Genomic DNA, 61962 nt, shown 5'->3' on the forward strand with positions numbered 1-61962 from the left:
GAGGAGGCTGTGTTGGAGCACAAGGGTGATGAAACATACAGGTAGAGGTAATTAACCAGAGGGAGAGGAGGCTGTGTTGGAGCACAAGGGTAATTAAACACACAGCTAGAGGTAGTAAACTAGGGAGATGAGGCTGTGTTGGAGCACAAGGGTGATGAAACATACAGGTAGAGGTCGTAAACCAGCGGGAGAGGAGGCTGTATTGGAGCACAAGGGTGATGAAACACACAGGTAGAGGTAGTAAACTAGGGAGAGGAGGCTGTGTTGGAGCACAAGGGTGATGAAACACACAGCTAGAGGTAGTAAACTAGGGAGAGGAGGCTGTGTTGGAGCACAAGGGTAATTAAACACACAGCTAGAGGTAGTTAACCAGAGGGAGAGGAGGCTGTGTTGGAGAACAAGGGTGATTAAACACACAGCTAGAGGTAGTAAACTAGGGAGAGGAGGCTGTGTTGGAGCACAAGGGTGATGAAACACACAGGTAGAGGTAGTAAACTAGGGAGAGGAGGCTGTGTTGGAGAACAAGGGTGATGAAACACACAGGTAGAGGTCGTAAACCAGCGGGAGAGGAGGCTGTATTGGAGCACAAGGGTGATGAAACACACAGGTAGAGGTAGTAAACTAGGGAGAGGAGGCTGTATTGGAGCACAAAGGTGATTAAACACACAGGTAGAGGTCGTAAACCAGCGGGAGAGGAGGCTGTATTGGAGCACAAGGGTGGTGAAACACACAGCTAGAGGTAGTAAACTAGGGAGAGGAGGCTGTGTTGGAGAACAAGGGTGATGAAACACACAGGTAGAGGTCGTAAACCAGCGGGAGAGGAGGCTGTATTGGAGCACAGGGGTGATGAAACACACAGGTAGAGGTAGTAAACTAGGGAGAGGAGGCTGTGTTGGAGCACAAAGGTGATTAAACATACAGCTAGAGGTAGTTAACCAGAGGGAGAGGAGGCTGTGTTGGAGCACAAGGGTGATGAAACATACAGGTAGAGGTAGTTAACCAGACGGAGAGGAGGCTGTGTTGGAGCACAAGGGTAATTAAACACACAGGTAGAGGTAGTAAACTAGGGAGAGGAGGCTGTGTTGGAGCACAAGGGTGATGAAACACACAGGTAGAGGTAGTAAACTAGGGAGAGGAGGCTGTATTGGAGCACAAGGGTGATGAAACACACAGGTAGAGGTAGTAAACTAGGGAGAGGAGGCTGTGTTGGAGCACAAGGGTGGTGAAACACACAGCTAGAGGTAGTAAACTAGGGAGAGGAGGCTGTGTTGGAGCACAAGGGTAATTAAACACACAGGTAGAGGTAGTAAACTAGGGAGAGGAGGCTGTGTTGGAGCACAGGGGTGATGAAACACACAGCTAGAGGTAGTAAACTAGGGAGAGGAGGCTGTGTACCCAATAGAGTAGGGTTTCCCCCCTGGGTGCACGTTTAGTTTTTTTCCCAGCACTACACGGCTGATTCAAATGAGTAAAGCTTGATGATGAGTTGGTTATTTGAATCAGTTGCGTATTGCTGGGGAAAACCCCCAAAACGAGCACCAAGGAGGGGACCCAAGGACCGAGTTCAGAAACCCTGCGATGGAGGACTAACGCCTTGATCACACTGAGCGCATTTTAGTACGAAGCATCATCTGGATATGTGTGCAACAAAAGTTCAACCTTCAGCTACCATTTCTGTCAAGCCGTCAACGCATACAGTTTCACGCATACGTCACCGTGCACGCAACAAAGAACGCACTGCAAGGCAAACGCGACGTTCCATTGGACACGAAGGTACTTACGGTGTACTAAAAATGCCTAACAAGGCGGAAGCAAATTCAACTACAACCCATGCAGTATTTATTTTTAGGGATTTTAAAATGTAATTGTATTCCTTGACTTTTCACAAGTACCACGATACGCGTTTTATATGGTTGCCAGTGTAAAGAGTGTAAATGCTACTTTCAGAATATTTTTTTCATTCAGAATCAGAAGTGGTAACAGAACCTCTGTACTAAGTGACACCCAAACTTGCTTGGCAGGTCTTTCTGTTATTATGAAAGGAGAAGCGGAGTCCCTAGTTACGAAAGGGTGACGGGAAGCGTCCTTTTTCTGAAGCTGGAGACATTAGGTGTCGCCTTTTGCCCAATCTCATAAGGCTCAAGACTACTAAAGAGAAGTTAACGTCGTTTTTGAATATCTTTTAACCGGTAATCCGATCGCGACATGCACGCACACAGGGAGATAAACAGTGATTACCCCACAGGTAGGCAAAGCCCCGGTGAAAAAGAGACGGAACCACCACCTGCAAACGCTGCAATCGCCATGTATCATCAAAGTCCTGCGGCGTCACGACTGTCAAGTAGTCTACTGACGCTGCCTAAAGAGTTACCTGCTTTCTGTGCGTCCAACCACGGCATGCTCGTGATGAACCAGGGGTTGCTGAATTCACGGGCCGGTTCTCCTTATTATTCGGAGACACACATTGATAATCTTAACAATAAACGGAAGAAACCTGCGATCCAAACAAGACAGGAACGTTTCGCAGGATCCGGAACCGGTGAGTTGGTTTTGTAACAATGTTACAGCACAATCACTCAACGAGTCAGATAAATGGTGTCTCTACTCTTATCGATCCAAGACTTAATGCTAAAGTTTGAAATGTTCTCTTACTGATTTCAAGATGGGCATCTTGTAAAGATGTAACTTAGATATCTTAGCAAATATAGTTAATTGCGCTGTTGAGAGAAGCGAAGCTGGTAACATTTCTTTGGTCTGACACTACTCTAAAAGCATCATTAGAAAATGCAACAAAGTTATGATTCATGTCCAGTGGTATTGTATCAGAGCATGTCCAGTGGTATTGTATCAGAGCATGTCCAGTGGTATTGTATCAGAGCATGTCCAGTGGTATTGTATCAGAGCATGTCCAGTGGTATTGTATCAGAGCATGTCCAGTGGTATTGTATCAGAGCATGTCCAGTGGTATTGTATCAGAGCATGTCCAGTGGTATTGTATCAGAGCATGTCCAGTGGTATTGTATCAGAGCATGTCCAGTGGTATTGTATCAGAGCATGTCCAGTGGTATTGTATCAGAGCATGTCCAGTGGTATTGTATCAGAGCATGTCCAGTGGTATTGTATCAGAGGTAATCTCGTTTAAACTATAAGAATATTATATACATAAATTCCTCCATGTATGCAAGTTGGGAATGTGCATGTTTGTTCCACAAATTCCAAACGTCATTCCAATCATTTAACCCCCAAAGCGCTTGCATTACTTCAAAGGCTCTCCTCCGCCTTTCACACGGCAACTGCAGGCTTTTGCTCCAGCCCTACTCTAACACCAGGAGCTGGGTTCATAAATATGGGTCAGGTATGTTAGAGAAGGAGAAACGGCAGACATCCATCCAGCACAGCCTCTGATTTGAAAAGGTTCTCTATCTCACCTTTGCGTGTGGAGTCTTTTGCTCTGGCCCTGCGCCAACATACCTGAACGTAATTTACAGAGCTGCTGTTTCTCCAGTTCACCACTAGGTGGCAGTAGAACCCATGTTTTCACACTGACTCATTCCAATGACCTTGTAGTGCCGCTGTTGAAAAGCACAGCGCTTACCACGCTTCTCCACACGGTTACACACACATACTGGACACACACAGCACGGTAGGAGTAAGAAACGCACACACAGTGAATCTGCTGAGGATACGATCGCTCCAGTCTGGTAAGTTAACGTTTTCAACAGCACCCTGTCTACCAGGATTCTAACCATGTTTTAAAGAACGTTTTCAACAGTAGCCTGTCGACCAGGATTCTAACCATGTTTTAAAGAACGTTTTCAACAGTAGCCTGTCTACCAGGATTCTAACCATGTTTTAAAGAACGTTTTCAACAGTAGCCTGTCGACCAGGATTCTAACCATGTTTTAAAGAACGTTTTCAACAGTAGCCTGTCGACCAGGATTCTAACCATGTTTTAAAGAACGTTTTCAACAGTAGCCTGTCGACCAGGATTCTAACCATGTTTTAAAGAACGTTTTCAACAGTAGCCTGTCGACCAGGATTCTAACCATGTTTTAAAGAACGTTTTCAACAGTAGCCTGTCGACCAGGATTCTAACCATGTTTTTAAAGTTGAACCTCTTCTACTGTTGGTCCGTTGCTCAACTCTCTTTCATTTTCTCAATCTTTTTCATGGCTCTGGAACAGTTATGTAATAACACTCTACTCTCAAGCAAACTGTTTTATTATCTCTCTCTCTGGGGCTTGTGGGTAAGATTGTTGTATGTTTGATGTACAGTGGTTTGTCAAAGTATTCACCCCCCTTGACATTTTTCCTATTTTGTTGCCTTATAACATGGAATTAAAATAGATTTTGGGGGAGGGTTGTAAAATCACACAACATGCCTACCACTTTGAAGATGCAAAATATTTTTTGTGAAAGAAATAAGACAAAAACTGAACTGGAGCGTGCCTCCCCCAAAGTCAATACTCTGTTTAGCCTCCTTTTCCAGCTGACAGTCTCTTGGGGTTTGTCTCTATAAGCTTGGCACATCGAGCCACTGGGATTTCTGTCCATTCTTCAAGGCAAAACTGCTCCAGCTCCTTCAAGTTGGATGGGTTCCGCTGGTGTACAACAATCTTTTAAGTCATACCACAGATTCTCAATTGGATTAACCTCTCTGAACCATCCATCCCGGATCAGGGATAATTGTCATCAGCAACGCTGAATAGCATAGCGCCACAGTCAAATAATATTACTAGAATATATTCATGAAATCACAAGTGCAATATAGGAAAACACAGCTTAGCCTTTTGTTAATCCACCTGTCGTCTCAGATTTTGAAATGATGCTTTACAGCGAAAGCAATACAAGCATTTGTGTAACTTTATCGATCGCTCAACAAAACAATAAGTACACTTAGCATCAGGTAACTTGGTCACAAATCAGAAAAGCAGAAATTAAATTAATCGTTTTCCTTTGATGCTCTTCGGATGTTTTCACTCACGAGACTCCCAGTTAGACAACGAATGTTCCTTTTGTTCCATAAAGATATTTTTTATATCCAAATACCTCCATTAGTTTAGTGCGTTATGCCCAGGAATCCACGGGAAAGAGCTGTCACGACAACGCAGACAAATTCCAAATTATATCCATAATGTCCACAGAAACATGTCAAACTTTTTTATAATCAATCCTCAGGGTGTTTTTCAAATGATATATTCGATAATATATCAACCGGGACAGTTGGCTTTTTACGAGGACCGGGAATAACAATGGCCGCCTTTCTCTTTTGCGCACAACTCACTCTGAGAGCCCCCACCTATCCACTAACGCAATGTGGTCGTTCACGCTCATTCTTCAAAATAAAAGTATGAAACTATGTCTAAAGGCTGTTGACACCTTAGGGAAGCCATAGAAGAATGAATCTGGCAATAGGGATGCATAACAACAGAGAGGTTTCAAAAACAGGGGCACTTCCTGATTGGATTTTCCTCAGGTTTTAGCCTGCAATATCAGTTCTGTTTAACTCACAGAATAAAAATTGACAGTTTTGGAAACTTTACAGTGTCTTCTATCCTAATCTGTCAATTATATGCATATTCTAGCATCTGGTCCTGAGAAATAGGCCGTTTACTTTGAGAACGTTATTTTTCCAAACATAAAAATAGTGACTCCAAGCTTCAAACTGCACTGGGGCCTTTGACAAACTGCACTGGGGCCTTTGACAAACTGCACTGGGGCCTTTGACAAACTGCACTGGGGCCTTTGACAAACTGCACTGGGGCCTTTGACAAACTGCACTGGGGCCTTTGACAAACTGCACTGGGGCCTTTGACAAACTGCACTGGGGCCTTTGACAAACTGCACTGGGCCTTTGACAAACTGCATTGGGGCCTTTGACAAACTGCACTGGGGCCTTTGACAAACTGCACTGGGGCCTTTGACAAACTGCACTGGGCCTTTGACAAACTGCACTGGGGCCTTTGACAAACTTGTTGCCCTACACCTTCCTTCACCATGCTCCTACACTTTCCTAAGAAGTGTAGGCCTGTGTTGCTACCAGACTCTTTCAGACCTGTGTCTGTTCACGGCAGAACTCTGACATACCCCTTGGGGGTGGTTTCCTGGATAGCGGTTGGCGTTGGATTAAAAAGCAAGCTCATTAGAGAATCCCAATTGAAAGTGCTTTTTAGTCCAGGACTAGGCTTTATCAGTGTCCGAGAACCGCCACGTTTAATTTAGTTTTAGAGATGGATAGATGGAACCCATTAGTGGCAACACTGTTGTAGGCTCTGCCCCTTTATGGTGTGGCTGACGTAACTAACTTACTTCATCATTTTAGCCTCGAGATTGTAGAATGGTGGTGTGTGTTTGATTTCAGAAGACATTCCCAGCGGTGTTCTATTCTGGAGTTCTACAGCGGGCCGGAATGTTTTGTAGACAATGGATGGAACAGCTTAGTCGTCCTTCTTAAAATGGGCATCCCGTTCTCTGTAGGGATGAGACCTGGTGTGAGATGGACGGACCTGCTACGACCTCTAGGTTGTATGATTGTAGAGTGGCTTTGGGAACTGTTGAGTAACTCTCACGTCACGTGTCATTACAAAAAACATTGAGTTCTGTGTGGGCAGTCAAGCAGTATCAGTGTTAACCATCATTTATATAGCCAGCCAATGTTTGGTCCTAAGGGTCTAGTCTAGCTATATCTAGGGCCTAGTGGTATAGATGGGTCTAGTCTAGCTATATCTAGGGCCTAGTGGTATAGATGGGTCTAGTCTAGTGGTATAGATGGGTCTAGTGGTGTAGTCTAGTTATATCTAGGGCCTAGTGGTATAGATGGGTGTAGTCTAGTTATATCTAGGGTCTAGTGGTATAGATGGGTCTAGTCTAGTGGTATAGATGGGTCTAGTCTAGTGGTATAGATGGGTCTAGTCTAGTGGTATAGATGGGTCTAGTCTAGTGGTATAGATGGGTCTAGTGGTATAGTCTAGCTATATCTAGGTCCTAGTGGTATAGATGGGTCTAGTCTAGCTATATCTAGGTCCTAGTGGTATAGATGGGTGTAGTCTAGCTATATCTAGGTCCTAGTGGTATAGATGGGTCTAGTCTAGCTATATCTAGGTCCTAGTGGTATAGATGGGTCTAGTCTAGCTATATCTAGGTCCTAGTGGTATAGATGGGTCTAGTCTAGCTATATCTAGGTCCTAGTGGTATAGATGGGTCTAGTCTAGCTATATCTAGGTCCTAGTGGTATAGATGGGTCTAGTCTAGCTATATCTAGGTCCTAGTGGTATAGATGGGTCCAGTCTAGCTATATCTAGGTCCTAGTGGTATAGATGGGTCCAGTCTAGCTATATCTAGGTCCTAGTGGTATAGATGGGTCCAGTCTAGCTATATCTAGGTCCTAGTGGTATAGATGGGTGTAGTCTAGTGGTATAGATGGGTGTAGTCTAGCTATATCTAGGTCATAGTGGTATAGATGGGTCTAGTCTAGCTATATCTGGGTCCTAGTGGTATAGATGGGTCTAGTCTAGCTATATCTAGGGTCCTAGTGGTATAGATGGGTCTAGTCTAGCTATATCTAGGGTCCTAGTGGTATAGATGGGTCTAGTCTAGTTATATCTAGGGTCCTAGTGGTATAGATGGGTCTAGTCTAGCTATATCTAGGGTCCTAGTGGTATAGATGGGTCTAGCTATATCTAGGGTCCTAGTGGTATAGATGGGTCTAGTTATATCTAGGGCCTAGTGGTATAGATGGGTCTAGTCTAGCTATATCTAGGTCCTAGTGGTATAGATGGGTCTAGTCTAGCTATATCTAGGTCCTAGTGGTATAGATGGGTCTAGTCTAGCTATATCTAGGTCGTAGTGGTATAGATGGGTCTAGTCTAGCTATATCTAGGTCCTAGTGGTATAGATGGGTCCAGTCTGGCTATATCTAGGTCCTAGTGGTATAGATGGGTCTAGTCTAGCTATATCTAGGTCCTAGTGGTATAGATGGGTCTAGTCTAGCTATATCTAGGTCCTAGTGGTATAGATGGTCTGGTCTGGCTATATCTAGGTCTAGTGGTATAGATGGGTCTAGTCTAGCTATATCTAGGGTCCTAGTGGTATAGATGGGTCTAGTCTAGCTATATCTAGGGTCCTAGTGGTATAGATGGGTCTAGCTATATCTAGGGTCCTAGTGGTATAGATGGGTCTAGTCTAGCTATATCTAGGTCATAGTGGTATAGATGGGTCTAGTCTAGCTATATCTGGGTCCTAGTGGTATAGATGGGTCTAGTCTAGCTATATCTAGGGTCCTAGTGGTATAGATGGGTCTAGTCTAGCTATATCTAGGGTCCTAGTGGTATAGATGGGTCTAGTCTAGCTATATCTAGGGTCCTAGTGGTATAGATGGGTCTAGCTATATCTAGGGTCCTAGTGGTATAGATGGGTCTAGTTATATCTAGGGCCTAGTGGTATAGATGGGTCTAGTCTGGCTATATCTAGGCCTAGTGGTATAGATGGGTCTAGTCTAGCTATATCTAGGTCGTAGTGGTATAGATGGGTCTAGTCTAGCTATATCTAGGTCGTAGTGGTATAGATGGGTCTAGTCTAGCTATATCTAGGTCCTAGTGGTATAGATGGGTCTAGTCTAGCTATATCTAGGTCCTAGTGGTATAGATGGGTCTAGTCTAGCTATATCTGGGTCTAGTGGTATAGATGGGTCTAGTCTGGCTATATCTGGGTCCTAGTGGTATAGATGGGTCTAGTCTAGCTATATCTAGGGTCCTAGTGGTATAGATGGGTCTAGTCTAGCTATATCTAGGGTCCTAGTGGTATAGATGGGTCTAGTCTAGCTATATCTAGGGTCCTAGTGGTATAGATGGGTCTAGTCTAGCTATATCTAGGGTCCTAGTGGTATAGATGGGTCTAGTCTAGCTATATCTAGGGTCCTAGTGGTATAGATGGGTCAGTCTAGTTATATCTAGGTCCTAGTGGTATAGATGGGTCTAGTCTAGCTATATCTAGGGTCCTAGTGGTATAGATGGGTCTAGTCTAGCTATATCTAGGGTCCTAGTGGTATAGATGGGTCTAGTCTAGCTATATCTAGGGTCCTAGTGGTATAGATGGGTCTAGTCTAGCTATATCTAGGGTCCTAGTGGTATAGATGGGTCTAGTCTAGTTATATCTAGGTCCTAGTGGTATAGATGGGTATAGTCTAGTTATATCTAGGTCCTAGTGGTATAGATGGGTCTAGTCTAGTGGTATAGATGGGTGTAGTCTAGTTAGATGGGTCTAGTTATATCTAGGGCCTCGTTGTATAGATGGGTGTAGTCTAGTGGTATAGATGGGTGTAGTCTAGTTATATCTAGGTCCTAGTGGTATAGATGGGTCTAGTCTAGTGGTATAGATGGGTGTAGTCTAGTTATATCTAGGGCCTCGTTGTATAGATGGGTGTAGTCTTGTGGTATAGATGGGTGTAGTCTAGTTATATCTAGGGCCTCATTGTATAGATGGGTGTAGTCTAGTGGTATAGATGGGTGTCGTCTAGTTATATCTAGGTCCTAGTGGTATAGATGGGTCTAGTGGTATAGATGGGTGTAGTCTAGTTAGATGGGTCTAGTTATATCTAGGGCCTAGTTGTATAGATGGGTGTAGTCTAGTTAGATGGGTCTAGTTATATCTAGGGCCTAGTGGTATAGATGGGTGTAGTCTAGTTAGATGGGTCTAGTTATATCTAGGGCCTAGTGGTATAGATGGGTGTAGTCTAGTTAGATCTAGGTCCTAGTGGTATAGATGGGTGTAGTCTAGTGGTATAGATGGGTCTAGTCTAGTGGTATAGATGGGTGTAGTCTAGTTATATCTAGGGCCTCGTTGTATAGATGGGTGTAGTCTTGTGGTATAGATGGGTGTAGTCTAGTTATATCTAGGTCCTAGTTGTATAGATGGGTGTAGTCTAGTTAGATGGGTCTAGTTATATCTAGGTCCTAGTGGTATAGATGGGTGTAGTCTAGTGGTATAGATGGGTGTAGTCTAGTGGTATAGATGGGTGTAGTCTAGTTAGATGGGTCTAGTTATATCTAGGTCCTAGTGGTATAGATGGGTGTAGTCTAGTGGTATAGATGGGTGTAGTCTAGTGGTATAGATGGGTGTAGTCTAGTTAGATGGGTCTAGTTATATCTAGGTCCCTAGTGGTATAGATGGGTGTAGTCTAGTGGTATAGATGGGTGTAGTCTAGTGGTATAGATGGGTGTAGTCTAGTGGTATAGATGGGTGTAGTCTAGTTAGATGGGTCTAGTTATATCTAGGTCCTAGTGGTATAGATGGGTGTAGTCTAGTGGTATAGATGGGTGTTGTCTAGTTATATCTAGGTCCTAGTGGTATAGATGGGTCTAGTGGTATAGATGGGTGTAGTCTAGTTAGATGGGTCTAGTTATATCTAGGGCCTAGTTGTATAGATGGGTGTAGTCTAGTTAGATGGGTCTAGTTATATCTAGGTCCTAGTGGTATAGATGGGTGTAGTCTAGTGGTATAGATGGGTGTAGTCTAGTGGTATAGATGGGTGTAGTCTAGTTAGATGGGTCTAGTTATATCTAGGTCCTAGTGGTATAGATGGGTGTAGTCTAGTGGTATAGATGGGTGTAGTCTAGTGGTATAGATGGGTGTAGTCTAGTTAGATGGGTCTAGTTATATCTAGGGCCTAGTGGTATAGATGGGTGTAGTCTAGTTAGATGGGTCTAGTTATATCTAGGGCCTAGTGGTATAGATGGGTGTAGTCTAGTTAGATCTAGGTCCTAGTGGTATAGATGGGTGTAGTCTAGTGGTATAGATGGGTCTAGTCTAGTGGTATAGATGGGTGTAGTCTAGTTATATCTAGGGCCTCGTTGTATAGATGGGTGTAGTCTTGTGGTATAGATGGGTGTAGTCTAGTTATATCTAGGTCCTAGTTGTATAGATGGGTGTAGTCTAGTTAGATGGGTCTAGTTATATCTAGGTCCTAGTGGTATAGATGGGTGTAGTCTAGTGGTATAGATGGGTGTAGTCTAGTGGTATAGATGGGTGTAGTCTAGTTAGATGGGTCTAGTTATATCTAGGTCCTAGTGGTATAGATGGGTGTAGTCTAGTGGTATAGATGGGTGTAGTCTAGTGGTATAGATGGGTGTAGTCTAGTGGTATAGATGGGTGTAGTCTAGTTAGATGGGTCTAGTTATATCTAGGTCCTAGTGGTATAGATGGGTGTAGTCTAGTGGTATAGATGGGTGTAGTCTAGTGGTATAGATGGGTGTAGTCTAGTGGTATAGATGGGTGTAGTCTAGTTAGATGGGTCTAGTTATATCTAGGTCCTAGTGGTATAGATGGGTGTAGTCTAGTGGTATAGATGGGTGTCGTCTAGTTATATCTAGGTCCTAGTGGTATAGATGGGTCTAGTGGTATAGATGGGTGTAGTCTAGTTAGATGGGTCTAGTTATATCTAGGGCCTAGTTGTATAGATGGGTGTAGTCTAGTTAGATGGGTCTAGTTATATCTAGGTCCTAGTGGTATAGATGGGTGTAGTCTAGTGGTATAGATGGGTGTAGTCTAGTGGTATAGATGGGTGTAGTCTAGTGGTATAGATGGGTGTAGTCTAGTTAGATGGGTCTAGTTATATCTAGGTCCTAGTGGTATAGATGGGTGTAGTCTAGTGGTATAGATGGGTGTCGTCTAGTTATATCTAGGTCCTAGTGGTATAGATGGGTCTAGTGGTATAGATGGGTGTAGTCTAGTTAGATGGGTCTAGTTATATCTAGGGCCTAGTTGTATAGATGGGTGTAGTCTAGTGGTATAGATGGGTCTAGTTATATCTAGGTCCTAGTGGTATAGATGGGTGTAGTCTAGTGGTATAGATGGGTGTAGTCTAGTTAGATGGGTCTAGTTATATCTAGGTCCTAGTGGTATAGATGGGTGTAGTCTAGTGGTATAGATGGGTCTAGTGGTATAGATGGGTGTAGTCTAGTGGTATAGACTAGTTAGATGGGTCTAGTTATATCTAGGTCCTAGTGGTATAGATGGGTGTAGTCTAGTGGTATAGATGGGTGTAGTCTAGTTAGATGGGTCTAGTTATATCTAGGTCCTAGTGGTATAGATGGGTGTAGTCTAGTGGTATAGATGGGTCTAGTGGTATAGATGGGTGTAGTCTAGTGGTATATCTATGGGTGTAGTCTAGTTATATCTAGGTCCTAGTTGTATAGATGGGTCTTGTCTAGTGGTATAGATGGGTCTAGTAGTATAGATGAGTCTAGTCTAGTTATATCTAGGGCCTAGTGGTATAGATGGGTGTAGTCTAGTTATATGTAGGGCCTATTGGTATTGATGGGTGTAGTCTAGTGGTATTGATGGGTGTAGTCAGTGGTATTGATGGGTGTAGTCTAGTGGTATAGATGGGTGTAGTCTAGTGGTATAGATGGGTGTAGTCTAGTGGTATAGATGGGTGTAGTCTAGTGGTATAGATGGGTGTAGTCTAGTTAGATGGGTCTAGTTATATCTAGGTCCTAGTGGTATAGATGGGTGTAGTCTAGTGGTATAGATGGGTGTCGTCTAGTTATATCTAGGTCCTAGTGGTATAGATGGGTCTAGTGGTATAGATGGGTGTAGTCTAGTTAGATGGGTCTAGTTATATCTAGGGCCTAGTTGTATAGATGGGTGTAGTCTAGTTAGATGGGTCTAGTTATATCTAGGTCCTAGTGGTATAGATGGGTGTAGTCTAGTGGTATAGATGGGTGTAGTCTAGTGGTATAGATGGGTGTAGTCTAGTTAGATGGGTCTAGTTATATCTAGGTCCTAGTGGTATAGATGGGTGTAGTCTAGTGGTATAGATGGGTGTAGTCTAGTGGTATAGATGGGTGTAGTCTAGTTAGATGGGTCTAGTTATATCTAGGGCCTAGTGGTATAGATGGGTGTAGTCTAGTTAGATGGGTCTAGTTATATCTAGGGCCTAGTGGTATAGATGGGTGTAGTCTAGTTAGATCTAGGTCCTAGTGGTATAGATGGGTGTAGTCTAGTGGTATAGATGGGTCTAGTGGTATAGATGGGTGTAGTCTAGTTATATCTAGGGCCTTGTTGTATAGATGGGTGTAGTCTTGTGGTATAGATGGGTGTAGTCTAGTTATATCTAGGGCCTCATTGTATAGATGGGTGTAGTCTAGTTAGATGGGTCTAGTAATATCTAGGTCCTAGTGGTATAGATGGGTGTAGTCTAGTGGTATAGATGGGTGTAGTCTAGTGGTATAGATGGGTGTAGTCTAGTGGTATAGATGGGTGTAGTCTAGTTAGATGGGTCTAGTTATATCTAGGTCCTAGTGGTATAGATGGGTGTAGTCTAGTGGTATAGATGGGTGTAGTCTAGTGGTATAGATGGGTGTAGTCTAGTTATATCTAGGTCCTAGTGGTATAGATGGGTGTAGTCTAGTGGTATAGATGGGTGTAGTCTAGTGGTATAGATGGGTGTAGTCTAGTTAGATGGGTCTAGTTATATCTAGGTCCTAGTGGTATAGATGGGTGTAGTCTAGTGGTATAGATGGGTGTCGTCTAGTTATATCTAGGTCCTAGTGGTATAGATGGGTCTAGTGGTATAGATGGGTGTAGTCTAGTTAGATGGGTCTAGTTATATCTAGGGCCTAGTTGTATAGATGGGTGTAGTCTAGTTATATCTAGGTCCAGTGGTATAGATGGGTGTAGTCTAGTGGTATAGATGGGTGTAGTCTAGTGGTATAGATGGGTGTAGTCTAGTTAGATGGGTCTAGTTATATCTAGGTCCTAGTGGTATAGATGGGTGTAGTCTAGTGGTATAGATGGGTGTAGTCTAGTGGTATAGATGGGTGTAGTCTAGTGGTATAGATGGGTGTAGTCTAGTTAGATGGGTCTAGTTATATCTAGGTCCTAGTGGTATAGATGGGTGTAGTCTAGTGGTATAGATGGGTCTAGTGGTATAGATGGGTGTAGTCTAGTGGTATAGATGGGTGTAGTCTAGTTAGATGGGTCTAGTTATATCTAGGTCCCAGTGGTATAGATGGGTGTAGTCTAGTGGTATAGATGGGTCTAGTGGTATAGATGGGTGTAGTCTAGTGGTATATCTATGGGTGTAGACTAGTTATATCTAGGTCCTAGTTGTATAGATGGGTCTTGTCTAGTGGTATAGATGGGTGTAGTCTAGTGGTATAGATGGGTCCAGTCTAGTTATATCTAGGGCCTAGTGGTATAGATGGGTGTAGTCTAGTTATATGTAGGCCCTATTGGTATTGATGGGTGTAGTCCAGTGGTATTGATGGGTGTAGTCCAGTGGCATTGATGGGTGTAGTCCAGTGGTATAGATGGGTGTAGTCCAGTGGTATAGATGGGTGTAGTCCAGTGGTATAGATGGGTGTAGTCCAGTGGTATAGATGGGTGTAGTCCAGTGGCATTGATGGGTGTAGTCCAGTGGTATAGATGGGTGTAGTCCAGTGGCATTGATGGGTGTTGTGGGGGTGGCAGCATCATGTTGTGGGGGTGGCAGCACCATGTTGTGGGGGTGGCAGCACCATGTTGTGGGGGTGGCAGCACCATGTTGTGGGGGTGGCAGCATCATGTTGTGGGGGTGCTGCTGCAGGAGGGACTGGTGCACCTCACAAAATAGTTGGCATCAAGAGGTAGGAAAATGATGTGGATATATTGAAGCAACATCTCAAGACATCAGTCAGGAAGTTAAAGCTTGGTCGCAAATGGGTCTTCCAAATGGACAACGACCCCAAGCATACTTCCAAAGTTGTGGCAAAATGGCTTAAGGACATCAAAGTCGATGTATTGGAGTGGCCATCACAAAGCCCTGACCTCAATCCTATCAAAAATATGTGGGCAGAATGGGAAAAGCGTGTGTGAGGAAGGAGGCCTACAAACCTGACTACACCGGTTACACCAGCCAAAATTCACCTAACTTATTGTGGGAAGCTTGTGGAAGGCTACCTGAAACGTTTGACCCAAGTTAAACAATTTAAAGGCAATGCTACCAAATACTAATTGAGTGTATGTAAACTTCTGACCCACTGGGAATGTGATGAAAGAAATACAAGCTGAAATAAATAATTATCTCTTACTATTATTCTGAAATGTCACATTCTTAAAATAAAGTGGTGATCCTAACTGACCTAAAACAGGAATGTTTACTAGGATTAAATATCAGGAATTGTGAAAACGTATTTGGCTAAGGTGTATGTAAACCTCCGACTTCAACTAGTTGTGTGTGTGTGTAATATATATATATATATATATATGAGTTAATTGGTCTATTAATTTCTAATATTTGGGCCAAGTGGTATAGAAATGACATGAGCAGGTAAGCCAGTGGAAAGTTGTCTGGCATTTAAGTGAAGGACACACTGGTATGTACTCTCTCTCACACACACACACAGTACACATAGTACACACACACACATAGTACACACAGTACACACACACCGTCTCAGAGAGATGTTCACTCAGACAGTGTCACTTTATCCGTGCGTGACACATTGACATTTCCACCCTGGCAGTGTACTGTGTGTTCCATCCCCTCTACTGCTCTGATCTATCCTTCTCTGTCTGTCTGTCTGTCTACTGCTCTGATCTATCCTTCTCTGTCTGTCTGTCTGTCTGTCTGTCTGTCTGTCTGTCTGATGATCTAATCTTCTCTCTCTCTCTGTCTGTCTGCTGCTCTGACATGATAGGAGAGGAGAGGACAGTTAGACATGATAGGAGAGGACAGTTAAACATGATAGGAGAGGACAGTTAAACATGATAGGAGAGGAGAGGACAGTTAGACATGATAGGAGAGGAGAGGACAGGTAGACATGATAGGAGAGGAGAGTTAGACATGATAGGAGAGGAGAGGACAGGTAGACATGATAGGAGAGGAGAGGACAGGTAGACATGATAGGAGAGGACAGGTAGACATGATAGGAGAGGACAGGTAGACATGATAGGAGAGGACAGGTAGACATGATAGGAGAGGAGAGGACAGGTAGACATGATAGGAGAGGAGAGGACAGGTAGACATGATAGGAGAGGAGAGGACAGGTAGACATGATAGGAGAGGAGAGGACAGGTAGACATGATGGAGGAGAGGACAGGTAGACATGATGGGAGAGGAGAGGACAGGTAGACATGATAGGAGAGGAGAGGACAGTTAGACATGATAGGAGAGGAGAGGACAGTTAGACATGATAGGAGAGGAGAGGACAGGTAGACATGATAGGAGAGGACAGTTAGACATGATAGGAGAGGAGAGGACAGGTAGACATGATAGGAGAGGAGAGGACAGGTAGACATGATAGGAGAGGACAGTTAGACATGATAGGAGAGGAGAGGACAGGTTAGACATGATAGGAGAGGAGAGGACAGGTTAGACATGATAGGAGAGGAGAGGACAGGTAGACATGATAGGAGAGAGAGGACAGGTAGACATGATAGGAGAGGAGAGGACAGGTAGACATGATAGGAGGGAGAGGACAGTTAGAGCATGATAGGAGAGGAGAGGACAGGTAGACATGATAGGAGGGAGAGGACAGGTAGACATGATAGGAGAGGAGAGGACAGGTAGACATGATAGGAGAGGGAGGACAGGTAGACATGATAGGAGAGGAGAGGACAGTTAGACATGATAGGAGAGGAGAGGACAGTTAGACATGATAGAGAGGAGAGGATGGTGACATGATATGACAGTTAGACATGATAGGAGAGGGAGAGGACATGATAGGAGGAGACAGAAATTAGACATGATAGGAGAGAGGACAGGTTAGAGGAGGAGAGGACAGGAGCATGATAGGAGAGGAGAGGACAGGTAGACATGATGGAGACAGTTAGACATGATAGGAGGACAGGTAGACATGATAGGAGAGGAGAGACAGTTAGACATGATAGGAGAGGAGAGGACAGTTAGACATGATAGGAGAGGGAGAGGACAATTAGACATGATAGGAGAGGAGAGGACAGTAGACATGATAGGAGGAGGACAGTTAGACATGATAGGAGGAGAGGACAGTTAGACATGATAGGAGAGGACAGTTAGACATGATGGGAGAGGAGAGGACAGTTAGACATGATAGGAGAGGAGAGGACAGTTAGACATGATAGGAGAGGACAGTTAGACATGATAGGAGAGGAGAGGACAGTTAGACATGAGAGGAGAGGACAGTTAGACATGATAGGAGAGGAGAGGACAGTTAGACATGATAGGAGAGGAGAGGACAGGTAGACATGATAGGAGAGGAGAGGACAGTTAGACATGATAGGAGAGGAGAGGACAGTTAGACATGAGAGGAGAGGACAGTTAGACATGATAGGAGAGGAGAGGACAGGTTAGACATGATAGAGAGGAGAGGACAGTTAGACATGATAGGAGAGGGAGAGGACAGTTAGACATGATAGGAGAGGAGAGGACAGGTAGACATGATAGAGAGGAGAGGACAGGTAGACATGATAGGAGAGGAGAGGACAGGTAGACATGAGAGGAGAGGACAGGTAAACATGATAGGAGAGGACAGTTAGACATGATAGAGAGGAGAGGACAGGTAGACATGATAGAGGAGACAGGTAGACATGATAGAGAGGAGAAACAGACATGATAGGAGAGGAGAGGAGAGGACAGTTAGACATGATAGGAGAGAGGACAGGTAGACATGATAGGAGAGGAGAGGACAGGTAGACATGATAGAGAGGAGAGGACAGGTAAACATGATAGGAGAGAGGACAGGTAGACATGATAGGAGAGGAGAGGACAGGTAGACAAGATAGGAGAGGAGAGGACAGGTAGACATGATAGAGAGTTGAAACATAGGAGAGAGGACAGGTAGACATGATAGAGAGAGAGGACAGGTAGACATGATAGGAGAGGAGAGGACAATTAGACATGATAGGAGAGGAGAGGACAATTAGACATGATAGGAGAGGAGAGGACAGGTAGACATGATAGGAGGAGAGAGGACAGGTAGACAAGATAGAGATATAGATGACAGCTAGACATGATAGGAGAGGAGAGGACAGGTAGACATGATAGGAGAGGAGAGGACAGTTAGACATGATAGGAGAGGAGAGGACAGGGTAGACATGATAGAGAGGAGAGGATAGTAGACATGATAGGAGAGGAGAGGACAGGTAGACATGATAGGAGAGGAGAGGACAGGTAGACATGATAGGAGAGGAGAGGACAGGCAGACATGATAGGAGAGGAGAGGACAGGTAGACATGATAGGAGAGGAGAGGACAGGTGTTAGACATGATAGGAGAGGAGACAACAGTTAAAACATGATAGGAGAGGAGAGTTAGACATGATAGGAGAGGAGAGTTAGACATGATAGGAGAGGAGAGGACAGGTAGACATGATAGGAGAGGAGAGGACAGGTAGACAAGATAGGAGAGGAGAGGACAGGTAGACATGATGGAGAGGAGAGGACAGCTAGACATGATAGGAGAGGAGAGGACAGTTAGACATGATAGGAGAGGAACAGTTAGACATGATAGGAGAGGAGAGTTAGACATGATAGGAGAGGAGAGGACAGTTAGACATGATAGGAGAGGAGAGGACAGTTAGACATGATAGGAGAGGAGAGGACAGTTAGACATGATAGAGAGGAGAGGACAGGTAGACATGATAGGAGGAGAGGACAGGTAGACATGATAGGAGAGGAGAGGACAGGTAGACATGATAGAGCGCGGCAGAGGACAGATAGACATGATAGAGCAGGCGAGTTAGACATGATAGATTAGAGGAGAGTTAGACATGATAGGAGAGGAGAGGACAGGTAGACCTGATAGAGAGAGGACAGTTAGACATGATAGGAGAGGAGAGTTAGACATGATAGGAGAGGAGAGGACAGGTAGACATGATAGGAGAGGAGAGGACAGTTAGACATGATAGGAGAGGAGAGGACAGGTAGACATGATAGAGGAGAGGACAGGTAGACATGATAGAGAGGAGAGGACAGGTAGACATGATGAGAGAGAGGACAGTTAGACATGATAGGAGAGGAGAGGACAGGTAGACATGATAGGAGAGGGAGAGTTAGACATGATAGGAGAGGAGACAGCTAGACATGATAGGAGAGGAGAGGACAGGTAGACCTGATAGGAGAGGAGAGAGGACAGGTAGACATGATAGAGAGGAGAGGACAGGTAGACATGATAGGAGAGGAGAGGACATTAGTAGACATGATAGGAGAGGAGAGACAGTTAGACATGATAGGAGAGGAGAGGACAGGTAGACATGATAGGAGAGGAGAGGACAGGTAGACATGATAGGAGAGAGAGGACAGGTAGACATGATAGAGAGGAGAGGACAGGTAGACATGATAGGAGAGGAGAGGACAGGTAGACATGATAGGAGAGGAGAGGACAGGTAGACATGATAGGAGAGGAGAGGACAGTTAGACATGATAGAGGAATGACAAGTAAACATGATAGGAGAGGAGAGGACAATTAGACATGATAGGAGAGGACAGTTAGACATGATAGGAGAGGAGAGGACAGTTAGACATGATAGGAGAGGAGAGGACAGGTAGACATGATAGGAGAGAGAGGACAGGTAGACATGATAGGAGAGGAGAATACAGTTAGACATGATAGGAGAGGAGAGGACAGGTAGACATGATAGGAGGAGAGAGGACAGACATGATAGACATGATAGGAGATGATAGAGAGGACAGGTAGACATGATAGAGAGGAGAGGACAGGTAGACATGAGAGGAGAGGACAGTTAGACATGATAGGAGAGGAGAGGACAGATATAGACATGATAGGAGAGGAGAGACAGCTAGACATGATAGGAGAGGAGAGGACAGTTAGACATGATAGGAGAGGAGAGACAGTTAGACATGATAGGAGAGGAGAGGACAGTTAGACATGATAGGAGAGGAGAGGACAGTTAGACATGATAGGAGAGGAGAGGACAGTTAGACATGATAGGAGAGGAGAGGACAGGTAGACATGATAGGAGAGGAGAGGACAGGTAGACATGATAGGAGAGGACAGTTAGACATGATAGGAGAGGAGAGGACAGGTAGACATGATAGGAGAGGAGATAACAAGTAGACATGATAGGAGAGGAGAGGACAGGTAGACATGATAGAGAGGAGAGGACAGGTAGACATGATAGGAGAGGAGAGGACAGGCAGACATGATAGGAGAGGAGAGAACAGTAGACATGATAGGAGAGTGAGAGTTAGACATGATAGGAGAGGACATAGACATGATAGGAGAGGAGAGGACAGTTAGACATGATAGGAGAGGAGAGGACAGCTAGACATGATAGAGAGGAGAGGACAGATATAGACATGATAGGAGAGGAGAGGACAGTTAGACATGATAGAGAGGAGAGGACAGTTAGACATGATAGGAGAGGAGAGGACAGTTAGACATGATAGGAGAGGACAGTTAGACATGATAGAGAGGAGAGGACAGATAGACATGATAGGAGAGGAGGACAATTAGACATGATAGGAGAGGAGAGGACAGTTAGACATGATAGGAGAGGAGATGACAATTAGACATGATAGGAGAGGAGAGGACAGGTAGACATGATAGGAGAGGACAATGGAAACATGATAGGAGCGAGAGACAGGTATTTAACATGATAGGAGAGGAGAGGACAGGTAGACATGATAGGAGAGGACAGTTAGACATGATAGGAGAGGGCAGTTAGACATGATAGGAGAGGAGAGGACAGGGCAGACATGATAGAGAGAGAGACAGTTAGACAGGTAGACATGATAGGAGAGGAGAGGAGAGTTAGACATGATAGAGGAGAGGACAGTTAGACATGATAGGAGAGGAGAGGGCAGGTAGACATGATAGGAGGACAGGTAGACATGATAGGAGAGGAGGAGGACAGGTAGACATGATAGGAGAGGAGAGGACAGTTAGGACATGATAGGAGAGGAGAGGACAGTTAGGACATGATAGGAGAGGAGAGGACAGCTAGACATGATAGGAGAGAGAGGACAGTTAGACATGATAGGAGAGGAGAGGACAGTTAGACATGATAGGAGAGGAGGAGGACAGTTAGACATGATAGGAGAGGAGAGTTAGACATGATAGGAGAGGAGAGGACAGGCAGACATGATAGGAGAGGAGAGGACAGGTGACATGATAGGAGAGGAGGACAGTTAGACATGATAGGAGAGGACAGGTAGACATGATAGGAGAGGAGAGGACAGGTAGACATGATAGGAGAGGAGAGGACAGGTAGACATGAGAGGAGAGGACAGTTAGACATGATAGGAGAGGAGAGGACAGTTAGACATGATAGGAGAGGAGAGGACAGTTAGACATGATAGGAGAGGACAGTTAGACATGATAGGAGAGGACAGTTAGACATGATAGGAGAGGAGAGGACAGTTAGACATGATAGGAGAGAGGAGAGGTAGACATGATAGAGAGGAGAGGACAATTAGACATGATAGGTAGGAGAGGAGAGGACAGGTAGACATGATAGGAGAGGAGAGGACAGGTAGACATGATAGGAGAGGAGAGGACAGGTAGACATGATAGGAGAGGAGAGGACAGGTAGACATGATAGGAGGAGAGGACATAGACATGATAGGAGAGGAGAGGACAGTTAGACATGATACATGAGAGAGAGGACAGGTTAGATGATAGGGAGGAGAGGACAGGTAGACATGATAGGAGAGGAGAGGACAGGTAGACATGATAGGAGAGGAGAGGACAGTTAGACATGATAGGAGAGAGAGGACAGGTAGACATGATAGGAGAGGAGAGGACAGGTAGACAAGATAGGAGGAGAGGACAGTTAGACATGATAGGAGAGGACAGGTAGACAGTTAGACATGATAGGAGAGGATAGGAGGAGATGACAATCACGATTAGACATGATAGGAGAGGAGAGATGACAGATAGACATGATAGGAGAGGAGAGGAGACACACAGATAGACATGATAGGAGAGGAGAGGACAGTTAGACATGATATGAGAGTGAGGAGGACAAAGCAGATGATAGGAGAGGATAGGACAGTTAGACATGATAGGAGAGGAGAGGACAGGTAGACATGATAGGGAGAGGAGAGTGACAGTTAGACATGATAGAGAGGAGAGGACAGTTAGACATGATAGGAGAGGAGAGTTAGACATGATAGCAGAGGAGAGTTAGACATGATAGGAGAGGAGAGATAGACATGATAGACAGAGAGGAGAGGACAGGCAGACATGATAGAGAGGAGAGGACAGTAGACAAGATAGGAGAGGAGGACAGGTAGACAAGATAGAGAGGACAGGTAGACATGATATTAGAGAGGAGAGGACAGGTAGACATGATAGGATAGGAGAGGACAGGTAGACATGATAGAGAGGAGAGGACAGTTAGACATGATAGGAGAGGAGAGGACAGTTTAGACATGATAGTAGAGGAGAGGACAGTTAGACATGATAGAGAGGAGAGGACAGTTAGACATGATAGAGAGACATGAGAACAATTAGACATGATAGGAGAGGAGAGGACAGTTAGACATGATAGAGAGAGAGAGGACAGTTAGACATGATAGGAGAGACAATAATGACAGGAAGACAAATGATAGGAGAGGAGAGAGACATCACATGATAGGAGAGGAGAGGACAGGTAAGACAAGATAGAGAGGACAGTAGACATTAGGAGAGGACAGGTAGACATGATAGGAGAGGAGACGACAGGTAGACATGATAGCAGAGGAGATGACAATTAGACATGATAGAGAGGAGAGGACAATTAGACATGATAAGAGAAACAAGGACAATTAGACATGATAGAGAGAGAGGACAGTTAGACATGATAGGAGAGGAGAGGACAGTTAGACATGATAGGAGAGGAGAGGACAGTTAGACATGATAGGAGAGGGAGAGGACAGTTAGACATGATAGGAGAGGAGAGGACAGATAGACATGATAGAGGAGAGAACAGTTAGACATGATAGGAGAGGAGAGGACAGTTAGACATGATAGGAGAGGAGAGGACAATTAAACATGATAGGAGAGAGAGGACAGTTAGACATGATAGGAGAGGAGAGGACAGTTAGACATGATAGGAGAGGAGAGGACGGCTAGACATGATAGGAGAGGAGTGTGACAGTTAGACATGATAGGAGAGGAGAGGACAGTTAGACATGATAGGAGAGGAGAGGACAGTTAGACATGATAGGAGAGGAGAGGACAGATAGACATGATAGGAGAGGAGAGGACAGAGACATGATAGGAGAGGAGAGGACAATTGACATGATAGGAGAGGAGAGGACAGTTAGACATGATAGGACCTGATAGATAGAGGATAGGACAGTTAGACATGATAGGAGAGGAGAGGACAGTTAGACATGATAGGAGGATAGGACAATTAGACATGATAGGAGAGGACAGTTAGACATGATAGAGAGGAGAGGACAGTTAGACATGATAGGAGAGGAGAGGACAGTTAAACAGATAGGAGAGGAGAGGACAGTTAGACATGATAGGAAGGAGAGGACAGTTAGACATGATAGGAGAGGAGGACAATTAGACATGATAGGAGGAGAGGAGAGGACAGATAAACATGATAGAGGAGAGGAGACAATTACATGATAGAGAGGAGAGGACAGCTAGACATGATAGGAGAGGAGAGGACAGTTAGACATGATAGGGAGAGGAGAGGACAGTTAGACATGATAGGAGAGGAGAGAACAGGTAGACATGATAGGAGGAGTTGACAGTTAAGACATGATAGGAGAGGAGAGAACAGTTAGACATGATAGGAGAGAGAGGACAATTAGACATGATAGGAGAGGAGAGGACAGTTAGACATGATAGGAGAGAGAGGACAGGTAGACATGATAGGAGAGGAGAGACAGTTAGACATGATAGGAGAGGAGAGGACAGTTAGACATGATAGAGAGGAGAGGACAGTTAGACATGATAGGAGAGGAGAGGACAGTTAGACATGATAGGAGAGGAGATGACAATTAGACATGATAGGAGAGGAGAGGACAGTTAGACATGATAGGAGAGGACAGGTAGACATGATAGGAGAGGACAGTTAGACATGATAGGAGAGGAGAGAACAGGTAGACATGATAGGAGAGGAGAGGACAGGTAGACATGATAGGCTAGGATCAGGACAGCTAGACAAGATAGGAGAGATCAGGTAGACATGATAGAGAGGAGAGGGCAGTTAAGACATGATAGGAGAGGAGAGGACAGGTAGACAAGATAGGAGAGGACAGGTAGACATGAGAGGAGAGGACAGGTATGGACATGATAGAGAGGAGAGGACAGTTAGACATGATAGGAGAGGAGAGGAAAGTTAGACATGATAGGAGAGGAGAGGACAGTAGACATGATAGGAGAGGACAGGAGACATGAGAGGACAGGTAGACATGATAGGAGAGGAGAGGACAGTTAGACATGATAGGAGAGGAGAGGACAGTTAGACACATGATAGGAGAGGAGAGGACAGGTAGACATGATAGGAGAGGAGAGAACAGTTAGACATGATAGGAGAGGAGAGGACATTAGACATGATAGGAGAGGAGAGTTAGACAGTTAGAAATGATAGAGAGGAGAGGACAGTTAGACATGATAGGAGAGGAGAGGACAGGTAGACATGATAGGAGAGGAGAGGACAGGTAGACATGATAGGAGAGGGAGAGGACAGGTAGACATGAAGATAGGAGAGGACAGGAGACATGATAGAGGAGAGGACAGGTAGACATGAGAGGGACAGGTAGACATGATAGGAGAGGACAGTTAGACATGATAGAGAGGAGAGGACAGTTAGACAAAATAAGAAGAGACAAAGCCAGACATGATAGCAAGACAAAGAGAAGAACAAGTTAGACATAATAAGAGATAGGAAACATAGAGGAGAGGAACAGTTAGACATGATAAGGAGAGGAGAGGACAGTTAGACATGATAGGAGAGGAGAGGACAGTTAGACATGATAGGAGAGGAGAGGACAGTTAGACATGATAGGAGAGGAGAGGACAGGTAGACATGATAGGAGAGGAGAGGACAGTTAGACATGATAGGAGAGGAGAGTGACAGGTAGACAAGATAGAGGACAGTTAGACATGATAGGAGAGGAGAGGACAGTTAGACATGATAGGAGAGGAGAGGACAGGTAGACATGATAGGAGAGGAGAGGACAGTTAGACATGATAGGAGAGGAGATGACAGTTAGACATGATAGGAGAGGAGAGGACAGGTAGACATGATAAGAGAGGAGAGGACAGTTAGACATGATAGGAGAGGAGAGGACAGTTAGACATGATAGGAGAGAGGAGAGACAGTTAGACATGATAGGAGAGGAGAGGACAGTTAGACATGATAGGAGAGGAGAGGACAGTTAGACATGATAGGAGAGGAGAGGACAGTTAGACATGATAGGAGAGGAGAGGACAGTTAGACATGATAGGAGAGGAGAGGACAGGTAGACATGAAGGAGAGACAGTTAGACATGATAGAGAGGAGAGGACAGGTAGACATGATAGGAGAGGAGAGGACAGTTAGACATGATAGGAGAGGAGGGCAGGACAGTTAGACATGATAGGAGAGGACAGGTAGACATGAGAAGGATAGACAGGTAGACATGATAGGAGAGGAGAGGACAGAGCAGACATGATAGAGAGGATAGGAGACAGTTAGACATGATAGAGAGGAGAGGACAGATAGACATGATAGGAGAGGAGAGGACAGATAGACATGATAGGAGAGGAGAGGACAGTTAGACATGATAGGAGAGGAGAGGACAGTTAGACATGATAGGAAGGACAGTTAGAGAGGACAGTTAGACATGATAGGAGAGGAGAGGACAGTTAGACATGATAGGAGAGGATAGGACAGTTAGACATGATAGGAGAGGAGAGGACAGTTAGACATGATAGGAGAGGAGAGGACAGTTAGACATGATAGGAGAGGAGAGGACAGTTAGACATGATAGGAGAGGAGAGGACAGTTAGACATGATAGGAGAGGAGGACAGTTAGACATGATAGGAGAGGAGAGAACAGTTAGACATGATAGGAGAGATAGACATGAGAGGACAGTTAGACATGATAGAAGAACAGTTAGACATGATAGGAGAGGACAGTTAGACATGATAGGAGAGGAGAGGACAGTTAGACATGATAGGAGAGGAGAGACAGTTAGACATGATAGGAGAGGAGAGGACAGTTAGACATGATAGGAGAGGAGAGGACAGTTAGACATGATAGGAGAGGAGAGGACAGTTAGACATGATAGGAGAGGAGAGGACAGTTAGACATGATAGGAGAGGACAGTTAGACATGATAGGAGAGGAGAGGACAGTTAGACATGATAGGAGAGGACAGTTAGACATGATAGGAGAGGACAGTTAGACATGATAGGAGAGGAGAGGACAGTTAGACATGATAGGAGAGGAGAGGACAGTTAGACATGATAGAGAGGAGAGGACAGTTAGACATGATAGGAGAGGAGAGGACAGTTAGACATGATAGGAGAGGAGAGGACAGTTAGACATGATAGGAGAGGAGAGGACAGGTAGACATGATAGGAGAGGACAGTTAGACATGATAGGAGAGGAGAGGACAGTTAGACATGATAGGAGAGGAGAGGACAGTTAGACATGATAGGAGAGGAGAGGACAGTTAGACATGATAGGAGAGGAGAGGACAGTTAGACATGATAGGAGAGGAGAGGACAGTTAGACATGATAGGAGAGGAGAGGACAGGTAGACATGATAGGAGAGGAGAGGACAGGTAGACATGATAGGAGAGGAGAGGACAGGTAGACATGATAGGAGAGGAGAGGACAGGTAGACATGATAGGAGAGGAGAGGACAGGTAGACATGATAGGAGAGGAGAGGACAGTTAGACATGATGGGAGAGGAGAGGACAGTTAGACATGATGGGAGAGGAGAGGACAGTTAGACATGATAGAGAGGAGAGGACAGTTAGACATGATAGGAGAGGAGAGGACAGTTAGACATGATGGGAGAGGAGAGGACAGGTAGACATGATAGGAGAGGAGAGGACAGGTAGACATGATAGGAGAGGAGGTAGATACAGTAGACATGATAGGAGAGGAGAGGACAGTTAGACATGATAGGAGAGGAGAGGACAGTTAGACATGATAGGAGAGGAGAGAGGACAGTTAGACATGATAGGAGAGGAGAGGACAGTTAGACATGATAGGAGAGGAGAGGACAGGTAGACATGATAGGAGAGGAGAGTTAGACAGTTAGGAGAGGAGACATGATAGGAGAGGAGAGGACAGGTAAACAGACATGATAGGAGAGAGAGACATTGGAAATGAGATAGAGGAGAGGACAGTTAGACATGATAGAGGAGAGACAGGTAGACATGATAGGAGAGAGAGGACAGGTAGACAGATAGGAGAGGAGAGGACAGTTAGACATGATAGGAGAGGAGAGGACAGGTAGACATGATAGGAGAGGAGAGGACAGTTAGACATGATAGGAGAGGAGAGGACAGGTAGACATGATAGGAGAGGACAGGTAGACATGATAGGAGAGGAGAGAGACAGATAGACATGATAGGAGAAGGAGAGGACAGATAGACAAGGATAGGAGAGAGAGAGGACAATTAGACATGATAGGAGAGGAGAGGACAGTTAGACATGATAGGAGAGAGGAGAGGACAGCTAGACATGATAGGAGGAGAGGACAGTTAAACATGATAGAGAGGAGAGTTAGACATGATAGGAGAGAGACAATTAGACATGATAGGAGATTAATAGTGACAGGTAGACATGATAGGAGAGGAGAACACAGTTAGACAAGATAGGAGAGGAGAGACAGGTAGACATGATAGGAGAGGAGAGGACAGTTAGACATGATAGGAGAGGAGGACAGTTAGACATGATAGGAGAGGAGAGGACAGTTAGACATGATAGGAGAGGAGAGGACAGTTAGACATGATAGGAGAGGAGAGGACAGTTAGACATGATAGGAGAGGATAGACAATTAGACATGATAGAGAGATAGAGCAGGACAGTTAGACATGATAGGAGAGGAGAGGACAGTTAGACATGATAGGAGAGGAGAGGACAATTAGACATGATAGGAGAGTTAGATGATAGACAGTTAGACATGATAGGAGAGAGAGAGGACAGCTGATATAGAGAGGACATAGACATGATAGAGAGGGAGACAGTTAGACATGATAGGAGAGGATAGGACAGGTAGACATGATAGGAGAGGAGAGGACAGTTAGACATGATAGGAGAGGAGAGGACAGTTAGACATGATAGGAGAGGAGAGGACAGTTAGACATGATGGGAGAGGAGAGGACAGATAGACATGATAGGAGAGGAGAGGACAGTTAGACATGCGAGGAGAGGAGAGGACAGTTAGACATGAGAGGAGAGGACAGTTAGACATGATAGGAGAGGAGAGGACAGTTAGACATGATAGGAGAGGAGAGGACAGTTAGACATGATAGGAGAGGAGAGGACAGTTAGACATGATAGGAGAGGAGAGGACAGTTAGACATGATAGGAGAGGAGAGGACAGTTAGACATGATAGGAGAGAGAGGACAGTTAGACATGATAGGAGAGGAGAGGACAGTTAGACATGATAGAGAGGAGAGGACAGTTAGACATGATAGGAGAGGAGAGGACAGTTAGACATGATAGGAGATAGAGAGGACAGTTAGACATGATAGGAGAGGATAGGCAGGACAGTTAGACATGATAGGAGAGATAGAGAGGACAGTTAGACATGATAGGAGAGGAGAGGACAGTTAGACATGATGATAGGATAGAGGCAGGACAGTTAGACATGATAGGAGAGGACAGTTAGACATGATAGGAGAGGATAGGAGGACAGATAGACATGATAGGAGAGGAGAGGACAGATTAGACATGATAGGAGAGGAGAGGACAGATAGATAGACATGATAGGAGAGGAGAGGACAGTTAGACATGATAGGAGAGGAGAGGACAGTTAGACATGATAGGAGAGGAGAGGACAGTTAGACATGATAGGAGAGGAGAGGACAGTTAGACATGATAGGAGAGGAGAGGACAGTTAGACATGATAGGAGAGGAGAGGACATAGACATGATAGGAGAGGAGAGACAGTTAGACATGATAGGAGAGGAGAGGACAGTTAGACATGATAGGAGAGGAGAGGACAGTTAGACATGATAGGAGAGGAGAGGACAGTTAGACATGATAGGAGAGGAGAGGACAGTTAGACATGATAGGAGAGGAGAGGACAGTTAGACATGATAGAGAGGAGAGGACAGTTAGACATGATAGGAGAGGAGAGGACAGTTAGACATGATAGGAGAGGAGAGGACAGTTAGACATGATAGGAGAGGAGAGGACAGTTAGACATGATAGGAGAGGAGAGGACAGTTAGACATGATAGGAGAGGAGAGGACAGTTAGACATGATAGGAGAGGAGAGGACAATTACATGATAGGAGAGGAGAGGACAGGTAGACATGATAGGAGAGGATAGGACAGTTAGACATGATAGAGGAGAGGACAGTTAGACATGATAGGAGAGGAGAGGACAAAGTTAGACATGATAGGAGAGGACATGATAGAGGACAGTTAGACATGATAGGAGAGGAGAGGACAGTTAGACATGATAGGAGAGGAGAGGACAGTTAGACATGATAGACATGAGAGGAGAGGACAGTTAGACATGATAGGAGAGGAAGGACGGTTAGACATGATAGGAGAGGAGAGGACAGTTAGACATGATAGGAGAGGAGAGAGGACAGTTAGACATGATAGGAGAGGAGAGGACAGTTAGACATGATAGGAGAGGAGAGGACAGTTAGACATGATAGGAGAGGAGAGGACAGTTAGACAATATGAAGTGGAACATTTTAATTTCTGAAATGCTTGAATAAATGTGTTTTTCCTACGTCATCTGTGGTCAGGAACGTGAGCCGATACAACGGGTCTGTGGACATCTCATGTCACCGTTCTGTCTCAGGACGTATTGAGGAACTGTGTGTGACGCTGAAGTGGCTGTTGGCTAGTGACTGGCATTGATTCCACTAACTCTATTACCATGAACCAAACCACAAACCCTGTGTGGTGAAATGACCCTCCCTACGTCTACGCCTGTTTATACAAGAACGCACCCTGTGTGTGAATCAGCGGTTGAGATTGTGTAGCTTTATATCCTGTCCCCAAGCACATGATCTGTGGTGACGCCTCATATGGACTGCTGCCCTCACTTCCTCACTCCCTCCTAATCTCTCTCTCTCTCCTTCCCTCTCCTTCCTTCCCGCCCTCCCGCCCGCCCCCCCTCCCTCCCTCCCTCCCCCTCCCCGCCCTCCCTCCTCCCTCCCTCCCGCCCGCCCTCCTCCCTCCCTCCCTCCCGCCCTCCCGCCCTCCCTCCCTCCCCTCCCGCCCGCCCGCCCTCCCGCCCGCCCTCCCTCCCCCTCCCTCCCTCCTCCCTCCCGCCCTCCCCCCCCTCCTCCCGCCCGCCCCCCTCCCTCCCTCCTCCCTCCCCTCCCTCCCCCCTCCCTCCCGCCCGCCCTCCCTCTCCCTCCCTCCCGCCCTCCCTCCCTCCCTCCCTCCCTCCGGGTTATAAGGTGTAGTGAACATTGAGCTCACTCAGAAACACACTGAGTACGTCTCTCACACACTCAACGAGAGACACCAAGTGTTTATCATCCTCTTATCAGAAGTTGAGCAACATTTTACTGACGGTTCTTTCTCAAGACTGTCAGTCAGACGGAAGCAAGAGACGGATGGAAACTATGGGTGAGCATGACTGGGGGGTCTTTATTCAACTCTTGTGTTAGCAGGTTTATATTGGTCGTTGTACTGGGAAAGGTTCTCTTACGTCTGAGGTGACTTGTTGCAGATGGGGCTTATCTGACAGTGAATTAAAAGGGGAGAACCAGTCCACTGCACTTGCAAGAGGACCACTGGTGTTTATTGAACTGATTGGATGTTGTCATGCAATAGATGAATTCTCCTTCATATTGTTGTGGATGTCCTCATGTTTGGGTACAGCAGGTCCTGTGATGTTGTCATGCTATAGATGAATTCTCCTTCATATTGTTGTGGATGTCCTCATGTTTGGGTACAATGGGTCCTGTGATGTTGTCATGCTATAGATGAATTCTCCTTCATATTGTTGTGGATGTCCTCATGTTTGGGTACAACGGGTCCTGTGATGTTTTCTTAAGTTGTAGTCTGATCCTTGTTTGGTTGAGAGCAGAGTTGTTGGGGAGGGGTGTTCTATTTCACCCAATAAGGTCAGACTTTGCGAGGGCCCCTAGTGGGTCAACACAGAGGTTGTTTATGTTGGTTAAGAAGCACACAGTTGTCTTGGTCACTGTTCAGGTGAACCAAGGGACTGGGATGCTAGAGACCTCTCTGTATGTAAACTCTGTTGTCTTTCTGTGATGAGTCTTCAGAGCTGCCATTCATTTAGATGGAGGGACTTCGTTCAGAACGAGGTGCAGTGGTGATTCAGATGTGTTTAGATAGGGGTCGGAGACTAGGGGTCAGAGACTAGGGGTCAGAGACTAGGGGTCAGAGACTAGGGTCGGAGACTAGGGGTCTGAGATAAATATCCGGATGATTATGGGGTCAGAGACTAGGGGTCAGAGACTAGGGGTCAGAGACTAGGGGGAGACTGGGGGTCGGAGACTAGGGGTCCTGTTGATAAATATCCATATGATGCATGTGGTTCATTTGTCGGAGACTGGGGGTCAGAGACTAGGGGTCAGAGACTAGGGTCAGAGACTGGGGGTCGGAGACTAGGGGTCGGAGACAGTCATGTTTATCTCACAGCATACTGTTGTCCATGCGCTCACACACACACAGTCACTACAAACTGAGCTGTAGGGTCACTGGTGCATGTGACTAGTTGAGATGTAAAGAGGAACTGGACACACAAACTGACAGCAGAGAAATAAAGACACACATATACACTGAAACCACACACTATGGAGGAAGGAGACACACACACACACACACACACACACACACACACACACACACATTGACCAGACTGAAAGTAGAGCAAGACGGAACCAAGAATGAGCACACTATGGAGGAAGGAGACACTCATATACACTGAAACCAGAGATGAGACACACTATGGAGGAAGGATACACACATATACACTGAAACCAGAGATGAGACACACTATGGAGGAAGGAGACACTCATATACACTGAAACCAGAGATGAGACACACTATGGAGGAAGGAGACACACATATACACTGAAACCAGAGATGAGACACTATGGAGGAAGGAGACACACATATACACTGAAACCAGAGATGAGACACTATGGAGGAAGGAGACACACATATACACTGAAACCAGAGATGAGACACACTATGGAGGAAGGAGACACTCATATACACTGAAACCAGAGATGAGACACTATGGAGGAAGGAGACACACATATACACTGAAACCAGAGATGAGACACACTATGGAGGAAGGAGACACTCATATACACTGAAACCAGAGATGAGACACACTATGGAGGAAGGAGACACTCATATACACTGAAACCAGAGATGAGACACTATGGAGGAAGGAGACACACATATACACTGAAACCAGAGATGAGACACACTATGGAGGAAGGAGACACTCATATACACTGAAACCAGAGATGAGACACACTATGGAGGAAGGAGACACTCATATACACTGAAACCAGAGATGAGACACACTATGGAGGAAGGAGACACTCATATACACTGAAACCAGAGATGAGACACACTATGGAGGAAGGAGACACACATATACACTGAAACCAGAGATGAGACACTATGGAGGAAGGAGACACTCATATACACTGAAACCAGAGATGAGACACTATGGAGGAAGGAGACACACATATACACTGAAACCAGAGATGAGACACTATGGAGGAAGGAGACACACATATACACTGAAACCAGAGATGAGACACACTATGGAGGAAGGAGACACTCATATACACTGAAACCAGAGATGAGACACTATGGAGGAAGGAGACACTCATATACACTGAAACCAGAGATGAGACACACTATGGAGGAAGGAGACACACATATACACTGAAACCAGAGATGAGACACACTATGGAGGAAGGAGACACTCATATACACTGAAACCAGAGATGAGACACTATGGAGGAAGGAGACACACATATACACTGAAACCAGAGATGAGACACTATGGAGGAAGGAGACACACATATACACTGAAACCAGAGATGAGACACTATGGAGGAAGGAGACACACATATACACTGAAACCAGAGATGAGACACTATGGAGGAAGGAGACACACATATACACTGAAACCAGAGATGAGACACTATGGAGGAAGGAGACACACATATACACTGAAACCAGAGATGAGACACTATGGAGGAAGGAGACACACATATACACTGAAACCAGAGATGAGACACTATGGAGGAAGGAGACACACATATACACTGAAACCAGAGATGAGACACACTATGGAGGAAGGAGACACTCATATACACTGAAACCAGAGATGAGACACACTATGGAGGAAGGAGACACTCATATACACTGAAACCAGAGATGAGACACTATGGAGGAAGGAGACACACATATACACTGAAACCAGAGATGGAGGAAGGAGAGAGACACTATGGAGGAAGGAGACACTCATATACACTGAAACCAGAGATGAGACACTATGGAGGAAGGAGACACTCATATACACTGAAACCAGAGATGAGACACTATGGAGGAAGGAGACACTCATATACACTGAAACCAGAGATGAGACACTATGGAGGAAGGAGACACTCATATACACTGAAACCAGAGATGAGACACTATGGAGGAAGGAGACACTCATATACACTGAAACCAGAGATGAGACACTATGGAGGAAGGAGACACACATATACACTGAAACCAGAGATGAGACACTATGGAGGAAGGAGACACTCATATACACTGAAACCAGAGATGAGACACTATGGAGGAAGGAGACACTCATATACACTGAAACCAGAGATGAGACACTGAAACAGAGATGAGACATATGGAGGAAGGAGACACTCATATACACTGAAACCAGAGATGAGACACTATGGAGGAAGGAGACACTCATATACACTGAAACCAGAGATGAGACACACTATGGAGGAAGGAGACACTCATATACACTGAAACCAGAGATGAGACACACTATGGAGGAAGGAGACACATATACACTGAAACCAGAGATGAGACACTATGGAGGAAGGAGACACTCATATACACTGAAACCAGAGATGAGACACTATGGAGGAAGGAGACACTCATATACACTGAAACCAGAGATGAGACACTATGGAGGAAGGAGACACTCATATACACTGAAACCAGAGATGAGACACTATGGAGGAAGGAGACACTCATATACACTGAAACCAGAGATGAGACACACTATGGAGGAAGGAGACACTCATATACACTGAAACCAGAGATGAGACACTATGGAGGAAGGAGACACTCATATACACTGAAACCAGAGATGAGACACTATGGAGGAAGGAGACACACATATACACTGAAACCAGAGATGAGACACACTATGGAGGAAGGAGACACTCATATACACTGAAACCAGAGATGAGACACACTATGGAGGAAGGAGACACTCATATACACTGAAACCAGAGATGAGACACTATGGAGGAAGGAGACACTCATATACACTGAAACCAGAGATGAGACACACTATGGAGGAAGGAGACACTCATATACACTGAAACCAGAGATGAGACACTATGGAGGAAGGAGACACACATATACACTGAAACCAGAGATGAGACACTATGGAGGAAGGAGACACACATATACACTGAAACCAGAGATGAGACACACTATGGAGGAAGGAGACACTCATATACACTGAAACCAGAGATGAGACACACTATGGAGGAAGGAGACACACATATACACTGAAACCAGAGATGAGACACTATGGAGGAAGGAGACACTCATATACACTGAAACCAGAGATGAGACACTATGGAGGAAGGAGACACTCATATACACTGAAACCAGAGATGAGACACACTATGGAGGAAGGAGACACTCATATACACTGAAACCAGAGATGAGACACTATGGAGGAAGGAGACACACATATACACTGAAACCAGAGATGAGACACTATGGAGGAAGGAGACACTCATATACACTGAAACCAGAGATGAGACACACTATGGAGGAAGGAGACACACTCCTTCATAGCTCACAGAGCTACTGTTGTCCCAGGACAAGGTAAGGCACATCAGCCAGCTGTGTCAGAACCAGCTAACAAGCAGTCTTTCTGTATCACACATGAACTGAACCACACAGTTTGCCTTGCAAACACACACACCGTTCCGGTAGTCCACCCATAGATGTCCTAGTCAGATAGTTTTCTATGAAACACAACACACCCATAGATGTCCTAGTCAGGTTTTCTATGAAAACACTTTCTGGGGCGAAAACAAAAAAGGCCTTTGGTTGTCAATATGTTCTGTGTTCCAAGTCAAATGACGAGTCAATAGGTGACCTTTACCCCTTCACCTGGCAACAACCCCAACCTCACCTTTGAACTTACTCCTGATTGACCAAGGGGATTAGGGTTAGTCGGATCCTCCCTGAATTGAGAGAGAGAGAGGATAAATGTCACCCTTAAGCACAGATCTAGGATCAGCTTCCCAAATCCTTAACCATAAAGGGCTGGAGGAAAACTGACCCAAGATCAGTGTGTAGGGAAAAGCTGGTGTTGCTACAGCAGTAGACATGGATCAGTACAACACTAGGCCCAGTTACAGTGTGAGGAACCAGGCACGTGGGGAGTGAGGCCCAGAACCAGGCACGTGGGGAGGGAGGCCCAGAACCAGGCACGTGGGGAGTGAGGCCCAGAACCAGGCGCGTGGGGAGTGAGGCCCGGAACCAGGCGCGTGGGGAGTGAGGCCCGGAACCAGGCGCGTGGGGAGTGAGGCCCGGAACCAGGCGCGTGGGGAGTGAGGCCCGGAACCAGGCGCGTGGGGAGTGAGGCCCGGAACCAGGCGCGTGGGGAGTGAGGCCCGGAACCAGGCGCGTGGGGAGTGAGGCCCGGAACCAGGCGCGTGGGGAGTGAGGCCCGGGGCCAGGCGCGTGGGGGGTGAGGCCCAGAACCAGGCGCGTGGGGGGTGAGGCCCAGAACCAGGCGCGTGGGGGGGAGGCCCGGGCCAGGCACGTGGGTGAGGCCCAGAACCAGGCACGTGGGGGAGTGAGGCCCAGAACCAGGCACGTGGGGAGGAGGCCCAGAACCAGGCACGTGGGGAGTGAGGCCCAGGGTTCGCAGGACTTCTCCCTAGAGACTGACACCTATTTCTGGGATGGAATCAACCTTGGGCTACCCTTGTTGGCCCTTTGTGTGGTTCTATGTTGTGGGGATCACTGAGAGTTGTGGTTAAAATAGTTTGGGACTTGGTATTGGATTAAAGTGTCCTGTGAAATATCATGTTATTGTTGTAACTCAACTCCTACAATGTTTTCTATCTCCCTACACCCTCTCTCTCTCTCTGTCTCTCTCTGTCTGTCTCTCTGTCTCTCTCTCTGTCTGTCTCTCTGTCTCTCTCTCTGTCTGTCTCTCTGTCTCTCTCTCTGTCTCTCTCTCTGTCTCCAGTCTGTCCAATGGGCAGTGGTGCCCAGTAGACTCTACAGCTCCCTGGCCCAGACCCCAGTCAACAACAACACCACTACCACCCTGCTGGCCCAGCACCCCTCCCCTCACAGGGGTGTCATTCTCCCCGGGGGCCCCCTGGAGCTGCTGAGGGTGTGAGGAGGCTCTACGGGACAGGCCTCCTCGCCTCCTCAGAGCCTTCATCTGCCCGGGGGAGGGGAGAGGTGGACAGGGAGGAAGTGGACAACGATGCCACCCAGAGGACCATTAGAGTTATGCAGTGGAACATACTGGCTCAAGGTAAATATGGTTCTTAATTGTAGCAAAAATAGTCATGAACATTTCATCTCATTCAGGGCTATTAAATGGTATATTATTGCTCATTTGAATTGGCATCGAGGACAGTGAGATGGATGGACTGACAGATGAATTCTCTCTCCCTCCAGCTCTAGGTGAAGGTATGGACAGTTTCGTCAACTGTCCCCTGGAAGCCCTGAACTGGGCGGAGCGTAAATACCTCATCCTAGAAGAGATCCTCACCTACCGACCTCACATCCTGTGTCTACAGGAAGTCGACCCACTACTACGACACCTTCCAGCCAATCCTGGCCAGACTGGGTTACCGCGGCAACTTCTGCCCCAAGCCCTGGTCTCCGTGTTTGAATGTGGAGGGCAACAACGGTCCGGATGGATGTGCTCTGTTCTACGATGAAGCCCGGTTGGACTTGGTGGATAGTGTGAATGTCCGGCTGTGTGCCCTTTTAACACCCACCAACCAGGTCTGCAAAACTAGCCAGTTGAACGGTCCTTCCTTCCTTGAAGTAAATCACTGGTCTGACAACGTCTGGCCTAATAGGATGGAAACTCTGATTTCCAAGCATGTCGATTACCTCAGGGAATGAAGGATTCTGACAGGATCCTATTTTATAACAGGCAAGAGAGGTCAGAGGTCAACCCTCCTCCTGGACAGCCACTGTTTGTGTAGATTGTTAAACATACAGACTGGAACGTAAACCCTTAACTGTTTTATGCATTCGTCTTCCCTACAGGTGGCGGTCGTCCACGACGCTGCGTTGCAGGGTGACAGGCCGGCGGCTGTGTGTTGCCGTGACGCACCTCAAAGCCCGGAGCGGCTGGGAATGCCTCCGTAGTGCCCAGGGTTCCGACCTTCTCCGGAACCTCGCCACCCTCACCCAATCACCGGGGGTCCCATCGCGTCTCCCCAGACACCCCTCTCCTCGTCTGCGGCGACTTCAACGCTGTGCCTTCCGAGGACGTCTACCAGCGTGCCGCATCGTCACCGTTGATCCTTGACTCCGCCTATAAACGGTTAAGCCGGGACGGGCTTTCGAACCGGCCTACACCACGTGGAAGATCCGGCCCGACGGGAGAGTGCTGCACCACATTGGATTATATCTGGTACTCTAGAGAAGCTTTCAGTGTGGACGCCGTGTTGGATATGCCTACAGAGGAACAGATTGGCCCCAACAGGCTTCCGTCGTACAACTACCCCTCCGATCACCTCTCGCTGGTGTGTGACTTCAGCTTTAAAAAGCAGCAGGAGGAGTGAAGAGGATCATATGGACTCTTGATTGACAATTCGAGGGATGGAGGGTGACAGAACGAGGGATGGAGGGTTACAGAACGAGGGATGGAGGGGACAGAACGAGGGATGGAGGGTTACAGAACGAGGGATGGAGGGTTACAGAACGAGGGATGGAGGGGACAGAACGAGGGAGGGGACAGAACGAGGGATGGAGGGAACAGACAGGGGAAGGAACAGAGGGGAAGGAGGGGAGGATGGAGGGGACAGAACAGAAGGGATGGAGACAGGAGGGACGGAGCAGCCAGGGTCCCTCCGAGTCCGAACCCATCTCTCTCTGGGGGTGATGACTGGAGAACTGGAGGAGGGAAATAGGGAGGAGACAACCCGCTTGGTGTGAGGGTTTCAGAAGTCATGTTATCGATTTAAACACTGAATGAAGGGAGACTGAGAGGAATGCGACGGAGGGGACAGACTGCTGAAACTAGGCTCTATGGTTCCTGTCTACAGTAGAGGTGCTGTTGTTGTCTCTGACACTGTGATGATTGGACTGGACAGACTGCTGAAACTAGGCTCTATGGTTCCGGAGGGGTCTACAGTAGAGGTGCTGTTGTTGTCTCTGACACTGTGATGATTGGACTGGACAGACTGCTGGGGAAACTAGGCTCTATGGTTCCGGGTCTACAGTAGAGGTGCTGTTGTTGTCTCTGACACTGTGATGATTGGACTGACAGACTGCTGAAACTAGGCTCTATGGTTCCTGTGGAGGAGGGAAACAGGTAGAGGTGCTGTTGTTGTCTCTGACACTGTGATGATTGGACTGGACAGACTGCTGAAGCTAGGCTCTATGGTTCCTGTCTGGACAGTAGAGTCTACAGTAGAGGTGCTGTTGTTGTCTCTGACACTGTGATGATGGGACTGGACAGACTGCTGAAACTAGGCTCTATGGTTCCTGTCTACAGTAGAGGTGCTGTTGTACCTCTGACACTGTGATGATGGGACTGGACAGACTGCTGAAACTAGGCTCTATGGTTCCTGTCTACAGTAGAGATGCTGTTGTTGTCTCTGACACTGTGATGATTGGACTGGACAGACTGCTGAAACTAGGCTCTATGGTTCCTGTCTGACACAGTAGAGGTGCTGTTGTAGGTGCTGTTGTTGTCTCTGACACTGTGATGATTGGACTGGACAGACTGCTGAAACTAGGCTCTATGGTTCCTGTCTACAGTAGAGGTGCTGTTGTTGTCTCTGACACTGTGATGATGGGACTGGACAGACTGCTGAAACTAGGCTCTATGGTTCCTGTCTACAGTAGAGGTGCAGTTGTTGTCTCTGACACTGTGATGATTGGACTGGACAGACTGCTGAAACTAGGCTCTATGGTTCCTGTCTACAGTAGAGGTGCTGTTGTTGTCTCTGACACTGTGATGATTGGACTGGACAGACTGCTGAAACTAGGCTCTATGGTTCCTGTCTACAGTAGAGTCTCTGTGTTGTTGTCTCTGACACTGTGATGATTGCACCCTACCTGCTACTATTCAACTCTACTTGTCCTGGGCTGCTTCAGTTCAAGGGGGTAATCCTACAGAGCAGGATCAAGGGGTTAGCCGGCTAACTAGGAGTTAACTTGCCTAAATATTCTGAAGTATTACAGTGCATTTTGGGAAGTATTCAGACACCTTGACTTTCTTCAAAATGTGGTTACATTACAGCCTTATTCTAAAATTGATTACATTTTAGAAATACTACTCTAACCATGATAACCAAGATTGAACTCTTTGGCCTGAATGCCAAGCGTCACGTCTGGAGGAAACCTGGCACCATTCCTACGGTGAAGCATGGTGGTGGCAGCATCATGTTGTGGGGATGTTTTCCAGTGGCAGGGAGACTAGTCAGGATGGAGGCAAAGATTAACAAAGTACAGACTGATCCTTGATGAACCTGCTCCAGAGCACACAGGACCTCAGACTGGGGGGGGGCGAAGGTTCACCTTCCAACACAACAACGATCCTAAGCACACAGCCAAGACAACGCAGGAGTGGCTTCGGGACAAGTCTCTGTCCTTGATTGGCCCTGCCAGAGCCCGGACTTGAACCTGATCGGACATCTTTGGAAAGACCTGAAAATATCTGTGCAGCGACGCTCCCCATCCGACCTGACAGAGCTGGAGAGGACCTTCCCAAGTACAGGTGTGACCAGCTTGTAGAGTCATACTCAAGAACACTTGAGGCTGTAATCGCTTCAACAAAGTACTGAGTTTGAATACTTTTAAATTTGTAAAAATGTCTTAACCTGTTTTTGCTTTGTCATTACGGGGTTTTGTGTGTGAAGATTGATTAAAAAAATATTAAATTTTAAAATGAATCTTTAACAAAATGTGTGGAAAGTAAATATATATATATATATTTTTTTTATTGGAAAGTAAAGGTGTCTGAATACGTGTTAAACATGTTCATCAGCATTTCCTCAACTGCAGAGGGTATATATATATATAGTAATGTTCATCAGCATTTCCTCAACTGCAGAGGGTATATATATATAGTAATGTTCATCAGCATTTCCTCAACTGCAGAGGGTATATATATATATAGTAATGTTCATCAGCATTTCCTCAACTGCAGAGGGTATATATATATATATAGTAATGTTCATCAGCATTTCCTCAACTGCAGAGGGTGTGTATATATAGTAATGTTCATCAGCATTTCCTCAACTGCAGAGGGTATATATATATATATAGTAATGTTCATCAGCATTTCCTCAACTGCAGAGGGTGTATATATATATAGTAATGTTCATCAGCATTTCCTCAACTGCAGAGGGTATATATATATATATATAGTAATGTTCATCAGCATTTCCTCAACTGCAGAGGGTATATATATATATATATAGTAATGTTCATCAGCATTTCCTCAACTGCAGAGGGTGTATATATATATATAGTAATGTTCATCAGCATTTCCTCAACTGCAGAGGGTGTATATATATATATAGTAATGTTCATCAGCATTTCCTCAACTGCAGAGGGTGTATATATATATATATAGTAATGTTCATCAGCATTTCCTCAACTGCAGAGGGTGTGTATATATATATATATATAGTAATGTTCATCAGCATTTCCTCAACTGCAGAGGGTATATATATATAGTAATGTTCATCAGCATTTCCTCAACTGCAGAGGGTGTGTATATATATATATATATATATATAGTAATGTTCATCAGCATTTCCTCAACTGCAGAGGGTGTGTATATATATATATAGTAATGTTCATCAGCATTTCCTCAACTGCAGAGGGTGTGTATATATAGTAATGTTCATCAGCATTTCCTCAACTGCAGAGGGTATATATATATATATAGTAATGTTCATCAGCATTTCCTCAACTGCAGAGGGTATATATATATATATATATAGTAATGTTCATCAGCATTTCCTCAACTGCAGAGGGTATATATATATATATATAGTAATGTTCATCAGCATTTCCTCAACTGCAGAGGGTATATATATATATATAGTAATGTTCATCAGCATTTCCTCAACTGCAGAGGGTATATATATAGTAATGTTCATCAGCATTTCCTCAACTGCAGAGGGTATATATATATATAGTAATGTTCATCAGCATTTCCTCAACTGCAGAGGGTATATATATATATATAGTAATGTTCATCAGCATTTCCTCAACTGCAGAGGGTACATGTGTATATATATATAGTAAGGTTCATCAGCATTTCCTCAACTGCAGAGGGTATATATATATATATATATATATGTTTTGTAAGGTTCATCAGCATTTCCTCAACTGCAGAGGGTACATGTGTATATATATATATATGTATGTTTTGTAAGGTTCATCAGCATTTCCTCTTACTGTGTGTGTATATGTACACATGTCCTTTTCTGGTCTAATACTGGTCAGGTGTGTCATTAATGCCTACTGATACTTGTTCGGTACAAAAACGTTATTGAAAGTTGCACATAGAAATACCACTAAATAGAGCCAACGTGGTTCCTTATTGTATACGTCAGAGATGAGCGTTTGTTCTAAATAGCATATTTCTATCTGAACGTACCCCTACGGCACATTTAATTTGTAATATAAACAAACTTCCAGTAGTGTGTTTATACGTTGTATGGGTGGAAACTAAACCATATCCCTGGCATGGTGTACGGTGACCCCAGCAGGAAACTAAACCATATCCCTGGCATGGTGTACGGTGACCCCAGCAGGAAACTAAACCATATCCCTGGCATGGTGTACGGTGACCCCAGCAGGAAACTAAACCATATCCCTGGCATGGTGTACGGTGACCCCAGTAGGAAACTAAACCATATCCCTGGCATGGTGTACGGTGGCCCCAGTAGGAAACTAAACCATATCCCTGGCATGGTGTACGGTGACCCCAGTAGGAAACTAAACCATATCCCTGGCATGGTGTACGGTGGCCCCAGTAGGAAACTAAACCATATCCCTGGCATGGTGTAGGGTGGCCCCAGTAGGAAACTAAACCATATCCCTGGCATGGTGTACGGTGGCCCCAGTAGGAAACTAAACCATATCCCTGGCATGGTGTACGGTGGCCCCAGTAGGAAACTAAACCATATCCCTGGCATGGTGTATGGGTGGCCCCAGTAGGAAACTAAACCATATCCCTGGCATGGTGTACGGTGGCCCCAGTAGGAAACTAAACCATATCCCTGGCACGGTGTACGGTGACCCCAGTAGGAAACTAAACCATATCCCTGGCATGGTGTACGGTGGCCCCAGTAGGAAACTAAACCATATCCCTGGCATGGTGTACAGGTGGCCCCAGTAGGAAACTAAACCATATCCCTGGCATGGTGTACAGGTGGCCCCAGTAGGAAACTAAACCATATCCCTGGCATGGTGTATGGTGGCCCCAGTAGGAAACTAAACCATATCCCTGGCATGGTGTACGGTGGCCCCAGTAGGAAACTAAACCATATCCCTGGCATGGTGTATGGGTGGCCCCAGTAGGAAACTAAACCATATCCCTGGCATGGTGTACGGTGGCCCCAGTAGGAAACTAAACCATATCCCTGGCATGGTGTACGGTGTCCCCAGTAGGAAACTAAACCATATCCCTGGCATGGTGTACGGTGGCCCCAGTAGGAAACTAAACCATATCCCTGGCATGGTGTATGGTGGCCCCAGTAGGAAACTAAACCATATCCCTGGCATGGTGTACGGTGGCCCCAGTAGGAAACTAAACCATATCCCTGGCATGGTGTACGGTGGCCCCAGTAGGAAACTAAACCATATCCCTGGCATGGTGTACGGTGACCCCAGTAGGAAACTAAACCATATCCCTGGCATGGTGTACAGGTGGCCCCAGTAGGAAACTAAACCATATCCCTGGCATGGTGTACGGTGACCCCAGTAGGAAACTAAACCATATCCCTGGCATGGTGTACAGGTGGCCCCAGTAGGAAACTAAACCATATCCCTGGCATGGTGTACGGTGACCCCAGTAGGAAACTAAACCATATCCCTGGCATGGTGTACGGTGGCCCCAGTAGGAAACTAAACCATATCCCTGGCATGGTGTAGGGTGGCCCCAGTAGGAAACTAAACCATATCCCTGGCATGGTGTACGGTGGCCCCAGTAGGAAACTAAACCATATCCCTGGCATGGTGTACGGTGGCCCCAGTAGGAAACTAAACCATATCCCTGGCATGGTGCCACGTACTACCAACTGACCCAGTTATTTACAGAGCATCAGTCCCAGGACAGTAGTTTATATTCAAACTGTCAGCCTGTGTGCAATAAAACAATCTGCCCTTCTTTTCTGTCTCTGTGTGGTGTTCTACACATTATAAATCACTTCCTACCTCACCAGTTGAAATGCCATCCAATGTCCCCTGGTGGTAAGCTGTGGAACTACATTTATCACCAGCATGTGAAATGTGGACATTAATTACGACATAGTACCTTCTGCTGTGTGTTCCTGATGGGGATGGAACCTAGAACTCTGATTAAATGGTTCCGGAGCTACTAAACTTCTGTACTCAGTCTACACACACGTTCCTGATGGGGATGGAACCTAGAACTCTGATTAAATGGTTCCGGAGCTACTAAACTTCTGTACTCAGTCTACACACACGTTCCTGATGGGGATGGAACCTAGAACTCTGATTAAATGGTTCCGGAGCTACTAAACTTCTGTACTCAGTCTACACACACGTTCCTGATGGGGATGGAACCTAGAACTCTGATTAAATGGTTCCGGAGCTACTAAACTTCTGTACTCGGTCTACACACACACGTTCCTGATGGGGATGGAACCTAGAACTCTGATTAAATGGTTCGGAGCTACTAAACTTCTGTACTCGGTCACACACACGTTCCTGATGGGGATGGAACCTAGAACTCTGATTAAATGGTTCCGGAGCTACTAAACTTCTGTACTCAGTCTACACACACGTTCCTGATGGGGATGGAACCTAGAACTCTGATTAAATGGTTCCGGAGCTACTAAACTTCTGTACTCAGTCTACACACACGTTCCTGATGGGGATGGAACCTAGAACTCTGATTAAATGGTTCCGGAGCTACTAAACTTCTGTACTCGGTCTACACACACACGTTCCTGATGGGGATGGAACCTAGAACTCTGATTAAATGGTTCCGGAGCTACTAAACTTCTGTACTCGGTCTACACACATTGCAGGCGGGTGGTGAACGCAGTCACTCTGCACCAACCAGCTGAGCCATTGAAGCCAGTCTGTTGCCTCCCGTTCAACTAGTTCTAGTTAAACCCTGAATGGACCTGTTTAGAAACAGAATCCCTGCAACCAAAGGGTTACTAGTTGTCGGTTGGAACAGGTCCCAGAGAGAAGGGTTCCCGGTGGTGTGTGGATCACCTCTCTCACGGTTTTGACGCGCTCTAACACGTCTGAGCCAACAACAGCATTTACCACAAATGCAGAAACATCACCTTTGGAAAAGCATCATTTAATTTAAACAAAAGACAAAACAGAAAGTCGTTTAATTCAAATGTTTTTTTTTTATATTTCAGTAAAATCTACTTGAATACACTTTGAAACAAGAGTACAACAAAATAGAATATACTTCAAATGTTGAATATACAAACTAGTTCAGTTCCGAACAGCTTTCTCCCTCTTCATACGACTAAGAAAAGCAGAAACTGCTGAAGGAAAGGGAGGGGGCGGAGCCAAGATGGCTGACGAGCAGTTACCCTAGAGACCGTTACCGTGGGGATGTAGATGTAGTAAGCCTATGGTCAAGGCCTACTAGAACCAACCAGGGGTTGGGAGTCAATTCCATTTCTATTACAGTCGATACTAATTTTGAATTTTTTGTTTTATCATTGAAGAGAATTAGAACTTCAGTCTACTTCCTGAATTGTAATGGTTTTGACCCCAAACCCCTGTAACCGACCCACTGACCTGGGCTTCAGACTATAAGAGAACAATGTTGTTGTCGTATTGTTTTATAACACTGTGCTTGGTACAAGGTATTCAAAAAGGTCAAGAAACCGTAACACACAAAAAAAAGCTAAATTATCTCATAAACAATGAATGACAAATAAAAACAGATCATTCTAAGGCTGTTTTGTTGTGAATTCAATTCCCCCTAAACTGTATAATAGTTATATATACACAAGTCCCTTTGGCTTTCTTTATTTACCCCTTGTAAGAGCTGATCCTAGAACAGCCCGCAGTCTTTCGTGTGGTTGGTTTACGCACCGGGAATCTGCACAGTGATTCGGCAAATCAAATGCTGGTCGTACACAGATACATTTCTATACAACCCCCCCCCCTCCCTCCATCTCTCTCCTTTTCCAGTTCACATTTTTTTTGGTTTTTAATAATTAGCCTTTTGTTTAGTGTTCTCGTTTTGTCTTTTTTTAAGTTTGCATTTGTCCGTTGTAGCTTAGTCAGCTAGTGTCTCATCTGCCAGAAACAGAACATGTAGTGATTTAAACTGGACTTGGTCCCTTTTTCTGAAGGAGATTCTTCCCTTCTGAGAAGTCATTGCTGGGTTCCTGTGTTGGCTGGGTAACCGACAGTATCGTACAGCTCAAATGACACCCTATTCCCTACAGAAGTAGTGTACTTTATAGGGAATAGGGGGCCATTTGGGGATGCACATGGTGGGTAGACCCCCCCACCTCCATAGAGATGAGGCTGTGGTAGGAAGGTAGACACCCCCCATAGAGATGAGGCTGTGGTAGGAAGGTAGACCCCCATAGAGATGAGGCCCCCACCCCCCACAGAGATGAGGCTGTGGTAGGAAGGTAGACTATTAGTAGGAAGGTCACCCCCCCCACCCCCCATAGAGATGAGGCTGTGGTAGGAAGGTAGACACACACACCCCCCCCCAGGGTAAATCAGAGCTGGTTGTGGGTCTTTATAGTCTCTCAAACTGTCATGTAGAAAAAAAAGAACAAACTATGTGGGCAAAAAACTGTACAATGTTGAGGTGTGTGTGTGTGTGTGTGTGTGTGTCCGTACTTGTGGCCTCAAAACTCCGGATCTTCTGACTTGATCTCAGGCGGGAGCTCCTCTGATTTAGACGACTACCGTGATGATCTCCGGTGCTTCCGGTAACGTGGTCTGGACGGGGAGGGCCTGTACCGTTTTAACGGTCAGCGTCTTGGCCTGCTGCTGCTGCTGTTCTCTCGTCGCCGTGCCAGATCTCTTGATGATGCCGCTGATGATATGGGATGCCGCCACCGGAGCGCTCTGATTGGCTGTTGTCGTCGTCACGGTGACCACTGCCGTCCCGGTCCCGCCACCTTGCGTCGTCGTGACGATATGATGTGTCTGTTGTTGTTGATGATGATGCAGCGTTGTGGGAACGGCCAGCCTCATCACCTTGGTCACAGGGGATACAATTTGTAATTCCATAAATGAAGACAATGTTTGAATTTGTAACAAAAATAAATACAAATTAATACACAAAAAAGTCTGTGCCCAAATGCAATACTTTTATACTTGCATGTCAGTATCTTGTGATGTCTTAAAGTATGTGTTTTCCGATGTCTAGCTTAAAATGGCCAATAAAAAAAACTATTTTTAAAACAGACACCTGTGTCCCTGCAGCCATGGTAACATGAGGTGCCAGGGCTCGTACCCCCCAGGAGTTTGTCCCGCCCAGGAGAGAGATGCTGCCCGTCGGGGAGCCCCCCAGGCCAGGCTTGGTCTGCTGCTGGTACTGGGCCAGCTGGTGGGCCGGGATGGTGATGATCTTAGCCAGTTGGACCGTGATCTTGTCTCCGTTCTCCGCTGTGGCTGGAACCATAGTGGGGATGGTCTGGATCACAACCTGCAGAGGAGAGAGATGGTTAGGAACAGGTCTACACATTCTAGATCTATACAGATGGATCACAACCTGGAGAGAAGAGATGGTCTGTGTAGCTCAGCCGTCAAACTGTCCAGTCTGTCTACACTACAGAGTAGTTATGAATCGTGGACTTGGTTAGTATGAGGCGTGTCTCACAACCTGCTCAGCCGTCAAACTGTCCAGTCTGTCTGCACTACAGAGTAGTTATGAATCGTGGAAACTTTATGATGTAGAGGGTGTTGGTTTAGCCGTCAAACTGTCCAGTCTGTATGGTTTACAAGATTCAAGTTTTGAATCGTGGACTTGGTTAGTATGAGGCGTGTCTGTGTAGCTCAGCCGTCAAACTGTCCAGTCTGTCTGCACTACAGAGCAGCTAGCTGACACACCAACTAGCGTGGTTACCCACCTTCGGTTGGGAGTTCGCGTTGCCCGTTGCCGTGCCGATGGGAGAGGCGTTGGCCAATTGGTACGTCGTTTGGCCTCCCGACGTCCCTGGCGCCTGTTGCATGGCAACCGTTGAGATCTTCTGGCCCAGTGACGTTGTCATGACTACAGGCACTTGCATGGCAACCCGTACAGTCCTGGAGACGGAAACGATAACAAAATGGAGTCCGTGACAAAGTTTCGTAAATACAAACTTACTAGATATCGATAGATAAACTCTTTTACATTCAGCATAAAACCTCCAAAGTGAATTGTATGTTTCAGGGTCAGTATTAGGGTGTGTCTCTAACCTGGGTCCTGAGGCATGTTTCAGGGTCAGTATTAGGGTGTGTCTCTAACCTGGGTCCTGAGGCAGTGGGGATGATGTATGTTTCAGGGTCAGTATTAGGGTGTGTCTCTAACCTGGGTCCTGAGGCAGTGGGGATGATGTATGTTTCAGGGTCAGTATTAGGGGTGTCTCTAACCTGGGTCCTGAGGCAGTGGGGATGATGTATGTTTCAGGGTCAGTATTAGGGTGTGTCTCTAACCTGGGTCCTGAGGCAGTGGGGATGATGTATGTTTCAGGGTCAGTATTAGGGTGTGTCTCTAACCTGGGTCCTGAGGCAGTGGGGATGATGTATGTTTCAGGGTCAGTATTAGGGTGCGTCTCTAACCTGGGTCCTGAGGCAGTGGGGATGATGTATGTTTCAGGGTCAGTATTAGGGTGCGTCTCTAACCTGGGTCCTGAGGCAGTGGGGATGATGTATGTTTCAGGGTCAGTATTAGGGTGTGTCTCTAACCTGGGTCCTGAGGCAGTGGGGATGATGTATGTTTCAGGGTCAGTATTAGGGTGCGTCTCTAACCTGGGTCCTGAGGCAGTGGGGATGATGTATGTTTCAGGGTCAGTATTAGGGTGCGTCTCTAACCTGGGTCCTGAGGCAGTGGGGATGATGTATGTTTCAGGGTCAGTATTAGGGTGTGTCTCTAACCTGGGTCCTGAGGCAGTGGGGATGATGTATGTTTCAGTTTCAGGGTCAGTATTAGGGTGTGTCTCTAACCTGGGTCCTGAGGCAGTGGGGATGATGTATGTTTCAGGGTCAGTATTAGGGTGCGTCTCTAACCTGGGTCCTGAGGCAGTGGGGATGATGTATGTTTCAGGGTCAGTATTAGGGTGCGTCTCTAACCTGGGTCCTGAGGCAGTGGGGATGATGTATGTTTCAGGGTCAGTATTAGGGTGTGTCTCTAACCTGGGTCCTGAGGCAGTGGGGATGATGGCCGTGTGAGAATGCTGCGTCTGGGTTCCGTCTGGCGCCGTGGAAATGGTCACTATCCTCGGAACCCCCACCGCCGCCCCGCCCCCCGTCACCGCCGCCTTGTTGCCCTTAGCAACCGGAGGATGGACCACGGTTCTAGTCCCACCCCTCAGGATGGTGGGCGTCGTGGCGAGCTCGGCCACATTCAGTATCGTCTCCGACGAGGGCAGGACTCTCTCGTGGTAAGACTTCTCTGAGCCAATAAGATCGCCCGATCTGGAGTCGGCCTTATCGTCCTCGATGACAACGATGTTCTTGGGCATCTCCTTGAACTGGTAGACCAGCCGCTGACCTTCGACCTTGGCCAGTATACCACGTTGGTAGTAGTACCTGGTAGAGAGGGAGGAGAGGGAGGGAGAGAGGAGGGTGAGAGAGGGAGGGAGAGAGGGAGGGGATAGGGAAAGGAGGAGGGGGAAGACGGAGGGAGGGAAATAGAGGAGGGAGGGATAGGGGAGAGAGGAGGGGGAGAGGGGGAAGAGAGGAGGGAGGGGATAGGGAGGGGGGAGGGGGAAGACAGAGGGAGGGAAATAGAGGAGGGGGGTAGGGGGAAGACAGAGGGAGGGAAATAGAGGGGGGGTAGGGGGGAAGACAGAGGGAGGGGATCATGTTCCTCCAAACCAACAACCTACACATTAACTCATGTTCCTCAGAGGAACTCATCCAAACCAACAACCTACACACCTAACTCAGCTTAAAGCCTCTTCCACAGTCAATGCCATTTCAAGTGCTAGACGGTTGTAGGGTAAACCCTCACCTCAGAGCCCGCCCCATGGTCTCATAGTTCATGTCAGGTTTGTTCTTGTGTTTGCCCCAGAGCTTGGACACGGCCTTGGAGTCCACCAGCTTGAAGATGCCCTTCTCCCTCTGAGTCCACTTGATGTACCTGGGACACGTGTTCTTGTCCTGAAGCAAGTCCAACAGGAACTCCCACAGGTACGTGGTGCTGCCTGGGGGACCAGAGACAGGCGGGGGTCGGTCGGACAGAGAGACAGGCGGGTCGGGTCGACAGAGAGACAGGCGGGTCGGGTCGACAGAGAGACAGGCGGGTCGGGTCGACAGAGAGACAGAGAGACAGGCGGGTCGGGTCGACAGAGAGACAGGCGGGTCGGGTCGACAGAGAGACAGGCGGGTCGGGTCGACAGAGAGACAGGCGGGTCGGGTCGACAGAGAGACAGGCGGGTCGGGTCGACAGAGAGACAGGCGGGTCGGGTCGACAGAGAGACAGGCGGGTCGGGACAGAGAGACAGAGAGACAGGCGGGTCGGTCGACAGAGAGACAGGCGGGTCGGTCGACAGAGAGACAGGCGGGTCGGTCGACAGAGAGACAGGCGGGTCGGTCGACAGAGAGACAGGCGGGTCGGTCGACAGAGAGACAGGCGGGTCGGTCGACAGAGAGACAGGCGGGTCGGCGACGACAGAGAGACAGGCGGGTCGGTCGACAGAGAGACAGGCGGGTCGGTCGACAGAGAGACAGGCGGGTCGGGTCGACAGAGAGACAGGCGGGTCGGGTCGACAGAGAGACAGGCGGGTCGGGTCGACAGAGAGACAGGCGGGTCGGGTCGACAGAGAGACAGGCGGGTCGGGTCGACAGAGAGACAGGCGGGTCGGTCGACAGAGAGACAGGCGGGTCGGTCGACAGAGAGACAGGCGGGTCGGTCGACAGAGAGACAGGCGGGTCGGTCGACAGAGAGACAGGCGGGTCGGTCGACAGAGAGACAGGCGGGTCGGTCGACAGAGAGACAGGCGGGTCGGTCGACAGAGAGACAGGCGGTTTATGGATGTGTCCTTTCTGTATATTTGGTGTGTCCCACCTTTTCCTTCTCTGGGTTTCTTCTTGATGCTGAGGTCCGGCGATCCGTTGGACACAGCAGGCGGGTGGGTCTTTGGCTTCCTCCCCGCTACACAGACAAACAGACCAATAAAGTTATTCAAAATCAATCAAATCAATTGACATGGGTCGAAGACATGAGCATTTCACATTGCGTGCAATCTCCCAATATGCCAATAGACGGCGCTCTTTCTGTCTACAAGATACCGCCAGTCTGACAAGTCAGTCCTATTTATCATCAACATCCTGTCTACAAGATACAACCAGTCCTATTTAACATCAACATCCTGTCTACAAGATACAACCAGTCCTATTTAACATCAACATCCTGTCTACAAGATACAGCCAGTCCTATTTAACATCAACATCCTGTCTACAAGATACAGCCAGTCCTATTTAACATCAACATCCTGTCTACAAGATACCGCCAGTCCTATTTAACATCAACATCCTGTCTACAAGATACCGCCAGTCTGACAAGTCAGTCCTATTTAACATCAACATCCTGTCTACAAGATACAGCCAGTCCTATTTAACATCAACATCCTGTCTACAAGATACAACCAGTCCTATTTAACATCAACATCCTGTCTACAAGATACAGCCAGTCCTATTTAACATCAACATCCTGTCTACAAGATACAGCCAGTCCTATTTAACATCAACATCCTGTCTACAAGATACAGCCAGTCCTATTTAACATCAACATCCTGTCTACAAGATACCGCCAGTCCTATTTAACATCAACATCCTGTCTACAAGATACAGCCAGTCTGACAAGTCAGTCCCATTTACCATCAACATCTTTATAGTACCTTCATCATTAAAACCATTTAGGCTCTTTAGCATTACTTTGATGTCTTAATCAACAGCCAGTATCTCCAATCCAACAGACAGCATCTCCAATCCAACAGACAGCATCTCCAATCCAACAGACAGCATCTCCAATCCAACAGACAGCATCTCCAATCCAACAGACAGCATCTCCAATCCAACAGACAGCATCTCCAATCCAACAGACAGCATCTCCAATCCAACAGACAGCATCTCCAATCCAACAGACAGCATCTCCAATCCAACAGACAGCATCTCCAATCAACAGACAGCATCTCCAATCAACAGACAGCATCTCAATCAACAGACAGCATCTCCAATCAACAGACAGCATCTCCAATCAACAGACAGCATCTCCAATCAACAGACAGCATCTCCAATCAACAGACAGTATCTTTGGGTAGTATTATGGAACGTTTCTTGATTTCTCAGTGGATAGCCAGTATTCTATTCTGTCTTAGAGTCATCTTAACCTTCCTGACAGGTCTGTGGTCAGGCTCTGGTTCCTCTAGGAGGGTGACCGTGTCCTCCCTAACCTTTCTGACAGGTCTGTGGTCTGCTCTGGTTCCTCTAGGAGGGTGACTCCGTGTCCTCATCACTAACCTTCCTGACAGGTCTGTGGTCAGGCTCTGGTTCCTCTAGGAGGGTGACCTCCGTGTCCTCATCACTAACCTTCCTGACAGGTTGGTGGTCAGGTTCCTCTAGGAGGGTGACCTCCGTGTCCTCATCACTAACCTTTCTGACAGGTCGGTGGTCAGGCTCTGGTTCCTCTAGGAGGGTGACCTCCGTGTCCTCATCCCTAACCTTCCTGACAGGTCGGTGGTCAGGCTCTGGTTCCTCTAGGAGGGTGACCTCCGTGTCCTCATCCCTAACCTTCCTGACAGGTCGGTGGTCAGGCTCTGGTTCCTCTAGGAGGGTGACCTCCGTGTCCTCATCACTAACCTTCCTGACAGGTCGGTGGTCAGGCTCTGGTTCCTCTAGGAGGGTGACCTCCGTGTCCTCATCACTAACCTTCCTGACAGGTTGGTGGTCAGGCTCTGGTTCCTCTAGGAGGGTGACCTCCGTGTCCTCATCACTAACCTTCCTGACAGGTCTGTGGTCAGGCTCTGGTTCCTCTAGGAGGGTGACCTCCGTGTCCTCATCACTAAACTTTCTGACAGGTTGGTGGTCAGGCTCTGGTTCCTCTAGGAGGGTGACCTCCGTGTCCTCATCACTAACCTTCCTGACAGGTCGGTGGTCAGGCTCTGGTTCCTCTAGGAGGGTGACCTCCGTGTCCTCATCACTAACCTTCCTGACAGGTCGGTGGTCAGGCTCTGGTTCCTCTAGGAGGGTGACCTCCGTGTCCTCATCACTAACCTTCCTGACAGGTGGTGGTCAGGCTCTGGTTCCTCTAGGAGGGTGACCTCCGTGTCCTCATCACTAACCTTCCTGACAGGTCGGTGGTCAGGCTCTGGTTCCTCTAGGAGGGTGACCTCCGTGTCCTCATCACTAACCTTCCTGACAGGTCGGTGGTCAGGTTCCTCTAGGAGGGTGACCTCCGTGTCCTCATCACTAACCTTCCTGACAGGTCGGTGGTCAGGCTCTGGTTCCTCTAGGAGGGTGACCTCCGTGTCCTCATCACTAACCTTCCTGACAGGTCGGTGGTCAGGCTCTGGTTCCTCTAGGAGGGTGACCTCCGTGTCCTCATCACTAAACTTTCTTCTTCCTGACAGGTCGGTGGTCAGGCTCTGGTTTCTAGGAGGGTGACCTCCGTGTCCTCATCACTAACCTTCCTGACAGGTCGGTGGTCAGGCTCTGGTTCCTCTAGGAGGGTGACCTCCGTGTCCTCATCACTAAACTTTCTTCTTCCTGACAGTGGTCATGCTCTGGTTCCTCTAGGAGGGTGACCTCCGTGTCCTCATCCCTAACCTTCCTGACAGGTCTGTGGTCAGGCTCTGGTTCCTCTAGGAGGGTGACCTCCGTGTCCTCATCCCTAACCTTCCTGACAGGTCTGTGGTCAGGCTCTGGTTCCTCTAGAGGGTGACCTCCGTGTCCTCATCACTAACCTTCCTGACAGGTCTGTGGTCAGGCTCTGGTTCCTCTAGGAGGGTGACCGTGTCCTCATCACTAACCTTCCTGACAGGTCTGTGGTCAGGCTCTGGTTCCTCTAGGAGGGTGACCTCCGTGTCCTCATCACTAACCTTCCTGACAGGTTGGTGGTCAGGCTCTGGTTCCTCTAGGAGGGTGATTATCATCACTAACCTTCCTGACAGGTCGGTGGTCAGGCTCTGGTTCCTCTAGGAGGGTGACCTCCGTGTCCTCATCACTAACCTTCCTGACAGGTTGGTGGTCAGGCTCTGGTTCCTCTAGGAGGGTGACCTCCGTGTCCTCATCACTAACCTTCCTGACAGGTTGGTGGTCAGGCTCTGGTTCCTCTAGGAGGGTGACCTCCGTGTCCTCATCACTAACCTTCCTGACAGGTCGGTGGTCAGGTTCCTCTAGGAGGGTGACCGTGTCCTCATCACTAACCTTCCTGACAGGTCGGTGGTCAGGCTCTGGTTCCTCTAGGAGGGTGACCTCCGTGTCCTCATCACTAACCTTCCTGACAGGTCGGTGGTCAGGCTCTGGTTCTCTAGGAGGGTGGTCCTCATCCCTAACCTTCCTGACAGGTCTGTGGTCAGGCTCTGGTTCCTCTAGGAGGGTGACCTCCGTGTCCTCATCACTAACCTTCCTGACAGGTCGGTGGTCAGGCTCTGGTTCCTCAAGAGGGTGACCTCCGTGTCCTCATCCCTAACCTTCCTGACAGGTCTGTGGTCAGGCTCTAAGTTCCTCTAGGAGGGTGACCTCCGTGTCCCATCCCTAACCTTCCTGACAGGTTGTGGTCAGGCTCTGGTTCCTCTAGGAGGGTGACCTCCGTGTCCTCATCACTAACCTTCTGACAGGTTGGTGGTCAGGTTCTGGTTCCTCTAGAGGGTGACACCGTGTCCTCATCCCTAACCTTCCTGACAGGTCGGTGGTCAGGCTCTGGTTTCTAGGAGGGTGACCTCCGTGTCCTCATCCCTAACCTTCCTGACAGGTGATGTGGTCATGCTCTGGTTCCTCTAGGAGGGTGACCTCCGTGTCCTCATCACTAACCTTCCTGACAGGTATGGTCATGGAGGGTGATCCTCATCACTAACCTTCACAGGTGAATGGTCCTCTGGTTCCTCTGTGACCTCCTGTTTCCTGGAGGAATATGTCAGGCTCTGGTGAATACCTCCGCTGTTATGGATGGAATATGTCAGGTGAATACCTGGTTCCTCATCACTAACCTTCCTGTCAGGTCGGTGGTCAGGCTCTGGTTCCTCTGGAGGGTGAATCCGTGTCCTGAATACCTTTCTTCTTCCTGGATGGGATCTGGTTCCTCTATGAGGGTGACCTATGTCATACAGGTGAATACCTCGGGCTGCTGTTTATGGATGGAATATGTCATGGTGAATACCTGGGCTGCTGTTTATGGATGTGAATATGTCATGGATCTGAATATGTCTCTCTGTTCTTGTCTGCTGTTTATGGATGGAATATGTCATGGTGAATACCTGGGCTGCTGTTTATGGATGGAATATGTCATGGTGAATACCTGGTTATGGATGGAATATGTCATGGTGAATACCTGGTTATGGATGGAATATGTCATGGTGAATACCTGGTTATGGATGGAATATGTCATGGTGAATACCTGGTTATGGATGGAATATGTCATGGTGAATACCTGGTTATGGATGGAATATGTCATGGTGAATACCTGGTTATGGGTGGAATATGTCATGGTGAATACCTGGTTATGGATGGAATATGTCATGGTGAATACCTGGTTATGGATGGAATATGTCATGGTGAATACCTGGTTATGGATGGAATATGTCATGGTGAATACCTGGTTATGGATGGAATATGTCATGGTGAATACCTGGTTATGGATGGAATATGTCATGGTGAATACCTGGTTATGGATGGAATATGTCATGGTGAATACCTGGTTATGGATGGAATATGTCATGGTGAATACCTGGTTATGGATGGAATATGTCATGGTGAATACCTGGTTATGGATGGAATATGTCATGGTGAATACCTGGTTATGGATGGAATATGTCATGGTGAATACCTGGTTATGGATGGAATATGTCATGGTGAATACCTGGTTATGGATGGAATATGTCATGGTGAATACCTGGTTATGGATGGAATATGTCATGGTGAATACCTGGTTATGGATGGAATATGTCATGGTGAATACCTGGTTATGGATGGAATATGTCATGGTGAATACCTGGTTATGGATGGAATATGTCATGGTGAATACCTGGTTATGGATGGAATATGTCATGGTGAATACCTGGTTATGGATGGAATATGTCATGGTGAATACCTGTTTATGGATGGAATATGTCATGGTGAATACCTGGTTTATGGATGGAATATGTCATGGTGAATACCTGGTTATGGATGGAATATGTCATGGTGAATACCTGGTTATGGATGGAATATGTCATGGTGAATACCTGGTTATGGATGGAATATGTCATGGTGAATACCTGGTTATGGATGGAATATGTCATGGTGAATACCTGGTTATGGATGGAATATGTCATGGTGAATACCTGGGCTGCTGTTTATGGATGGAATATGTCATGGTGAATACCTGGTTATGGATGGAATATGTCATGGTGAATACCTGGTTATGGATGGAATATGTCATGGTGAATACCTGGTTATGGATGGAATATGTCATGGTGAATACCTGGTTATGGATGGAATATGTCATGGTGAATACCTGGTTATGGATGGAATATGTCATGGTGAATACCTGGGCTGCTGTTTATGGATGGAATATGTCATGGTGAATACCTGTTTATGGATGGAATATGTCATGGTGAATACCTGGTTATGGATGGAATATGTCATGGTGAATACCTGGTTATGGATGGAATATGTCATGGTGAATACCTGGTTATGGATGGAATATGTCATGGTGAATACCTGGTTATGGATGGAATATGTCATGGTGAATACCTGGTTATGGATGGAATATGTCATGGTGAATACCTGGTTATGGATGGAATATGTCATGGTGAATACCTGGTTATGGATGGAATATGTCATGGTGAATACCTGGTTATGGATGGAATATGTCATGGTGAATACCTGGTTATGGATGGAATATGTCATGGTGAATACCTGGTTATGGATGGAATATGTCATGGTGAATACCTGGTTATGGATGGAATATGTCATGGTGAATACCTGGTTATGGATGGAATATGTCATGGTGAATACCTGTTTATGGATGGAATATGTCATGGTGAATACCTGTTTATGGATGGAATATGTCATGGTGAATACCTGTTTATGGATGGAATATGTCATGGTGAATACCTGTTTATGGATGGAATATGTCATGGTGAATACCTGGTTATGGATGGAATATGTCATGGTGAATACCTGGTTATGGATGGAATATGTCATGGTGAATACCTGGTTATGGATGGGTCTGCTGTTTATGGATGGAATATGTCATGGTGAATACCTGGTTATGGATGGAATATGTCATGGTGAATACCTGGTTATGGATGGAATATGTCATGGTGAATACCTGGTTATGGATGGAATATGTCATGGTGAATACCTGGTTATGGATGGAATATGTCATGCTGAATACCTTTATGGATGGAATATGTCATGGTGAATACCTGGTTATGGATGGAATATGTCATGGTGAATACCTGGTTATGGATGGAATATGTCATGGTGAATACCTGGTTATGGATGGAATATGTCATGGTGAATACCTGGTTATGGATGGAATATGTCATGGTGAATACCTGGGCTGCGGTCTCCTCTCAGGCTGGTAACAGAGTCCATGTGCAGCAGAGCCTCGGCAGCCTCGATGGTCTTATCAGAACAGTAGATGCTGGTGCCAGACTGTTGGTAATGGACGGACGCTCCACTGAAACACAGAAAACACACGTTAGTAAAGGTGAAAAGCACCGCTGCAGGTCTGTACAGCCGCTGTAGACATTTCATCACTTGTACAGTACAGAGGGGTTCTGATGCAACCTACTGGAAATAAAAGTGGTGTTTGGTTACCTCAAGACTGTTACCACGGTTTGGTTTTTATTGTGAAAACACTGTCGGTGTTCCACCATTAACAGTTTACTACCAAACTAAAAGGTTGAGACACTTCAAATGGCTTGTTTACTACACTAAACACACAGGACTTCTAAAGTCTGTCAAAGCTGACATCCTGTCTCTGGCGCCACCTAGCAACCGTTCCGTCTCCAGTTACTATGGCATAACTGATGTAGGATCAGCTGCAAATAAGTCTCTCTCTACCACCATGACCTACAGTGTCAGACTGACCTTAAAACAGATGTTACAGAGCATCAAGTAACTAACTAACCATAACTAACTAACCATAACTAACCATCTATAACTAACCATCTATAACTAACCATCTATAACTAACTAACCATCTATAACTAACCATAACTATAACTAACTAACCATCTATAACTAACCATCTATAACTAAACCATAACTAACTAACCATCTATAACCATAACTAACTAACCATCTACATAACTAACTAACTACCCATAACTAACTAACCATATAATAAGTATTGGTTAGAAGTCATGGTTTCCTCCTTTCCTTTGGGCCCTGATGTTTTCCTTGTAAAATGACCCAATCTGTTTTCCTCATTATGGGCTGTCTACAACAAGGGGTCTAGAGGGTTTCCTTGTGCTCATCTGGTCATGGTAAATCATTTGGGCTAGGAATTGTTTCACAAAAAAAAAAAAGGAGACAAGGAAAAATTATGCAATTTATTAGTATGGGGTATGCAGTCATTCTGAGGAACTAGGAGACAGACTAAGCCCAGGGATTCCATTTACAGTACACTACTTTTGACCAGAGCGCTCTGGGCCCTGGTCAAAAGTAGTGCACTATATAGTGGATAGGGTGCCATTTGGGACTAAACCCAGGGCACCTGTTGTTGTCCCTCTCTGGGAAGCACGTATCTGGTTACCATCACCCCTGCCCATGTTTGGCTACGAGGCAGGCACAGGGTAGGGAGAGGGGTTATCTTTAGGAAGACAGACTGACACCCCCTCCCCCCCAATCCCTCTCATTCAGACCCTGACACACACACACTACCCGTCGTCCCAAGCGCAAACAAACTGTAGCCCCCCACACACACACATAAACAAGCAGAACTACTATAGGCACCTGATAGGCCGAGCTGCCACATAGACGGGATACTTTGACACCGATACATAGGCTAGAAATAAACACAGACATTTGACATACATACTAAGATGCATTTATCTGTAAGCATATTATACATTTAACTGTCAAAGTGTTAACACAAAAAATATTTAAAAAGTAAACTTTTAACTGTAAAAGTTTAACTGTAAAAGTGAAATAAAATGTTATGCATTTTCATATTTCTAGGGATTCGTTCAACAGTGAGTGTTTGGTTAATAATAATAAGCGAGGTTGGTTATCAGAATATTTGGTTGGGTACGGACTTGGGTTGAAATAGTACTGCTGCACTACCTTATTCAGTCATTGTATTTAAGAAAATGAATTAACATCTGTAAAAAGCAATTGAGGCTAAAAGTCAGCATATTTCAAAAGTACAAAATGCGTGTGAATAAATATGATTTTCATCATTACTCGACAAGCAAGAAAGAAAAAGCTGGTACTATTTGACCGAGCCAATAATAGCAAGTCCGACACAAAGTAGTGCAGTCCCCTATGACTTCCGTGTTTACACTCGCGTAGCCTTTCCTCCAGTTCTCTTCGAAGACGGTGAAGACGGTCTCCATCCCCACGTCACTCACTCCCGCCCCGGACACCATTGGATAACTCAGTTATCTACGCCCACCCGTCAGCAGCGCTCATTGGCTGGTGGGAGGATTTCGAACGCCTCACGAGCGCCGTTGGTCAAATGGACCTGTCAATCAAGCCACAACCCGCCTAGATGCATAACAATGCTTCCGCCATCGAAATGATCCAAAAATATTTTTTAAATTATCGTTAAATCAAGGAAGAAATGCAAACACACTCTAGCCAATGTAAAAGAATAACCTTTGTATGGCGAACTGAACTTAAACGAGACACGATTTGCACTTAAAAATCGCGAGCGAGTAAACGCAAAAGCCAGCATTGAGTGCACCGTTAGCAGCCACACACTTCACGGGATAAACCACTGGGCCCACACTTAGATAACGGTCCGAATCGGACTCAGAAAACGGTACATGACTGAAAAAACAGATGGGGAAAAAAGTCACAAAATGACTAGAATACAGCTTTCAACTAAATGTTTACACTCACTTCCGTGTCATTCAATGTTTGAACAAACTGGCTGTATGTGTTATTCAACAAGGAAAAATATATCGATAGACTAAATTTCAATACAGGGATAAAATCACAACATAACTGATTCAATATAGGTAGATGATATAAACAGATTGTGTATTTAAAGCCATGATAAACGCGGAATAAACATAAATCCACATGCCCTTCCGACTCAGACAGCGTGGCAAAGACGTAGGAAAGACAACACATCTACACCACTTCCCGGTTTCAGCGGGGCTCCCCTCTGCCAGAATAACTAGTTATTATGATACACATGGACGAAGAAACTATAAATCACGATATGCACGCGCTGCTACGTGCAGATTGCGGTCTAATCCTCCAGTGCTCAAATCCAAACAGTAATTTTAAACATTTTAAGAACGATTGAAGAAAAGCGGACATCGCCATGCAGGTTACTACAAGGTGATCACTTCCTGCTTTGCCCTCCATTATTTCACGAAACTACTTAACGGATATGGGGCGCAGCGGTCGCTAAAATAAACACACAACGTGTCAAACGGTCGCCGGTAGAACGAGTTCTAAAAATAAATTCCGTTACCTGCTCTGATGAGCAGATCGAGTTGGTTAGCGGGCCCTCATGAAGTGAAGTCGCCATGTTCTTCCCGTGTTGCAGATTCGTATTGACTTCACACTGAAATGCAAAGGCAGCCAAAAGCTCAGATCACCCGCCGCCAGAGGAAATCTCAAATTCATCCAGACCGCTTCACAACCCCCACACCGCGGCAGACGGGTGTCCTTCCGCGCTAAACACAGGAAATCCTCCGCCTCTCTTGAGCTCTTGCCAAAGATGGTGGATACATTTAGATGTCCCACTCAGGCCGTTAACCATGTTTTAAAGTTCCTGTCTGCTTCAGGGGAGGCTCTCCCATAGGCACCAATAAATTAGCAGCTGGGTCTCATTCGCTTAGTCCATTGACTGTATATGAAGGAGGGAAAAAAAGGAGCGAGTGAGATGTCTCGCTTTCTTTTCCATCTGCTCTGCTCTTGCATCGATCGAACGTCAACCAAAGCAGGAAAAAAAGGACAATTCATCCATAATAGGCACGTGCATTCAACATTTTAAAAAGCATAACAGAGCATTTTAAGACACCATTAATATATAATGTATTGCATTCCTAACAATGAACATTCAGCGCAAGGAATAAAGATTTTAAGAGCATATAAACGTGTCTTCATTTTGCATTATGACAAAGACCTTAGTCTAAGTAGGAAAACCTGATTTAAAAAAAATCTCTCACTAAAGTAACTAAAAATGAAACAGTCTGCTGAGGTACCAAGTGCAGAAATGTTTATATCGATGCCAGAGCATGTAGGTACTTAGGTCATCATCCACTTTAATGGGTTAGTTTTCTGACTGGAGTCTCACACCAAGTCTACGCCCCAGACAGCACTCAGCGACTCGCACAACAAGTCATCGTGTCAGCAACTAATGACGGAATTTTAAAAAAGGGAAGAAAAACAAGGAGTTAAAAATTAAAATAAGTTTAGGACGTTACAGCAGAGGTCGGTTCCTTTAGAAACGCTGAGGGAAGAAGACACACCGTTGTCTGTCTGCTTACTTGGCTGGACAACACTCCTTTCCAAAGAGAACACTTCAAAATAATTAAATAAATACCTTTCCCTTTTTACATCTGAAATGCTTTGGTTTGTGTTTTCACTCCCACCGTGTCCAACTAACTACAGGCTTTAAACTGTTTGC

General features: G+C 46.2%; 2 protein-coding genes, 4 long non-coding RNA genes and 1 pseudogene across 55 annotated transcripts; 3 read left to right on the top strand and 4 right to left on the bottom strand.

The window, feature by feature from the left end:
- The first annotated feature begins 6486 nt into the window (after nucleotides 1-6486).
- Nucleotides 6487-13912, top strand: LOC127926733 (uncharacterized). Of its 45 annotated transcripts, none has more exons than XR_008124969.1 (6): nucleotides 6487-7021; nucleotides 7062-7341; nucleotides 7760-7839; nucleotides 7920-7999; nucleotides 8589-8668; nucleotides 9033-9135. It is a non-coding gene; the product is annotated as an uncharacterized LOC127926733 (long non-coding RNA). The 45 variants fall into 45 exon arrangements; XR_008124967.1 differs by having other exon boundaries at nucleotides 8992-9094; XR_008124959.1 differs by having other exon boundaries at nucleotides 8952-9064.
- Nucleotides 13913-36797: 22885 nt separating this feature from the next.
- Nucleotides 36798-38305, top strand: LOC127926731 (nocturnin-like; annotated as a pseudogene).
- A 282-nt stretch (nucleotides 38306-38587) lies between these two features.
- Nucleotides 38588-39604, top strand: LOC127926734 (uncharacterized). The gene is made up of 4 exons (XR_008124992.1): nucleotides 38588-38634; nucleotides 39003-39086; nucleotides 39269-39436; nucleotides 39521-39604. It is a non-coding gene; the product is annotated as an uncharacterized LOC127926734 (long non-coding RNA).
- A 4642-nt stretch (nucleotides 39605-44246) lies between these two features.
- LOC127926735 (uncharacterized) lies at nucleotides 44247-44906 on the bottom strand. 2 transcript variants are annotated; one of them, XR_008124993.1, is made up of 3 exons: nucleotides 44760-44906; nucleotides 44518-44597; nucleotides 44247-44439 (listed from the first exon to the last, which is right to left on the bottom strand). It is a non-coding gene; the product is annotated as an uncharacterized LOC127926735 (long non-coding RNA). The 2 variants fall into 2 exon arrangements; XR_008124994.1 differs by having other exon boundaries at nucleotides 44518-44677.
- A 1571-nt stretch (nucleotides 44907-46477) lies between these two features.
- LOC127926736 (ETS-related transcription factor Elf-2-like) lies at nucleotides 46478-51136 on the bottom strand (the record flags this gene model as incomplete). The annotated part of the gene is made up of 6 exons (XM_052512240.1): nucleotides 46478-46994; nucleotides 47209-47445; nucleotides 47870-48044; nucleotides 49134-49529; nucleotides 49954-50146; nucleotides 51010-51136. Coding segments are annotated over 6 exons (1434 nt in total), but the record flags the coding sequence as incomplete, so codon positions are not given.
- LOC127926737 (uncharacterized) lies at nucleotides 48058-49091 on the bottom strand. 5 transcript variants are annotated; one of them, XR_008124999.1, is made up of 3 exons: nucleotides 48945-49091; nucleotides 48561-48623; nucleotides 48058-48197 (listed from the first exon to the last, which is right to left on the bottom strand). It is a non-coding gene; the product is annotated as an uncharacterized LOC127926737 (long non-coding RNA). The 5 variants fall into 5 exon arrangements; XR_008124998.1 differs by lacking the exon at nucleotides 48561-48623 and adding an exon at nucleotides 48750-48812; XR_008124995.1 differs by lacking the exon at nucleotides 48561-48623 and adding an exon at nucleotides 48813-48875 and having other exon boundaries at nucleotides 48945-49080.
- A 1294-nt stretch (nucleotides 51137-52430) lies between the features above and the next one.
- LOC127926732 (titin-like) lies at nucleotides 52431-59743 on the bottom strand. Its single transcript, XM_052512238.1, has 10 exons — nucleotides 59657-59743; nucleotides 59109-59140; nucleotides 57704-57828; nucleotides 55151-55244; nucleotides 54369-54570; nucleotides 54102-54308; nucleotides 53906-54040; nucleotides 53748-53837; nucleotides 52665-52988; nucleotides 52431-52595 (listed from the first exon to the last, which is right to left on the bottom strand). The coding sequence occupies exons 1-10, from the start codon at nucleotides 59741-59743 to the stop codon at nucleotides 52431-52433; spliced, it is 1461 nt and encodes a 486-aa protein (XP_052368198.1).
- Between the last annotated feature and the right edge of the window lie 2219 nt (nucleotides 59744-61962).

This window comes from Oncorhynchus keta, unplaced genomic scaffold, assembly GCF_023373465.1.
Source record: "Oncorhynchus keta strain PuntledgeMale-10-30-2019 unplaced genomic scaffold, Oket_V2 Un_contig_8116_pilon_pilon, whole genome shotgun sequence".
NCBI classification, from domain to species: Eukaryota; Metazoa; Chordata; class Actinopteri; order Salmoniformes; family Salmonidae; genus Oncorhynchus; species Oncorhynchus keta.

What these genes read in the sequence shown, in the direction of transcription:
- LOC127926732 (XM_052512238.1), bottom strand. Translation starts at nt 59,743, where the DNA reads ATGGTGTCCGGGGCGGGAGTGAGTGACGTGGGGATGGAGACCGTCTTC. An exon ending in GGAGGAAAGGCTACGCGAGT is followed by an intron (nt 59,141 to 59,656) that starts GTAAACACGGAA and finishes TCGGTGTCAAAG; the next exon opens with TATCCCGTCTATGTGGCAGC. An exon ending in ACCACAGACCTGTCAGGAAG is followed by an intron (nt 53,838 to 53,905) that starts GTTAGTGATGAG and finishes CCTGTCAGGAAG; the next exon opens with GTTAGGGATGAGGACACGGA.